The following is a 61,988-nucleotide window of genomic DNA, read 5'->3' as shown; positions in this document are numbered from 1 at the left end:
TGGGTTCTCAGGTTTGTCCTTACTTTCAGCAGCAGCAGTCAATGGAGATCTTCCCGTGGACTATTATTCTCATGGACATTCTCAGATCCCAAGAAATTATCTTGGATCATTTATATTTCCATATGCACTAGGGAAACTTAGATGATACATATGATCCTCTAAACCAAGTAACTTTTCCTATTTTCTTTCCTAGTGCACATGGCTCCTTCAGGCCACAGGTCTAAAAACAAAACTAAAACAAATGATCCTTGTGTCTATTAAAAGCTTATAGTAAGAATTAAAAAACAAAAAGATTCTAAAGCTAAATAGTTCAAGGGTGCTAAAGCGTATAGTCCATGCATGTTTCTATAGTTCTTCACTCTTTACAACTATTGCTTCATGTTGTCGATGTCCTAAAGCACGTTTTCCTTTTATCTCTTTGGGAGCAGAAGTGGGCAGAGTTGTTAAAGATATTGTCCTGGGAGAGGACAACAAAAGCACCTCGTTGGCCATTGGTTTAACTGAATAACATTCTTTAACAGATTGATAAATGTAAAACAGTATTTTGGAGCACTTGAGCTATGATTTGGAGAGTATTATGACCAAAAAACTATGGAGAAGTCAATGTAGTAGTTAATGGGAGAAGGTAAGAAGGAGGTCTCATGGGCAATATATATGTATGCACACACACATATCATATATACCTTATAGATATATATTTATTATATGTATAAATTTTTATATACATTTATTTCTTTTGTTCATATTTGGATTCTGAAGCAAAATTAACAAAGAATAGAGAGGGCTGGAGTTGGAGAGAAGAACATTAAGGTTCTGCAATTAATGTCTATTAAGGACTCTGGGACAATAAGAAAGCAACAATTCAATCTTTGAGGCAGATTTTTTACAGGTGGTCTAGGCAGAGGTAATGAAAAGTTGAACAAGATTGAAAACATCTAAGAGTTTCTGTTATACTAGGAAAATTGCTTTTGGCACTATTCCTTCAGTTGTACTGAGGAAATTCCATATCTATTTCCTACAAAAATGAGAGCATATGTGTATATTATAATCAGTTTATTCAGAAATACAGTATAATATGTGTAATGCTTATTATGGATGATATTAATAATTTTTCAACAATGAAAAATTATTCTATATCAAAATAATATGTTGAAGTAGTAGATTAAAAGTAAATATCATGTAATTATATTTTTCTCATTTTTTCTGTATCTTCCAGAATTATCTTTTTGATATATTTAATTGTTAGATTGTATTAATTTTTTTCTGTCTGTTGAATTTTCTTAATTCCCTTAAGGATTTTCTTGCGATCTCTCTACTTAGTGATTCCAATGCACTTTGGAAAAAAAATTAAAGCTTTTACTTTACATGCATGCATTCAAATGAATATATTTTATAACTCTTTACATAATGAGCCTGAACATTAAATTAAGTATCCTTTCTGAAGAACTCAGATTTTACAACACTAGGAAAATATTCAATATCCATGAATGAAGTAAAAAAATTACATTGTAGAACTCTAAAATGCATTAAGGAATTCACATAAAAACTATCTTTTCTAAGAAGAGTGTTGGTACTTCTTATTGGTATCATAATTATACTTGAAGCTACATTCCTCATCTATTAATTTTTATTTGCTTAACTGGTTGGGAGCCCAGAGATGGTAGCATTTGAAACACTATGCATTTTTTTATTATTTAAGTCAATGACAAAGATGTTATTCTAACCAATATTTGATATTTAAAGCTTAAAATATTGATATTTTATTTACTATAAATGAAATGAAAGCTTGCCATTTCCCATGATTACTGTTTTTTAATCTGTTTCAGTGAAGTTAATCTGCCTGGTACAAAATTAAAATATTGCTTTTCTGCTTTCCAGTGTTTGTTAATAAATAGAATTCTTAAAAAAAAAAAAGAATGGTGGCTCAATAGATTGAGAACCAGACCTAGAGAAAAGAGGTCCTGGTTTCAAATGTGACCCCCTAGAAGTATGATGCTGAGACAGTCACTTGCCTCACATTGCCCACCCCTTAAAATTCTTTTTCTTTGTAAATTTACATGTTATATATTCTAAGACGGAAGGTATAAGGTTTCAATAAATAAATAGAAATAAAAAGGAATGACCATATGGCAGGAATACTAAAAAAATGGGGGAGCAAATCACATTAAAAACATTTCTTGAAACTACATTCAAAAAGGTAGTTAACATGTTTTCCTTAAAACCATAAGGTTGTCAAATGGGCCATATATAGGAATCCCATTATTTGTACTGTTTTTCATCCAATGCCCACCATAAAATAAGTTAATATATAATTGTATGTAGCATATATAAAAAGCCAATTCTGAAGCTTACTTTTAATGCATCATTGTCTAATTCAAGAAGTTCTTGACTGCTTACTCTTTTATAATCAAATTTCAGGATATATTTTTTCATTCCAATACTCTTTAACCAATGGCCAACTTGAGTTTCTGTCCAGTCAGACACCAGCAGCTTTGGGGTATAAAAGAAGCAGAGGCGTCATCAAATAGCTAGAGATCAAGAGAGACAATATTTAAAAGCTTAGATTGGCCTATGTTAATATAACCCTTGACAGTGAAAACTGCGAAAGGGTCTTAGAGATTATGTTAAAAGCTCATTCCCTAGTAATTAAAATGGAGATAAGCACATAAATCTTTATGACAAATTTCACATAATGAAAATTTACCTTTAGGTCAGTTTCTTCCTGCTTGCGCACATTCTGTACTTGTTTATCATGTTTTTTAAAACAAAAGAAACTCCGCCAATTGTATCCTTGGACATTGCTAGAATCATCCAAGATTTGAGAGGGAAATAATTAAAGCATAAAATATATTCTATTATGATGCAAAAAGTTACCTAAAGAGAAACACACTATAAAAATTCATAAATTTCAATTCCATAAGAAAGATAAAGCCATATGTTAAAGGAACTTTGGTTTTTTATGGGGCACATGTCTATGTTGGCATATATCGAAGAGAATAGGTATAACCTAACCTGACTTTTATGTAAAAAAAAAGAAACAAACAAGAAATGTAAGTCAATTAACTTAAAAGTTTTGTGCATGTGGCATGGTATCATCTCTCTCTACCGCTTCCTCCTCTACATTAAACACAACTAATACATGATTTGTCTTGTAAGGAGTTGAAGTTTCCCTGATGTAGATTTGGAAGTAACACTGGATGTCAACTTGTGCCATCCCCTCATTTTATATAGATGAGAAATCTCAAACGTATTGATCAGAAATCACATAACCTCAATCACACAAGTTGAAGTGACAAAGCTCCAATTTGACCCTAGATACACTCTATGTCCTATATTTTTTCCTCTATGTTGGTGTTATCAAACTCAAAAAGAAATGGATCTCTTGGGGCCACTCCATAGGCTGTGAGTTAGATACCTCTATGCCAGAGTCCATTTGAGGAAGATGTGAACAACTGAGAAACCATATAGAAATAATGAGGTTCTTTTATATAAAGGAAAAACACTGCAAAATGGTAGCCAATTGGGGTAAAATCCAGCAGAAATAAATCATTTTGACTGTTAAGAATTTTGTTATCCATTTATAAAAAGCACATCTCTTACCAAAACCAGGAAAACTGCATTGGAGCTTTTCCCATTGCAGGTTTGCCACTGCTGATCTCCTGTTCTAGTAATTCTTCTACTTGTTCTTTTTTAATTGTGATATCTAAGAATATGAATAATTCAATGAGTAGAACAGTATAAGTTTCTTCCTAGGTTTAACCAGAGGCAACAGCAACCTTTAATTGCTTCCTATTGCTAATGACCCTCTATATTATCATGCAGAGGTAAGAACATAGAGCATTGGATTTAGAGGCAAGACACTTGAAGTCTTAGCAGGGGAGCTAGTCATCTATATGTATTCTCTGGGCTTCATTTTCCTCACCTACAAAATGAGTGGATTAAATAGATAATTTTTGAACTTCCTCCTGAAAAACTGATCATTTGGAATTTATAAGAAAATATTAGCCAGCTGCAAGGGCAGTTTAAAACAAAGCTAGATTTAAGAAGATAAAAGGATGATTCAGTCAATAAAAAATATGTTCCATCAATTGGTGGTGGTGGTGGTGATCCTTCATTTCAAAGAATACCAGTGACATCACAGGGTAATATCTTAACTTATGTGTGAATTGGATTTAAGTGAGTTGCCCAGAGTTGTCAGCCTCACTCTTTCTTCCAGAGTCATCTAAATCCTGTGGCAAGACAAAAGTCAGGATGTCTGAAAATGCACCTAAATGATGTCAGTGTCTCTAATAGCCATCCAAGTTTTAAGCACTCGAAAGTGTTTGCTTCAGCCACCTTCATGGCTACTGAAACAAATTGCCTCATCCATCTGTTCTCGCAGGAGAGGTCTTCACAAGGCTAGGGTTAGACATAAACCCAAGCTTAACGCATCTGCCTGGACAGTTTTAACAGCCTGCTGCTGAAAACTATAGCTTGGAGCCACAAGTAAGAGCTGGGAAAGAGGTAGACACCAAACGGGGATAAGCAGCCCTGAAAAGCAATCAGCAAGCTCTCACAGTAGAGGTTCTAACCCTCCCTGAACACCAACTGAACATATCACCATAATAATGGTACTCAGCAGCCAAAAAAATAACAGCCCCTGATGTGCATCATCCACTTTCCCACTGTGACTCATTCACCCCAGACTCAAAAGGCTGAACCAGATTGCCTACTGTTAGCAATGGCAATGATGCTCCAAAAGTTGTCATATTCACAATACCAGACAAATTCAGGTAAATGATGACACCCAAGAAAGTGATTTCTAATGAACCTTCTATATAGATAGGTTGTCTAACATCTATATAGGTTGTCTAACATCTATAGCTAAGAAAGGAAGCCATCTCTAACTTATTTGCCAACAGTTAAATTTAGATGGACAGTCATATAGATCGAAAGAGATAGATACAGATATATCTAAAATAATATTCATTTAAAACATTCAAAAATATATTTTTCATAGTACTAGGTTTGGGAAAATTATAGCTAAAACAAATTATTTGCAAATTTCATATGGAATCTATTTTTTATCTATGTCAGTGATTAAAATGTTTATTAATATCAAACACTGATGCTTATAACATCATCTCTGTTCTATAATATCCTCTCTGTTCCATTCCAACCACTTTTTCATGATCTTTTCCTCTTCTTGGCACCTGGGCAATCGTTGTTCCAAATTTACCTGTACTTTTAAGCCTTTGCCAGAGTCAAAATAGGATCCATTTCTCTTTTCTCTATTGTGTCATTTTTGTTCTGAAAGAACGGTATTCTTTAGGAAACTTCACTGGTTGGTATGTGGAACTCATTCTTTTCAGAATATGTATATATGTATATGTATATGTAAATGTATATATAATACTTCTTTATTTAATTTCTCCAATATCTTTTCCAAGCATTTCTCCTTTGAAACTATGTACACCAAAAGGTCAGATTGGTGTTTTCACAGTACCTACTTTTCATATGAGATTTAAAGAACATGAGTAGTTAAGTAAGTTGTTCAAAGTTCCAAACAGCTAGTAAATGGTATAGTCAAATCTGCAGAAGGCGAAATAGACTGAATCCTCCCCCCACCTCACTTTTCTCAAAAGAATCTTGACCTGCCTCACTTTCTGCATAACTCTGACAAAGGTGATGGTGAGTCTCATTAGAAAGGCAGCTAGAGACTCAAGCTAGAATTTACACATTCAGTTTATGTAGGGAATTAGAGTGAGCCCCACGCTTAATAAAATCTTAGGGTGACACAGATTAACTAGGGAGAGAATGTATTCCATTCCTTCTTACAATTTGGATTCTGTAATATATCTTTAAAGTGACAATGCATTCTTTCTACAGAATCTTGGCTTGTCCATTTACTAGCTGGGTGTACTTGAACAAGTACTGTCTTATTTCCAGAATCTTCCTGTTTTTGTTTTCCGTAAAATCTGGAAAATGATATTTATGTAACCTCCTCCACAGAGTTGTCATGAAGATAAAACAAGATGATATGCCTTACAGAGAGTATTTTACATTAAAAGAAATCAGATACATGTGACATTGTATAATGCACATCTCTTAAGAGTATGGCAGCGTTGATCTTGATAGGTAATTTATAAATTTATGAGTAATTTTCTGTTTTTGCAAGCTCACTAGCTTCAGTTTTTGCACCAGCCTAGATACCATTTGTATGTGTATTTGTGTTTTGTCTGTATGTGTGTGTGTATGTCTATATGTTTCTTTTTCCCAGAAAATTTACTAATAATCAGGCAGAGTATAAACTTGGTGGTAAGGCACATGGGTTTATTCTTGGCACAGAAACATATAAGCCAAAGGTAATCATCAGCTGTGATTCTTAGTTTCCTCTTGTAGTAATAGGGATAATAAAATGTTCTATCTCATCCATGAGTGTTATAGTTCAAAAACTTGAAAGTCTTTCAAAAATGCACATTCTTCTTTATATAGATAATATATCTTAAAAAAATAAATTCTAGGTTTTGAATAAGTCAACAATCATTAGTAAGTGCCTCAAGTGTTCCAGGTACAGCACCAAGGATACAGAAAAAGACAAAAAAGTCAATCTCTGCTCTCAAGGAGTTCTTGGTAAAAAAAACATTTTCAATGTCTATGAAAAAAAATCTTTAACATGCGGAAGGCATTCTATGCTCACACATGCATATATGTACAGACATATAGATATGTATATGTATATATGGATGTATATGTGTGTACATATGTGAATATGTACATTTATGGATATAGATAACTCAGCAGCTTCCTCTCTTTAGAACTGCCCTCTTCAATTTTATTCAGATTTTGCATGAAAACAAAAGTTGCATGCTGAAAGTTAAGATGTAGGAAGAAAAGGCACTCCATTTCCTCAATGCAAAAACAAAAGAAAACAAATTGCCTCAAAACAAAGAAAAGTTGGAGCAACATCTTACTGTAGGTAACAGAAGAGAGCAATCTGATAGTACTGGCAGATCTTGGAACCCAGCTGGAGTCACTCTATACAGGTAGAGAAGGTAAGGAACCTTCAAACTCTCATGTGACATCAGAGCCTTGGGACTCCAAAGGAGTAAAGATGGAACTAGAATTAACAATGAACTATCCACTTCCAAATGGCAAAAGAATCTTGAGGTTACAGGGATGCAAGAAGGGGGAACTAGAACTACAGTGAAGTAATTTGCTTACTTACATGTGGTGGGGGAATGCCTGGGGCAGTAGAAATCAAAACAGGGAGCCTTTTCCACCCAGGCTACTTGGTAGGGGCAGTGAAGCAACATAGTGGGGACCAGACTAACCCACAAAACAATGGGGGAACTGGTAAGTCATTATGCTAAATATAGTTGGATGAAACAGTTGCCAACCACCCCAGAACATGCCAGTACTGCTGTCTCCGTGACAGACAAACCATGAGGAACAAGGGCAGCTAGTCCTACACCAAATACCAGAGAAGAGTACTCTGTAATCTTAGAACAATATACCCTTTTACTCCAGGAACAGAGAAGGATCTCAAAAGATAAATATGGTTACAAAGGAAAGAAAAAAATGGAAAAACAAGTAAAAAAAGAAAAAACTGACCTGGGAAATGTACTTTAGTGACAAGGAAGATCAATATATGGACTCAGAAGAGGACAACAATGCTATAAAGGAAACATGTGAAGCCTCAAAAGAAAGTGGGCAAGGAGTTTAGATCTTAAAAAGAATCCCTGGAAGAAGTTAAAAAATATAAGGGAATTAATTGAAAAACTCAACAGCTGGGGGAAAAAAATCATTGAAGAAAAAAACTTCCTAATTAATTGAATCCACCAAATGGGAATAGAGACCAAAAAACAACAACAACAACAAACAAACAAACAAAACAAAAAAACAAACCCAAAACCAAAACAAACAAAACAGAACCTGAAGGAAACAACCCTTTAAAGAAAAGACAGTCAAGTGGAAAAGGAAACCCAAGAACTCAAGGAAGAAAACTCCTTAAAATTAGAATTGGACTGATAGAAGCTAATGAAATCATAAGCAAGAAACAATAAAACAAAATCCAAAATTAAAAAAAAAATAGAAGAAAGTCTGAAATACTTCAATTGTAAATATGACCAGCCTAGAAAATAGACCCAGGAGAAATCATCTGAAGATCATCAGAATACCTGAAAACCATGATCAATAGAAAATCCTGAATTTCATATTTTAAGAAGTCCTCAGGGAATATTACGATATCCTCAAACAAGAGGGGGAAATAGAAATAGAGAGAATCCACCAATCTCTTCCTGAAAGAGAACCCAAAATAAAATACCCCAGTACTACTATAACCAAATTCCAGAACTCCCAGGCCACAGAAAAAGTAGTAGAAGCTGCCAGAAGGAAACATTTTAAATATTGAGGAGCCATAGTCAGGATTCTCCAGGACATAGCAGTTTTTACATTAAAGGACTGGAAGGCACAGAATATGACATTCTGAAAAGCAAAGATTTAAAGGACTGCAACCTAGAATTATACACCGAGTAAAACCAAGATTAAACTTCCAAAAGGTAACAACTGCTCTTTAATGAAATAGAGAAATTTGGACTTTTCTCATGCAAAAAAGTTGAAAACAAAATTTGATGACTAAATTCAAAACTCAAGAGAGGAATAATACTTGATAGTTTTGTGAAAGTTGAATTGAGTTCATTCATACCTGGCAAGATGATCATTGAAATAATTAAGACATCTATAATATTTCAAAGGCAAGCTAAAGCTAAAGAATCTAAAATACTTAATATTGAAAATAATACTTAAGATTAAAGTATCTAAAATACTTAATATTGGAGCAATAAAAGGGGTATGCATCAAAGAAAGGAAGCTAAATAAGATGGGATGATATTAAATGGGAGGGAATGGGAAAGAAGAATAAATGGAGAAGAGAGAAAAGGAGATCTAGAAGGAGGCAAACTATTTCTCCTTAACAGGCACATAAACAGCAAATCCAGTGGAGGAGATGTGCTTTAACTCTGATTGGACCTTACTCTCATCAGAACTAGCTCAAAAAGGAAATAACAGCCATATTCATCTGTAGAAACTTATCTTACCCTATAGGGAAGTAGGAGGTTAGAGAGAATAAGGGGTTGAGGGTGAACAAAAAAGGAGGGTTGAATTGGGGGAGGTGATAGTCAATAACAAAACATCTATGAACATGGAAAGGCTGAAAAGAGAGAAAGAGAAGAATAAACAAGGAAAATAAGATGCATGAAAACACAATTAGTAATATGGAATGTGGATGTGAATGGACTGAACTTACACATAAAACAGAAAAGGATAGCAGAGTTGTTTAAACACCAGAACACCACATTATTCTGCCCACAAGAATTTTAAAATGGTAAAAAAAAAAACTTGTCCAAAATTGTTTCTCCATGTAACATTTAAATTTTTTTTAATTTTTAAAAATTTTTTAATTTAAAATTAAAATTGTACAATTAAAAAATTAAAAATATTTGTGTTAATAGACCAACAGAATGTTTATCAGCTAAAATTCCATATTTACATTATAACCTCTGCTGCCTCTTTTCTTGACACTAATTGATTCCTTTCAGCCTAATCAAGAATCAAACTCTTACCTAAACTGATATCCTCTGCGGCCAATAATTGCCCTGTTGTTATATCTTCTTTTACTGTCTCCTCAGGCTGATTTCCGATATTCACTTCAGATATGTTCACGTATTTTTTAAGTTTCTCTATCAAGTTGTTAGTCTGAAATTTGTGCAACCATAATAATTCTATTAATTTCAATTTATTCAATCCTTTTTTTCTCCAGCATTCATAACTATTCCATAAATAACTCATTTGTACCTGCTAGCCACTTATCTGGCCTCTCTGCTCTCCAATTAACCCCTTAATACTATACATGAAAAATACTTATACACAAATTCCATGAATAGGTTGTCAGGGAATAATAATCAAAATAGATTTAAGGATTAACATGAAGTTAGGGATAGGGATAGACATTCGTATAGAGGTCGAAATGGGGATGGGAAAGGGAAAGGGGATAGGAATAGACATATTAGATGAGGTTAGGGATAGAATTCAAAGGCAAAAAGATCTCCCAGTGAAGAATTAACTTTTTGAAGGAAAGTGTCACTTCCATTGCTCTCTAGTTGCAGAGAGTTTCCCAGAGCACTAAGATGTTACCGACTTGGTGAGGTTTAGACATCCAGGATGGACATTAGAAGGACGACTTCATAGTAAGTCTTCCTTCTTAATATTATCAAATGAAACCACTCTCTGTGTGTAGTATTGTATATGAAAGGGAAAAGACAGATTCTGTCTCCAGGGAGATTATAATTTTGTAGAATGGACTAGTAAAGATTTTCAAAGACAAAATTAGTGAAAGTGCCATAAGAACTGGGAAATTACAGTGACCAGACCATTTGCAGTTAGAATGATGTTAGGAGAGGTTTGATAAAAAAAGCATCCTGTTTTTTGATAGAGGTGTATATATAGATGTAAGTTACACACACAGAGACACATATATAAATGTGTGTATGTATATATTTATACATCTTGTCATGTGTATATAGAAAGAAAAAAATGACCTTCATTAAATGCTTTTTATGTGTCTGGTCCTTTGCTAAGCTGTGAGTATATGAGATTTATATGCATATATGTATATATAATAAGATTTATTTCAAGGTACGCTGGATATTAATTGTAGAACCCTCTGGTTTCAGTTTGGAAGTCACAGAATTTAGATTTTATTCACAAAGAAGAGGGAAAATATTTGAGCCAGACACTGGGTTTTTAATCATAGATACAGTTCATATCTATCTATCTATCTATCTATCTATCTATCTATCTATCTATCTATCTATATATATATATATATATATAGATAGATAGATATGAACTGTACTCTCACACTTTCATCAATTTCCTTGAGGTCTTTTTTATATTTCTGACCTTCTTCTTCTATTATTCTTTTCAATTCCATCTCTTCATTTTTTAATTCCAGTTCTCTGCAGAAGAAAAAGGGATCGTTGGGAAAAAAGACCTAAAAAATAGATCCAGAAGAGACAATTTAAGAAACATTGGACTACCAGAAAATCATGACCAAAGAAAAAAGTCTGGATATCATTCTACAGGAAATTATTCAAGAAAACTGCTCAGGCATTCTTGAACAAGAGGGTAGAGATTGAAAGAATCCACAGACCACCTGCTGCATTTAATAGCTAATTGACAACACCAAGGAATATTATAGCCAAGTTCAAGAATTTCCAGAATAAGGAAAAGATGCTACAAAGAAACCATTCAGATATCATGGATGCACAGTTAGGATAACACAGGAACTGGCTGCATCCACTCTGATGGACTGCAAGGCAAAAAATATGATATTACAGAATATGAAATATGAAACTGGGTCTACAACCAAGAATCAACTACCCAGCAATATTGATTATAGTAATGCACTGGAAATTTTGGTAATTTAATTTTAAAAAGACTTCCAAGCATTCCTAAAGAAAAGACCTGACATACAGAAAATTTCATACCCCAAAACAGAACTCAAGAGAATCACCAAAAGGTAAGAAAGAAAAAAGAAAGAAAACCAAACTTTTTAAGGGACCCAATGAGGTAAAAATGATTTGTATTTCTATAAGAAAAGATTTTGATAACACTTAAAAATGTATTTTCATCAGGTTAGCTAGAAAGAGGGTACAGTGACAAACTGTATAGGATGATATGTCAAAATGTATTTAAAAAACTAGATGTAAACATAGGTTAATACTAAGAGAAATTGGAAAAGAGATAAAATGGGGTAAATATATTTTTCATAAAGAAGCTCATGGGGGAGGGGGAGAAGATCAATTCAATGGAAGAATGGAAGAGTTTGGCAACATGTAATACTTAAATCTTATACACACTGAAATTGACTCAGAGAGAGAACAATCAGATCCATTGGGGCAGAGAATTGTATTGTTTCTTATGGAGAAGTAGAAGGATAATAAATGGGCATGTGGGGAGGGGAGCTACACAAGAGAGGGAGAGGTTGGGGGGTCATTTAAAAGGCACTATAGTAAGGGGGGAATAAATAAGAGAGGAGGACATTGGAAAGGGAGTAACATTAGGGAGGGGAAAAGAGAGAGACTGACTAAAATTGAAAAGTTAGGGGGAAGGGTAAGAAGGTTATTTGGAAAGGAAACAAGACTGATAGTTGGTGGGGGAAGGGGCAACTGGGAGTGGCAGTTGGGTCTTGTGACTAGCCCTTATTCCTGCCTGGTTGTTACTTCCTTCCTGGTGTTGGAGGTGGGAGGAGTGTTGGCTTCCCAGTCCTGATTCTGAGTGCCTCTTCTCAATTCAGCCCAAAGACACAGGCCCAACCAGTTTCTGAAAGTTAGAACTGTTCTTGTTTGCTTTCTATCTACTGCTAAGATTCTGAAATCAACAAAACTAGCACAGAAGATGGGAGTAGTAGAAACCCTCTGCCAGCCATATTTCCAACAACAATTCAGCAGCAAGACTTAGAAAAAGAAATTTCATTTTAATTGCCCTAGACAATATAAAATATTTAGCAATCTACTTGCCAAGACAAGCAGGAATTATATGAACCCAATTACAAAACACTTTCCACACAATTAAAACTAGATCTAAATAATTGGGAAAGTACAATGACTCATGGCTAGGATGAATTAACATAATAAAATGATACTTCCTACCTAAAAATTAATTAATTTTTCAGAACCATATTAATAAAACTACCAAAAAAACTATTTTATTGAACTCGAAAAAATAATTACAAAATTCATCTGGAAGTACAAAGGAATATCAAGGGGACTAATGGGGGAAAAATGTGAATGGTGGGAGCCTACCAGTACCAGATCTTAAACTGTACTATAAAGCAGTGATCATCTCAACATTATGGTACTGTCTAAGAGACATTGGAGACTCAGTGGTATAGATTTGGGGTAATTGATCAAATATTGGGTTCTTATAAAAAAAAAAAAAAACCTAGGATCTCCATAAAAGATAACAGAAGGAAGCCCAGAATTAACCTTTTTATAAACCATAGAAACAGGATAAATTTGAAAGAAACATTTTGAATGTATTATATACCAATAAAAATAATTCTAGCTCCATATGGTAGAGATTCTTAATTCTATATACAAACCACTTTTCTACTTTGAGACATGCTCACTTTATGTAATGCTTAAGTTCAGAATAAAGAAATATTTTCAATCATTCTATGACACACTAGATGAATAATTTTAAATAAAAAACTAAATAATTGAATTTTTCACTTAAAATGCCCAACATTAGATCTTGTGACAGAGGCAGGCACTAAACAAAAAGTGCCAGGCTGAAGAGTGTGTGGATCTGATCACTTCATTGGGGAAGGGGCGCCAGGAGCAGGAGGTTGGAATCTTGAGGAAGAGAAGGTTATCTTCAGAAGAGCAATTGGTCTTTCAGTGGGGAGAAGCTGAAGAGAGAAGGTGGAATAAGACTTTATCCTGAGGGTTACCCACTTTTTCCTGCTTGTGACAGGAAATTTCCCCCCAACACTTCTCAATTGAAGGGACTGAGAGAAGAGAAACCTGAAAAAAGGCATTTTGATTCTGTCAGGCTTTACCTCAGCTCCTGTTGCCCTGTTTCTGAACTGTGGCCAAGGGGCCAAACCCAGGGTAAGTCAACTTGACTAGCAGGGGGCTCAGGCTGCCAAAGCCTGAGTTCCCCCAAACTTGAGTAGGGAGAGAAAAGGGTTTTATTTTTATTTATTTTTTGATTTTTATTTGGTCATTTCCAAACATTATTCATTGGAAACAAAGATCATTTTCTTTTCTTCCCTCCCCCACTCCCACCACCTCTCCCACAGCCAACATGCAATTCCACTGGGTATCACATGTGTTCTTGATTCAAACCAATTTCCATGTTGTTGGTATTTGCATTAGAGCGTTCATTTAGAGTCTCTCCTCAGTCATATCCCCTCCACCCCTGTAGTCAAGCAGTTGCTTTTCATCGGTATTTTACACCCACAGTTTATCTTTTGCTTGTGGATAGTGTTTTTTAGATCCCTGCAGATTGTTCAGGGACATTGCATCTCCACTAATGGAGAAGTCCATTACCTTAGATTTTACCACAATGTATCAGTCTCTGTGTACAATGTTCTCCTGGTTCTGCTCCTTTCCTTCTGCATCACTTCCTGGAGGTTCTTCCAGTCTCTATGGAATTCCTCCACTTTATTATTCCTTTTAGCACAATAGTATTCCATCACCAACATATACCACAATTTGTTCAGCCATTCCCCAATTGAAGGGCATCCCTTCATTTTCCAATTTTTGGCCACCACAAAGAGTGCAGCTATGAATATTCTTGAACAAGTCTTTTTCCTTATTATCTCTTTGGGGTACAAGCCCAGTAGTGCTATGGCTGGATCACAGGGCAGACATTCTTTTATCGCCCTTTGGGCATAGTTCCAAATTGCCCTCCAGAATGGTTGGATTAATTCTCAACTCCACCAGCAATGAATTAGTGTACCTACTTTGCCACATCCACTCCAGCATTCACTATTTTTCATAGCTGTTATGTTAGCCAATCAGCTAGGTGTGACGTGATACCTCAGAGTTGTTTTGATTTGCATCTCTCTGATTATAAGAGATGTAGAACACTTTTTCATGTGCTTATTAATAGTTTTGATTTCTTTGGCTGAGAACTGCCTGTTCATGTCCCTTGCCCATTCATCAATTGGAGAATGGCTTGGGTTTTTGTACAATTGATTTAGCTCTTTGTAAATTTGAGTAATTATACCTTTGTCAGAGTTTTTATGAAGATTGTTTCCCAATTTGTTGATACCCTTCTGATTTTAGTTACATTGGTTTTGTTTGTACAAAAACTTTTTAATTTGATGTAGACAAAATTATTTATTTTATATTTTGTGACTCTTTCTATGTCCTGCTTGGTTTTAAAATCTTTCCCTTCCAAAAGGTCTACCAGGTATACTATTCTGTGTTCACCTAATTTACTTATTGTTTCCTTTTTTATATTAAAGTCCAGAAGTCTGTGAGGAAGGGATCTTGGAGTTTGGACTTCCCTGACCTCTGAAGACTTTTGATGGGATTAAATTCAGCTGGGTTCTACTGGATATGTCCTGAGGCCAAAACCTCCTGGAAAGCTAGAGCAATATGTGGAGTCTTTGTAGCTCTGTCCAGGTTGCCGGCTCGGTGCTGTGAACCTTAGAAATTCTCAGAACCTACTTCATAAGGTTAGGATTGTAAACCTTAAAAAATTCCCAGAAGCTACTTCATTTAAATGTTATATTGTCTGAGTTTATTTGAGCAAAATTTGAGCCAAGACACAGACAATATAATATTTAAGCGATTTGCCCAGGATATGAGTAATTGAAACTAGATCTGAACTTGTGTCTTCTGACACCATGCCCGGCATGCTAACCACTTCTTCCCCTAATTGCCTCCAACAACATAAAGGGTATAATGAATATTTAGATGTCAGGGTGACCTTTTTAGTTTTTTTGTTTCTTGGGAATGTATGCTTGAGAGAAAAATATTCAAAGGGCATAGACATTTTAAGTCACTTTTTCAAAATTATAATTCCAAATTGTTTTCCCAAATGGATATGCCATGTCAAAGGTAGAACAACTCATTGTGCTAATTTTTATATATCCTCTCCAAAATTGGCAGTTCTGACCTTTTGTAATGCTACCTCCTGAGGTAGAGCCCCCATTCTGTTAATGCATACAATTTTATTAATGATTTGCAATCATGGTTAATAAAGTTGATGATAACTTACAATTTTTCTTTTGAGAACTGTAGTTTCAATCCCTTGATGAAGGATTTTCCATCATGAAATAGTGGTTAATCTTGGGCATTTGGGGTACTTTTCTTATTTCAGAAACATTTATTGTGATCATAATGGAAAGCCAACCAAACAGACCCATCTATGAACTGGCATAGGTTGATCTCCCTGCAGGCTGTGGAGTATTTGCAAGGTATTTGTTTTGGGTCCTCTGACAATGTGGTGAAGAGGAGCCTTTTTGATGGGCTGTAGAACCGGGGTATACTAAAAAATATCCAATGGGAAACATGGTCAAGGCCCTTTCCTTCGTGTAGAGTGTGTGAGGATATCCAGTTGCCATAGGGTTCTCAGATCATGTCTTACCTGGATTTGAGCTAAAGTTGGGAGTACATGCCATGCTGTGACTTTTGTCATTTTGTGTCTTTTTTGTCTTCTTTTAGGTGAAAGAGAATACAGATGGCCAGGCCTTGTGCATTTTAAAAGTTCAGAAGCTCTAGCCACTTACAGAAAGTCTGGGGCCTGGGGTCCAGCCTGGGCTATGCTTAAAAGCAAAAAAAAAAAAAAAAAAAAAGAGAGAGAGAGAGAGAGAGAGAGAGAGAGAGAGAGAGAGAGAGAGAGAGAGAGAGAGAGAGAGAGAGAGAGAGAGAGTCTTCCATTGTTCAGTGAGAGATTTGTAAGTAAATTTGGTGGATCAAATCCAAGTTAAGTATGATCTCATCCTTGCCTGTGATTGTGTTGAAATAGGAGAAAAGGTGTTGGGGTAATATTTGGAATTCTTTTCTTACTATATTGTTGAAGCAAATATCTCTTACCAAAGTCTAATTGATGTTCATAGTGTTAAAGTAACCAGCTCCTAATCACCTAATAGGGTAAACATAACACACTGATATGATGGCTGAAGACTTCATTATTAAGGGATCATACCAGGACAGCTGGGTTTTTCAATGGTTAGAGAGCCAGACCTACAGACAGGTCCTGCATTCAAATTTGGCAACTTTGCCTAGACCTTACTGTTCTTCTGCCTTGGAACTTTTTACTTAGTATTGGTACTAAGATATAAGGTAAAAGTTTAAAAAGTATAAAAAAGGATACTACCCCCTTAGAACTCATAGTGAGAGATGTAGCTGGCCTTACTGTGGGAAAATGGGGTAATGAGAGGGAGGCCAGAGGAAGGGAGTGATAGTCATATACATCAGGATATTATATATCACATATATGTATTTGCATACATATTTTAAAATATATTATATACCTTTTTAATGTGGCTAGGGATAGAAATTTGAAGGCAAGCCCACAAATTGGGGAATGGCTGAAAGTTATGTGATGGAAATATGATAGAATGGTATTGTATTTCAATAAATAATGGAAGAAGGTTTGAGAAAATAATGGGAAGACTTGTAAAGTGTGAAGGAGAGACAAGTAAACAGAGCCAAGGAGAACAATATGGTAATGACAAAAACATTGAACAAATTAGGAATTCTAATCAGTGTAATGACCAACCATGATGCAAGACACTTAATGAAAAAGTATACTATTTGCCTCCTGATAAATCAAAGACTCAAGAGTACAGAATAAGACATTCGTATTTTTTCAACATGGCCGATATAGAAATTTGATTGACAATATAAATTCATAAAAGAGTTTATTATTCATTTCCCACATTTTATAGGAAAAAGAAAAGACAATTTAAAAAATTTGAAATAACATAAAACAATTTTAAGAGACATAACTTGGAAAACCAACATGACTTTTTAATTGATAAACTTTTAGGTAAAACAGGAAATGCAATTGGAAATTGTAAGGATGAAATAACATACTAAAATATCTGAAACGCAGCTAATAAATAGAAAATATAGAAAAATGAACTATGAAAAATTAGAGAAAACTAAGTAAAAAATCCACTTTGCAAATGATGAAAATAATGCATAAAACTACAAGTTGATTTTTTGAAAAAGATAAACAAATTTGACAAATCATCAACATGATTAGAAAGATGGAAGAAAATCCAATTAAGAATCTAGAAAATATAATAAAACACAAAACTGGAATCAAATAATTTCCAACTTTATATGATTTTATGATGATAAAACTGAAAATACAAAATAGAGAAAAATCTTCGAGCATGTTAAATATCCAAACTAACAGAATCCCATATAAAGTTCTTTAATAATCCAATTGAGAGAAAGAAATCAAAGTATAAATGAAATGCCATGCCAAAGTGGGAATTCAGGGGATATTGGTGAAAAATTCCTAGTCCTGAATTGAGTCAAACTTTCAAAGAATAATTATAGTATTACTATACACATAAAATATTTTCAAAACATTGAGAAAGCACTATTAAATTTCACTGAATAATTATAATCCTAACACCTAAACAAGGGAAGGAAAAATTACAGAAGTCCAGACTTTTAATGAAACTTAATTTAACAATTTTTAGTAAAATTCTGTCAACAAAATACAGTGATTGATCCAAAAACCAATCTGTGATTAAAAAAATTAGATTTATGCGAGGAATACAAAAGATAGTTTAACATAAGGAAAAGAGTAAAGACAATCATATAGAAAAGAAAAACGACCTAAACCACATAATTTTTTGATATAGAAAAAAGCCTTTGTCACAATACAACAAACATTTATGCTAAACCACCCTTCACTGACTATATATACAAAATTAATTTTCAATTTTTTAATCATTAGAGTATGGCTTTGGTGATTGCTTCCTTATAACAGTATGAAGTCTGGACTCAGTATTTAATTTACAGACTTTATATTTCCCAGTCTTCATTCATTATTTCCCTTTAAATATGTTTTTTTAATTGAGTTGTTATAATTCTATTGAATTTCAGAATGTAACCTTTAAAAATCTGATTGCCATAGCACTAGAAATTGGTTAAGTAGAGTAGCACTGACACTTGCCCTAAATTATGATCACCAGTCATGAATAATGAATATTCCCTCCAGCTATTTATAGTTTTCTTTTCTTCCTGAAGGATCACTTTATAATGTTGTTTATACAATTAGTTTGTATATTTCAGTAGTTTGAGCCTAACATGTTATTTGCAGCTACTTATAGTTATTTACAATGTGATTTTTATCTCTATTACTACCCATTGAATCTTTGTGGCTATTATATAGAAATAGTATTGATTTTTGAGGGTTTACTTTGTAGAATGTAAATTTGCTATAAATTCTCATCTCAGTTACAATATCTCCTGATTTTTTAGGATTTTCTAAGACATCTGTCAGTTATAAACAAATAAGAATAACAAATATCCTCTCTTTAGGTCCTGGATTTGTCTTTCTTATTACTATTGTATTTCCGGAAAATTTTCAAATAGTATTGGGGAGAGTTGGTATTTTTTCATTACTCTTATATTTATTGGGATAGCTGCTAGTGTTTCTCAGTTTCATATGATGCTTATTTTTTTGTATAGATTATTTTAGATATGTGTATACACATTTAAATGGAAATACATGTGTATGTGCAAGTATCTATATTAAAATATTCCCTATCAGGAGGAAGGGTCCTGTCCAGTCAGTTTTATGATTACATCTAGGCTGCTCACTTAACATCAATGGATGCCTTACATGTTACAATGTCCTTAATGAGGATAGTTTTGGGATATCTCTTAGCTCTAATTTCATTGCCCTCCAACGTGTTCTGTTCACCCATGTCCCAAAGCATAAGTGCTGCCTGTGCCTATGAATGAATCCTAAAGAGGTATCCTTATTCCACTGAGCTTTTATACCTTTATGAGAGAATGAACTGAAATTTTAAGGGGGAAGTTTTATGAAGTTATTTTCATTGTTATTTAAAATACTTTGATAGAAATTTAAACTAAATTCTATAAGAGAGTGATGAATATAAAACTATACTTTGTAGCTCTTAAAATATGATTTGGAGAGGATTATGACAAAAAAAAGTAAGGTAATAAGTAGATCACATGAACAATATGTACACTTACAGGAAATCTATAATATGTACAGATTTTTATATGCATTTCTTTTGTTTAAATAGATTCTGAAACAAAAGTAAGAGAGCATCATGAGGGCTTGACTAAAGCCTATTGAGTTCTCTGGGATTATGAACCAATAAAGAGTACTTGAGACAGATTCCTTAAAGCTGGTGGCAGTGGCAATGAAAAGTTGAAAAGGAAAAATAACTAAATATTTTGTTAGATTAGAATGATTGCTTTTTACATTATGGTCATATGGAGGAAATTCCATATTGGTTCTTATAAAAAAGTATACGTGCATATTATAACCATTTTTTCATATGTTATATGTATGATATTAACAATTATTAACCTGTGCAAAAATTATCCTCTATCAAAATAATACTTACTTAAAAATGAAATAATTAAAAGTTAATAATAAAACAAAAGAAACATAGAAGTGAAATGATTAAAAGTTAATAATAACAAAAGTAACAGTAATAAAATGATTAAAAGTTCATATAACAAAAGAAACATGAAAGTAAATTCCTTAAAAGTTCGTATAACAAAAGTAATATGGAAGTAAAATCCCTTAAACGTTCATATAACAAAAGTTACATGGAAGTAAATTCCTTAAAAGTTCATATAACAAAAGTAACATGGATGTAAAATCCCTTAAAAGTTCATATAACAAAAGTAACATGGAATTGAAACAATTAAAAGTTAATAATAACAAAAGTAACGTGCATATAACAAAAGTAACATGGAAGTAAAATCCCTAAAGGTTCATATAACAAAAGTAAAATGAAAGTGAAATGATTAAAAGTTAATAATAGCAAAAGTAATAGTAATAAAATGATTAAAAGTTCATATAACAAAAGTAACATAGAAGTAAATTCCTTAAAAGATCATATAAAAAAAGTAACATGTATATAAAATCCCTTAAAAGTTCATATAACAAAAGTAACATGGAAGTAAAATCCCTTAAAGGTTCATATAACTAATGTAACATGAAAGTGAAATGATTAAAAGTTAATAATAACAAAAGTAACAGTAATAAAATGATTAAAAGTTCATATAACAAAAGTAACATGGACGTAAAATCCCTTAAAAGTTCATATAACAAAAGAAACATGGAAGTAAATTCCTTAAAAGTTCATATAACAAAAGTAATATGGAAGTAAAATACCTTAAACGTTCATATAACAAAAGTTACATGGAAGTAAAATCCATTAAAAGTTCAGATAACAAAAGTAACATAGAAGTAAATTCCTTAAAAGTTCATATAACAAAAGTAACATGGATGTAAAATCCCTTAAAAGTTGATATAACAAAAGTAACATAGAAGTGAAATGATTAAAAGTTAATAATAACAAAAGTAACGTGCATATAACAAAAGTAACATGGAAGTAAAATCCCTAAAGGTTCATGAAACAAAAGTAACAAGGAAGTAAAATCCCTTACAAGTTCATATAACAAAAGTAACATGGACGTAAAATCCTTAAAACTTCATATAACAAAAGTAACATGGATGTAAAATCCCTTAAAAGTTCATATAACAAAAGTAACATAGAAGTGAAAAGATTAAAAGTTAATAATAACAAAAGTAACATTAATAAAATGCTTAAAAGTTCATATAAAAAAGTAGCATAGAAGTGAAATGATTAAAAGTTAACAATAACAAAAGTAACGTGCATATAACAAAAGTAAAATGGAAGTAAAATCCCTAAAGGTTCATATAACAAAAGTAACATGAAAGTGAAATGATTAAAAGTTAATAAAAGCAAAAGTAACAGTAATAAAATGATTAAAAGTTCATATAACAAAAGTAACATGGAAGTAAAATCCCTTAAAAGTTCATATAACAAAAGTAACATGGAAGTAAAATCCTTTAAAAGTTCATATAACAAAAGTAACATGGAAGTAAAATCCCTTAAAGGTTCATATAACAAATGTAACATGAAAGTGAAATGATTAAAAATTAATAAAAAAAAGTAACAGTAATAAAATGATTAAAAGTTCATATAACAAGTAACATGGAAGTGAAATGATTAAAAGTTAGTAATAACAAAAATAACATGGAAGTAAAATCCCTTGAAAGTTCATATAACAAATGTAACATGAAAGTGAAATAATTAAAAGTTAATAATAACAAAAGTAACAGTAATAAAATGATTAAAAGTTCATATAACAAAAGTAACATGGAACTAAAATCCCTTAAAAGTTCATATAACAAAAGTAACATGGAAGTAAAATCCCTTAAAAGTTCATATAACAAAAGTAACAGAAGTAAAATGATGAAAAGTCAATATAACAAAAGTAATTGCATTTTCCATTTTTGCCATCTTTCAGGTTCTGTGTCTTCTTTCCATCAATTTCTATAATAAGACGAAATGATGATTTTTTTCCCAAAAATCTCTAACTTTCTTAATAGCCTTAAGTATTTTCCGGCGGTCTTTCTTCTTGTTGACTTCGATTTCCTTTGGAAAGAAAAATTAAAAGTGTAATTTTGCATCTACTTATTCAGATGAATAGATTTTCTAATTCTTTACATAATGAACCTGAAAATGATGCTGCTATAGGATCATTTCTAAAGAACAAAGATTTTCCAAGAATAGAAAAATATTCCCTAGGTCTGGATGAAGTAAAAAATTACATCGTACAATCCTAAAATTCATTAAGGAACTACCGTAATAGTTCGCCGTTGTGAAATGTTTTGGGATTTCATGTATTAATTGTTATTCATCTGGATGGGAGTCCAATGATGCTTGTGCTATTGAAACAATCCCAAATTGAAAAAAAATTAAATGGAAAACTAAATTAAATTAATTAAAACATACCTGTTTACTTAAGTAAAAGAATGAATAATAAAATCAATCAATACTTAAATGTATTATTAATTTATTTTTAAAATTAAAAATTAAATAAAAATTGAAAGGTCAGAATATCAGACATTTACAGCTTAAAGGAACTTAAATCAAATACTATATTTTAGGAAAATCCTAGAAACATGTTATGAGAGAAAGTAGACTTTAAAAACCCTCAAAATTCTATTCTCTTTGGAAATAAATGAATCTAAGTAGAATTTTTTTTTTGTCTAATAAGTTATCATATTTCATGGATCAAGTATCTCTAGTCAAAGACAAAGGTATCATACTAAGGAGGATTTGCAATTTAGGCCTTATAAAATATGAGATTCTATTTACTATAAATGAAATGAAATTTTGCCATTTTCCATGATTAATGTTTTTTAATCTGTTTCAGTGAAATTAATCTGACTGTTCAAAAACTACAAAACTGCTTTCCTGGTTACCAGTGGTTTTTTTTTTTTTTTAATGCACAGAGTTCTAAAAAAGAATGAAGGGTGGCTTAGCAAATTGAGAGCTAGGCCTAGAAACAAGAGGTCCTTAACTCAGATATGGCTGGGGAGGTAGACTCTAAATGATCATCATAATGCAAACACCAACAACATAGAAATTGGTTCTGATCAAGGATACATGTAATACCCAATGAAATTGAGCAACAGATTCAGGAAGGGTAGGGAGAGGGCAGGGAGGGAAAGAATATAATTCTTGTAACCAAGGAATAATGTTCTAAAAATTGACTAAATAAATTAAATTTTTTAAAAAGTCCTTAATTCAAATGTGGCCTCACATACTCTTTTTTCTTTTTTTCATTTCATTTCATTTCATTTATTTTTTAATTTGGTCAATTTCAAACATTAATCCTTGGTTACAAAAATCATATACTATCCCTCCCTCCCCTCACCCTGCCCACCCTTCCCATTGCTGATGCGCAATTCCACTGGGTATTACATGTGTTCTTGATCATAACCTGTTTCCATGCTGCTGTTGTTTGCACTAGGATGTTCCTTTATGGTCTACATCCCCAAACATATCCCCCTAGACCCATGTAATCAAGCAGTTGTTTTTCTTCGGTGTTTCTACTCCCACAGTTTTTCTTCTGAATGCGAATAGTGTTCTTTCTCATAGATCCCTCTGGGTTCTTCAGGATCACTGCATTGCCACTAATGGAAAAATCCATTACATTCAATTGTACCACAGTGTATCAGTCTCTGTGTACAATGTTCTCCTGGTTCTGCTCCTTTCACTCTGCATTACTTCTTGGAGGCTCTTCCAGTTCCCATGGAATTCCTCTATTTTATTATTCCTTTGAGCAGAATAGTAATTCCATCACCAACATATACCATAATTTGTTCAGCCATTCCCCAACTGAAGGGCATCCCCTCATTTTCCAATTTTTTGCCACCAAAAAGAGTGCAGCTACGAATATTCGTGTACATGTCTTTTTCCTTATTATCTCTTTGAGGTACAAACCCAGCAGTGTTATGGCTGGATCAAAGGGCAGACAGTCTTTTAGCCCCTTTTGGGCATAGTTCCAAATGGCCCTCCAGAATGGTTGGATCAATTCACAAGTCTACCAGCAATGCAAATATCCCAACTTTTCCACACCCCCTCTCCCCATCATTCATTACTTTCTTTTGCTGTCATGTTAGCCAATCTTCTAGGTATGAGGTGAGTTGTTTTGATTTGCATTTCTCTGATTATTAGAGATTTAGAACACTGTTTCATGTGCTTATTAATAGTTTTGATTCCTTTGACTGAAAATTGCCTATTCATGTCCCTTGCTCATTTATTACTTATAGAATGGCTTGATTTTTTTGTACAATTGATTTAGTTCTTTGTCAATTTGGGTAATTAGACCTTTGTCAGAGATTTTGTTATGAAGATTGTTTCCCAATTTGTTACTTCCCTTCTAATTTTGTTTGCATTGGTTTTGTTTGTACAAAACTTTTTTAATTTGATGTAATCAAAATTATTTATTTTACATTTTGTCCCAAAAGCTATGATGTTTGGGCTTGTCATAGACTTTCTTGCAGTGGTCACTTATCCCCAGTCTATTCCACTGATCCTCCTTTCTGCCTCTTAGCCATTACCAAATTGTTTTGATGACCACTGCTTTATAGTATAGTTTGAGATCTGGTACTACAAAGGCCACCATAATTTGAGATCTGGTACTACAAAGGCCACCTTCCTTTGTGATTTTTTTTTTCATTATTTCCCTGGATATCCTTGATCTTTTGTTCTTCTCCAAATGAACTTTGAAATTTTCTTTGATGTTTGATAGAATTCCCTTGTTAATTCATCAGGCCCTGGGGATGTTTTTCTTAAGGAGATCTTTGATGGCTTGTTCAATTTCTTTTTCTGATATGGGATTATTTTAGAATTCTATTTCTTCTTATGTTAATCTAGGCAATTTATATTTTCGTAAACATTCATCTATATCACCTAGATTAGCATATTTTTTGCCATATAATTGGGCAATAGAGTTTTTAATGATTGCCTTCATTTCCTCTTCACTGGAGGTGTGGTCTCCCTTTTCATCTCCACTATTACCTTGTTTTTCTTCTTTCCTTTTTTTTTATTAGATTGACCAGTAGTTTGTCTATTTTGTTTGTTTTTTTTTTTCAAAATAGCAGTTTCTAGTTTTACATTAGTACAATAGTTCTTTCACTTTCACTTTTATTATTTCTCCCTTAATTTTTAGGATCTCGAATTTAGTTTTGTTCTAGGGATTTTTAATTTGTTCACTTTCAAGTTTTTTGATTTGCATGTCCAATTCATTGACCTCTACCCTCCTTAATTTGTTAACATATGAACGCAAAGATATAAATTTCCCCCTGAATCCTGATTTGGCTGCATCCCATAGATTTTTAAAGGATATCTCATCATTGTCATTTTCTTCAATGAAATTATTGTTTTGATGATTTATTCTCTAGCCAATTTTGGAGAATGATATTATGTAATTTCCAAATAATTTTTGATTTGGCTCTCCACATACCTTTACTGATCATTATTTTTTTAAAATATATTTTATTTGATCATTTCCAAGCATTATTCGTTAAAGACATAGATCATTTTCTTTTACTCCCCCCCAACCCCCCATCCCCCATAGCCGACGCGTAAGTCCACTGGGCATTAGATGTTTTCTTGATTTGAACCCATTCCTTTGTTGATAGTATTTGCATTAGAGTGTTCATTTAGAGTCTCTCCTCTGTCATGTCCCCTCAACCTCTGTATTCAGGCAGTTGCTTTTCCTCGTTGTTTCCACTCCCATAGTTTATCCTTTGCTTATGAATGGTGTTTTTTTCTCCTGGATCCCTGCAAATTGTTCAGGGACATTACACCACCATTTATGGAGAAGTCCATTACGTTCGATTATACCACAGTGTATTAGTCTCTGTGTACAATGTTCTCCTGGTTCTGCTCCTCTCGCTCTGCATCACTTCCTGGAGGTTGTTCCAGTCTCCATGGAACTCCTCCACTTTATTATTCCTTTTAGCACAATAGTATTCCATCACCATAATTGGGCAAAGTAATTTCTAATGATTGCCTTAATTTCCTCTTCATTGAAGGTGCTGTCCCCCTTTTCATCTTTAATGCTGTTAATTTGCTTTTCTTCCTTCCTTTTTTTAATTAGATTGACCAGTACTTTGTCTATTTTGTTTGTTTTTTCAAAGTACCAGCTTCTTGTCTTATTTATTAAATCAATAGTTCTATCACTTTTGATTTTATTAATTTCTCCCTTAATTTTTAGGATTTCTAGTTTGGTTTTCTGCTGGGGGGTTTTAATTTGATCGCTTTCGAGTTTTTTCATTTGCATTTCCAATTGATTGATCTCTGCTCTCCCTTGTTTGTTAATATAAGCATTCAGGGATATGAATTTACCTCTGATTACCGCTTTGGCTGCATCCCCAAAGGTTTGAAAGGATGTTTCGCCATTGTCATTTTCCTCGATGAAATTATTAATTGTTTCTATGATTTCTTCTTTAACTAAAGGGTTTTGGAGTATCATATTGTTTAATTTCCAATTGGTTTTAGATTTGGTTTTCCATGTACCATTACTAATCATTATTTTTATTGCCTTGTGATCTGAGAAGGCTGCATTCATTATTTCTGCTTTTCTGCATTTGTGTGCTATGTTTCTGTGACCTAATGTATGGTCAATTTTTGTGAATGTGCCATGTGGTGCTGAGAAGAAGGTGTATTCCTTTTTATCCCTATTTATTTTTCTCCATATGTCTATTAATTCTAATTTTTCTAAGATTTCATTCACTTCTTTTACCTCTTTCTTATTTATTTTTGGATTTGATTTATCTAAATTTGATAATGGTTGGTTTAAATCTCCCACTAGTATGGTTTTATTGTCTATTTCTTCCTTCAATTCTCCTAGTTTCTCCATTAGAAATTTGGGTGCTATATTATTTGGTGCATACATGTTGATTAATGATATTTCCTCATTGTCTAGAGTCCCTTTTAACAAAATATAATTACCTTCCCTATCCCTTTTGATCAGGTCTATTTTTGCTTTGGCTTTATCAGATATCATGATTACCAATCCTGCCTTCTTTCTATCAGTTGAGGCCCAGAAGGTCTTACTCCATCCTTTAATTCTGACCTTGTGGGTGTCAACCCGCCTCATGTGTGTTTCATGAAGACAACATATGGTAGGGTTTTGAATTCTAATCCATTCTGCTAATCATCTACATTTTATGGCTGAGTTCATCCCATTCACGTTCAAAGTTATGATTGTCATTTGTGGACTCCCTGGCATTTTGATTGCCTTCCCTAATTCTAACCTTTTCTTCTTCGGACCTTTTAGTCCAGTGATTTACTTTGAATCAGTCCCTCTTGTCCCCTCCCTTGATGTTTCCCTTTTTAGTCCCTCACTTTTTGTTCCCTCCCCTCCCCCCTCTCTTTCCTTCCCTTTTTGTTCTCCCTCTCTCCCTCCCACCCTTGGTTTTCCCTTCTCCCTACCCTTGTTGGGTAAGATAGAATTCAAGATCCTAATGGATCTGGATGTTTTTCCCTCTCAGAGTTGATTTCCCTGAGATTGAGGTTTAAGTAACCCCCCCCTCCCTCTCCTTCTTATAGGAGTTTTCTTCCCCTCCCCTTCCCATGTGAATCTTTGTGTGAGAATGATTATTCTATTTGGACTTTCTTTACCCCCTATTTATACATTACATTTTCCCCACATATTAGTATACCTAGATTGATATAAATGTAGTCCTTACAGAAGAGAGTTTGCGTAAAAGAAGAAGATAACATTTTCCCCTTTCCTTAATATTTACCTTTTCAGGTATTCCTTGCTCTTTGATTTTCGGTATCAAACTTTCCAGAGAGCTCTGGTCTTTTCTTTGCAAAAAGTTGGAAGTCTTCTATTTTGTTGAATGCCCATACTTTCCCTTGGAAGTATATAGTCAGTTTTGCTGGGTAGCTGATTCTTGGTTGGAGACCCAGCTCTCTTGCCTTTATGAAGATCATGTTCCATGCCTTACGATCATTCAGAGTAGAACTTGCAAGGTCTTGTGTGACTCTGATTGGTATTCCTTTATATCTAAATTGTCTTTTTCTGGCGATTTTTTCTTTTGTTTGATAGCTTTGGAATTTGGCAATTACATTCCTGGGAATTGTCTTTTGGGGGTTTAGTTTAGAAGGTGTTCTGTGAGCTCTGTCAGTGGCTGTATTGCCCCCTTGTTATAGAATCTCTGGGCAATTTTCTTTGATTATATCTTGTATCACCATGTCCAGTTTAGTGTTTATTTCTGGCTTTTCTGGGAGTCCAATTATTCTTAAATTATCTCTTCTCCTTCTATTTTCCAGATCTGTCATCTTGTTGGTGAGATATTTTATGTTCTCTTCTAATTTCTTGGTATTTTGGCTTTGCTTTATTAATTCTTGCTCTTTTACATGATCGTTGTCTTCCAGCTGCCTGATTCTGGCCTTTAAAGCCTGGTTTTCCTTTTCAGTTTCATCACACTGGTTTTGTAGATGCTTGAGTTTCTTTTGCATTATTTCCAACTTTTCCTCCCAGAAGGCTTCCATCTTTTTGGTCATTTCTGATTCAAATTCTTCATGGGTTTGTGGAGAGTTTCCATTTCCTTTGGAAGATTTTGGAGCATTTTCTTGTATATCATCTTCTATCTGCTCTGTATTTTGTATTTTGGCTCCATAGAATGTTTCCAAAGTTGCCCCTTTCTTCTTATTTTTCTTGGTATTTTGGGCCTTCTGTGCTTCTGTGGAGTTTGCCATCTCTGAATGTGGAGGATTAGTTTTTCTTATCTCTGTCTGGTGTTCAGAGGCTTTAGTCCTGGGCAGATGTTGGTTCTATGAGCTTTCCCTGGGTTAAAATGAATATGCCTCACTGGAACTGGAATGGAAAGGTCGGACCAGGAGGCCACACTCTCCCCCGGCTCTCAGGGTTGGGTTGCTTTCCGGAAGTTGCCTTCAGAATAGCTGGCCGTGAGGCTGTTTCGTCGGCCTGTGGAGGGATGGTCTGCAGCTTCCCCGGAGCTCCGAGGGCAGTAACTTTCACTGAGACTTGGATAGGAGGATCCAGCCCGTGAGGCTGTCTTGCCCACCCTGAGGGTTGCTGTTGTTTCAGACAAGCCTGCTCTCTGCGGGGGGAGCTCCGAGGGCAGTGACTTTCACTGGGACTTGGATAGAAGGCCCTGAGGGTTGTTGTTCAGACGACCCTGCTCTCTGAGAGGGGCGGGGCTGCGGCTTCCCGGAGTCTTGGACTCTGCGCTCCTACCACTTAGGTCCAAGTGATCTCAGGTTCTGGCTTTTGAGGGGGGCTGTACCTTTTGATCCAGGTCCAGGTCCAGGAGGAGGAGTCCCAGGGTCTATGCTGTTGATCGTTTTGAATTTCGGCGCCTTAGGAGCTTATAGTTTGAGATCGGTCGGGAAGGGTTTTCTGGAGATCTGAACTTTAGCTTTCTCTAAGCAGCCATCTTGACTGGAAGTCCCTGATCATTATTTTCATTTCATTATGGTCTGAAAAGGTTGCATTTATTATTTCTGCTTTTCTGCTTTTGTTTGCCATGTTTTTATAATCTAGTATATGGTCAATCTTTGTGAATGTACCATGTGCTTCTGAAAAGAAGATGTATTCCTTTCTGTACCTATTTATTTTTCTCCATAGACATATTAACCCTAATTTTTCTAAGATTTCATCCACATCTTTTATCTCTTTCTTATTTATTTTTTATTTGGTTTATCTAAATTTGATAGTGGTAGATTCAAGTCTCCCACTAGTACAGTTTTACTATCTATTACCTCCTTCAATTCCACTAGTTTCTCCTTTGGAAATTTGGATGCTATACCATTTGGTGCATACTTGTTGATTAGTGATATTTCCTCATTGTCTATACTCCCTATTATCAGGATGTATTTACCTTCCTTATCCCTTTTAATCGGATCTATTTTTACTTTGGCTTTGTCAGATATCATGATTGCAACTCCTGCCTTCTTTCTATCACTTGAGGCCCAACAGGTTTTGCTCCAATCTTTGATTCTAACCTTGTGAGTATCTACTCGCCTCAGGTGTGTTTCTTGTAGACAACATATGGTAGGATTTTGGATCCTAATCCACTCTCCTATTTGCTTTCATTTTATGGGTGATTTCATCCCATTCACATTCAATGTTAGGATTGTCACTTTTGTATTCTCCAGCATTTTGATATCCTCTCCTAGTTCTGTCCTTTCTTCTTTTGCTACATCCTTTTAAACTGGTGGTTTACTTTTAATCAATTCCCCTAATCCCCTCCCTTAATATGCCTCCCTTTCTGGCCCCTCCCTTTTTGTTCCCTTCTTTTTTTTAGGATCTGTTATGTTCCCTCCCCCCTCTCTTTACCTCCCTTTTTGTACTTTTCCCCAACCTACCCACCTTAGTTTTCCCTTCTCACTTTCCCTGTCAGATAAGATAGAATTCAAGACCCCGGTGGCCTAGATTCTCTTCCCTCTCAGAATTGATTTCACTGAGAGTAAGGTTTATGTATTACCTATTAGCATTCTCTTTCTCTCCTTCTAATAAGAGTATTCTTCCTCTCCCCTGCCCATTTGTATCTTTGTGTGATAAAGATTATACTATTTATTTTATTTCTTGAAGTATCTCTTGGTGCCATTTTTGATTCCCCCCCCTTTTTGCATATCATCTCATAGCCCCTTAATGCCCCAGTCTCTTCCTGTGAATGATTCTTCTAATTACCATGATATTGAATATAATTTTTGAGAGTTACAAATAACATTTCCCCCATATATTAATACATAGAATTTGATCTAATTTTAGCCCTTAAAAAAGAAAGTTTGAATAAAATTTTTTTTTCACTTTTCCCTCTCTTATTTACCATTTCATGTTTCTCTTGATCTTGTGTTTGGATATCAAACTTTCCACTTATAGTTCTGTTTTTTTCTTTACAAATACTGGGAAATCTTCTATTTTGTTGAATGCCCATACTTTCCCCTGCAAGTATATAGTCAATTTTGATGGATAGGTGATCCTTGGTTGAAGACCCAATTCTCTTGCCTATCATGTTCTAGGTTTTGTGGTCCTTTAGTGTGGAAGCTGCCACTTGTATTTCCTTTGTAGCTTGAGTTTTTCCTCTGTAAAAATTTTCCAGGGTCAATAACTTCTTTTTGTTTTCCTTGGAGGGAGGTTGTTGCTCTTGGTCACAATTTACCATCACTGTAGAGATTTTTCCTTCCCATTTTAGTCAGAAATCTGAGTGAGATGGGAAGGAACTCTGTGTATGGAGCTAAGGAGCAAGGATTTTGCCCGAGGCAAGCTCCCGAATCTCCGCAGCTTCTGCTGTTTGCTGCCCTTCTCTGTGATATCTTCCCAGGAGCACCCATGGTCTGTGCTTTTCAGGCTGCTGGGGTTTCACATGTAGCTGCTCTCAGGGGTAGGCCTTTTGTGGTCTTAGTCCGTTTCCAAGGACCTAGAGGTGCTTCTTACTCATTCGCTGATTCAAGAGCAAGCTGGCTCTGACTGGTTGCATAGGTGGAGTGGGGCAGCTTAGATCAGCTCACATTTTGTAGGGAGCTTTTTCACCCCCTTATAGTGTGGAAATACCCAAATTCCACATACATTTAATGCTGGGCCCTACTGTAGAGTCTCTTCATTCTTATGAATTTGGTTTTTTTGGTCTTTTGAAGTAGTCTATTATGAGTGGGTACTGAGAAGAGGAAGTCGTGCGTCTAGACTACCACCATGTTTACCCTGAATCCCAACCACTCTTTTTTTAAAAAACCCTCATCTTCCACTTTAGAATCAATACTATGTATTGGTTATAAGGCAGAAGAGCAGTAAAGGCTAGGCAATGGGCATTAAGTGACTTACACATGGTCACACATGTAAACCTTAACATTTCTTAGACCTATAAATGTTGGAAATTTCACCATTGGGAAATTTCATACTTGGAAAATTTCTTACTGATAGTCTATTGGAATGTGAATCCCATTGGCATGGGAGGTTCCTCCTCCTCCCTTCTTAAGATTACTTTAGGACAGAAACCTTTTGCTGAACAATGGAAAGGGCTTTGACCAATGCTTAAGTATAGAACAGGAAGTTCTTTGAGCCATGATTGATTTTAGAATTGATACAATAGAGATACTTGGAATTACAGAACCAGGTCTTGGAAATTACAATCTCCACCCTACTCAGTCCTAACAGGATCTAGGAAGGGCTGCAGCATAGATCAAAATTTAATTATTCCAATCTCCACCCTACTCAGGGTAACAGGATTTAGGAAGAGCTGCAGCAAAGGATCAAAATTTAATTATTTGAGAATATGACCTTCAACAGACATGTGTAAAGCCACAGACCTCTGGGCGGTCCTGGGTTAAGCTAGAGCCACCATTGGCACACGGAAGACATGGACAGTGATTGGTAGATGTTAGAACTGAGGGGAGGGAACTTGGATGGTTTCCTTAAAGATAGCGGGGTCTGAGGACTAGGGGGGGTTGGTTGGAGAGGTTTTGCTCTGAGAGGTGGTGCTCTGAGAAACTTGCTCGGAAGGAAGCTGGAGGTGGAGGCCCCTGAGACTCTTTCTCCATTTTGGTCACGTGAGTGATAGGGACTGATCTCTTTTCTTTGCCTCTAGCTATCTAAGGGCTTGGGCCTTTTGGCCCAGCCTAAACAGAAGAGGTATTTAAGCCCTATTCCCTTCTCTCCCCGTTCTCTTTCCTTCTCTATCTCTCTATCTCTATTATCTTTCTTCCTCCTGTTTGTAATTAAACTCCATAAAAGTTTGACTGCTGACTTGAGTTTTCATTTAGGAATTACATAGCTGAATTCCTTGGCTACCTTAAATTAATATATATAAGTCTTTTAAGGTGATTTACTTGTCACACACAGCTGGGAAATGTCTGATGTCAAATTTGAACCCAGGATCTCCCATCTACAGGCCTGGCTTTCAATCCACTGAGCTACCCAGTGCCCCCCTCACATACTCTTGATACTCTTGTTAGCAGTGTGAACCTTGGCAAGTCACTCACTACCCACTCCTTGCCTAGATCCTACTCCTCTTCTTCCTTGGAATTAATACATGGGGAATTTAACAAATCACTATCAAAAAGAAATCCCCTTGATACTACATTCAAAAGGAGGTTAACATGATTTCCTTAAAACCATAAGATTGGCAAATAGATCATACATAGGATTTCCCATTTTTGTATTATGTTTTAAATACTCTCTCCATAAAATTAGTGATTATATATATATATATATATACATATATATATATATATATGTTGACTAATGGATTGTAAAAAAAAAAAGTCAATTCTTGAACTTACTTTTAGCGAGCGATTGTCCAGTGTAAGGAGTTTTTCACCACTTATTCCTTTACAATAAAATTTTACAACATACTCCTCCATTCCAATGCTCCATAACCAATTACCAACTTCAATATTTGTCCACTCTGTTGGCAATGTTTTAGGGGCTTCAGTAGAATAAGGACAGTAATCTTTCAATACCTAGAGGTCAAGAGACACAATATTTAAAAAGCTTCCATGGCTATATGTTAATATAACCATAGACAGCAAAACCTCAAAGGAGCTTTAGAGACCATTTGTTCCAAAATCATCCCTCATTTCACAGTTCATTTTTTAAATAAATTTTGCTTTTCAAGGCTGCTGTATTTCTTATCCCCACCACCCTTTTCTTTCATCTGTATGTCAAAAATTCACAGAACAACAAGAGATCTGAAGTGAGTTTTGTAAACCAGGAAAAAAACTTTATTTTTTGCAATGAAAATACTTTAGAGCCTTTTTAAAAATAGCAGTATTCTAAAACAGGCAAAATACTTGATATATTTTCACTTAAGGAGTGATGACTTTGTAAGGGAATGTATTAATACTAAAATGTTTCCACCTATTCCAAGTTAAGACAAGATGAGAGGAAAATTATCTATATCCAAAGTGTATTCAGTTATGCTCCATGGCCAAAATAAATTGAACTAAAATCTACCTTTACCCAGGTAGTTTTGTCTCTTCTTTGGCCAGGAACACAGGCCACTTTACCCAATATCCACCCAGGAAGGAAGTTGAGGCAATTTGGCCTGGTGGGAGCTGCTGGGGTTTCTGGGTCATGGGAGACAGAGGAGGAGTTATCATCAGGTTCTAAGACTAGAAGTTAGATTAGCTAGGTGTTAGCTAACTTTAGAATCTAGTGATGGTTCTTATAAAGGCAAAGAACCCTCAAGTCCCCAATTCCATCTTCCAGTGTCTGATATCCATAACTTTCCAATTGAGGTTACCATATCAGTTGAGAAACTGGTCAGGAACTATTCAAGTGCATCCTAGTTTTTTGTCTATTTCTACTGATGGGTAATATTTCTAGAAAGTAAATGGAAACAAATCTTACTTTTTTTTTTAACAAGATTTTGGCAAGTTGACCATCATGATTACAAATGCTAAATATATTCGATGTTGTCACCTTTAGGTTTGGAGGAAAGCTTGTATTTTATTGCCATTTATTATTTTATAAGTAAAAGAAAATTGAAAAAAATATGCCCATCTCCATTAGACAGTGTTGTGCGGGTCCTTTTTCAGTATCTATTAAGAGATGGGGCCATCCTTGGAGGATTCAAAAGAATTCCTAATGTGAGGCAATTCAGAATTTTATTCTTGCTAGCTAGAGCACAAACAAAATTGGGCAGGTCAGAAATACCTCCTAATGCCTGGTGGGTGATGAAATCTTTAGTTGGACTTACTCATATGTACATGTGTATCTATTTATTTATGTATGTGTAAAAATATGTGTGTGAAGATCAATAGATATTTTCCCAATTGACCTCATACCTCATATTCTTTTTTATTTTTAATATTTTTTCAAGTTTATATGATTAATTTTCTTTCCCTTTTCCCCTCCCAGAAGCAATAAGCAATTCTACTGGATTGTACAAATTTTATCCCTTGATACCTAATTTTATATTATTCATTTTTGCCATAGAGCTCAAACCCCAAATCATATATTCATATAAACAAGTTCTAAGTGTTAAGTCTTAAGTTTTTCTTTTTCATTTCTATTCCCATAGTTCTCTCTCTCAATATAGATAGCATTCTTTCTCATAAGTCCTTCAGGAATGTCCTGGACTATTGTATGCTGCTAGTAGTAAAGTTCATTATGTTGGATAGTTCTACAATGTTTCACTTTCAGTGTATATCATTCGATTGGTTCTGCTCATTTCACTCTGCTTCAGTTCATGGAGGTCTTTCCAGTTCCTATAGAAATCAAGTAGGTCATCATTCCTTATAACACAATAGTATTCCATCACCAACATATACCACAATATGTTTAGTCATTCCCTAATTGAGGAACATGCCCTCATTTTCCAATTTTTGCCACCACAAAGAGCTCAGCTATGAATATTTTGTATACGCATTTTTCCTTATTATCTCTTTGGAGTACAAACCCAGCAGTGGTGTTGCTGGATCAAAGGATCAAATGTGTTCTTCTAGAGCCCTTTTCTCATAATTCCAAATTTCCCTCCAGAATGCTTGTATTAATTCACAACTTCACTAGCAATGCATTAGTGTCCCAATTCTGCAATATCCCCTTCAACATTTATTATTTTCCTTCATTGTCATATTGGCCCATCTGTGGCTCTCATGTTCTTTTTTTTGCTCAGTAATACAGGCACAGTAAATCAGGACATACACATGCAATCTCTCCTCTTATTTTGCCAACAACCGACAGAGGTATTTCTTGGTAAACTTTTACCATTTTACCTACCTGTTATTTTTTAAATATTGTACAGCCCCTTCAGAGACCCCTTCTGTCTCATGGAGGGAAAATTATCCTAATATGTTATCACTTCCTACCTGCAACAGCCCATAACAATTCAACTTGCACTTTTCTCTAGGTTAAGTGTATTTCAATACTCTGTGCCATAATTTTAGAAAATTTTCAGCCAACAATATTCTGAGGCCAAAAGTTGAATCAATTATCCCTTGTCCTTAAAACATCCAAATACAGACAATTGAAATGTTTTAAGACTTCTTAATCATTCCCTTTTCTTGAGAGAGGTTCTTGAATGATCTCTGGGAACAAAAAAGAGACTTCAAGGCCAAACAGTTGCCGCTATGGTACTTTTGCTCCTTACTCAGGTAATTTTATTCCTATGCATACTGATTAATAATTATGACAGAATGTTAACTCCTCAATCCAAGGTAAATTATAGTTTTCTAATTCAAGAGAAAGCTCACTCTCTAGTAATTTAAATGGGGAAACAAACTTAAATCTTTGATAAATTTAACATAATGAAAATTTACCTCTTGATCAATTTCTTCCCACTTGTGCACATTCTTTACTTGTTTGTCATGTTTTTTAAAATGAAAGAAGTTCCACAGCTTGCGTTCTTTGATATTGCTAGAATCATACAACATTTGAAAGGGAAATAATTATTAAAACACAAAATACATTCTACTATGACACAAAAAAGATCTTAAATAGATGCACACTATAAAAATTTCATGAATTTCAATTCTGAAAAAAAGACAAAGCTACATGTTAAAAGAGTTTGGAGTTACACTTTTTGTAGGATACGTGCTATGTCAGCACATGTATTAGAGAAGGGGCAAGATCAAATTTGGCGCTATCGGTAAAAATATAAAACTAGATATGGAAGCCAGTTAAGTTAAATATGTGTGCATATGGCACAATATCATTTCTCTACTTCTTCTTCCTCCACATTAAACACAACTAATACATGATTTGTCTTGTAAGGAGTGATGGGGTCACTGATTTAGATCTGAAGTAACGCTAGAAGTCAACTTGTAATATTTTATAGATGGGAATTCTGTAACCTATTGATCAGAAAATACTTGAATTTGAACACATGACTAGGTGATAAAACTCCAGTCTGAATGCAGATAACTCAGATTCCATGTCCTATACTTTTCCCACTAAGTTGTTATTATCAGACTCAAAAAGAAATGGATCTCTCTGGGTCACATCCATAAACTGTGAATTTGACACCTTTACTCTATGCCAGCACCCTTTTGAGGAAGATGTGAACAACTGAGAAAAGTCATATAAATAATGAAGTTCTTTTGTAGAAAGGGGCAAAAAACATAGCAAACAGTAGCCAAAGAGGTAAATTCCAGGAGAAATAAAATGTTTTGTTTATTAAGAATATTGTTATCCATATATAAAAGGTACATCTCTTACCGGAACCAGGAAAATCTCTTTTTAGCCTTCCCCTCTGTAGGTTTTCCAGTGCTAATAATCTCTTCCTCCACTACTATTTCATCTTCTTCTTTTTCTTTTTTTATTGGGGTCTCTAAGAAAAATAAATAATTCAATGAGTACAACAGTACACAAATATTTTACTAGGATTAGCAAGGGAAAATAGCAATCTTTAATTGGTACCTATTGCTGACCAAGGCTTAGACAACTTATAAAGTGAAGAACTTACCTATGTTCTTCATTTTAGAGCCAGAAGCCATGAAGTTACAGCTGGGAAGGTAACTATCTGAATATCTTCTCTGAGCCTCATTTTTCTCACCTACAAAATGAAGGGATTAAAGTGGGTGGTCTTTGAGGTTCCTTCTAAGACTGATGATCTAGGATATCTAACAAGTAAATACTAGTCCCGCTGCAAGGGCAGTTAAAAACAAAAAAAGCTGGATTTAAGAAGACTTAAAAGGATGAGACAGTCAAAAATGTTGATTAATCAGTTGGCAGTGGTGGTGGTGATCCTTATGTTTGAAAAGTACCAGTGACATCACAGAGTAATATTTTAACTTGTGTATGAATTGGATTTAAGTGAGTTGCACAAAATTGTCAGCCTCACTCTTTCTTCCAGAGTCATCTAAATCCTGTGGCAAGACTAAAGTCTGCATGACTGACACTGAACCTAGATGATTGACACTGAACCTAAATGACTTTAGTGTCTTAGATGTCCAACCAAACTCTACACACTCCACAGTGCTTACTTCAGCTACATTCACGGCTACTGAAGCAAATTTTCTCATCCACCTATTCCAGGAGGAGGTCTTCACAAGCCTGGAGTAGATATCAACCTAACTTAACCAATCTGTTCAGTTTTAACAGGCTGCTCCACATGCTACACCTTCTTGGAACCACAGGTGAGAGCTGGGTGACAAGTAGACACCAAAGGCAGATGAGCAGCCCTGAAAAGTGTTCAGCAAGCCCTCACACCAGAGGTTCTAATATTCTCTGAACAACAATCATATTAATGGTACTTGGCAGCCAAAAAAAAGTCAGCCCCTGAAGTACAGCATTCATTTTCCAACTGTTGCTCAATTCACCAGTATTCATTCTTCCAGATCTCAGATTCATAAGGCTGAACCAGATTTCCTTCTGTTAGCAATGACAGTGATACTCCAAATGTTCACAGTTTCACAATGCAAAAGGAATGCAAGTAATTGATGGTACCCAGGAAAAAGGTGTTTTCTAATGAACCATTTATACAAGTGATATTTATAGCTAAAATAGGAAGCCTTCTCTATTTGCCAATAAATAAATTTATATGTATATGGCATATACATAGATGATAGATATAAACAAATTTTTGCCTAAAGAATAAATGGGTCAAAGAATGAATCATAGAAACAATCAATAATTTCATTAAAGACAATGATTATAAGGAGACAACATATCAAAATTTATAGGATGTAGCCAGAGCAGTACTTAGAGGAAAATTCACATCTCTTATTGCTTATATCAGGTAAAGAAGAGAAAAAGCAGGTCATAAGCGAATTGGTGATACAACTAAAAATCCTAGAAAAGGACAAATTTAAAAATCCTCAATTAAACAGCAAATTGGAAATCATGAAAATCAAGCAAGGGATGAATGGATTGAAAGTAAGAAAACCATAGAACTAATAAAATAAGACAAATAGTTTGTTTTATGAAAAAATAAAATAAATAAACCATCGGCATACTTGATTAAAAGGGAATTTTGATTTCATTAAATTAAAAAGGTTTTGCACAAATAAAACAAATGTACTTAAGATTAGAAATGAAAAAAATTCTGAGGAAAAATTTATAGTAAGTATTTGACAAAAGTCTCATTTCTTAAATATAAAGAGAACTGAGTCAAATTTATAATGCACAACATTCCTCAATTGAGAAATGGTCAAAGGATTTGAATAGGCATTTCTCAGAAGAGATTAAAACTATACATAGTCATATTTTAAAAAATATCAAATCACTATTGATGAAAGAAATGAAAATTAAGCCAACTCTGAAAAATGATCTCACCCACTTCAGATTAGCTAACACGACCAAAATGGAAAATGATAAATGTTGAAGGGGAAGTGGGAAAATTGGAACACTAATAAACTTCATTGGTGTTAGTGTGAATCGATACAACCATTCTAGAGACTTATATGAAACAATACCCAAAGGTCTATACAACAATCTCACTAAAGGTTCAGGATCCCAAATGGATCAAAGATAGAATAAAAGGAATTAACTGTGCCAAAATATTATCAGCTCTTTTTATAGTGGTAAAGAATTGGAAACTGCGGGGTTGTCCATTATTTAGTGGTTGAATGATCAAGCTGTGGAATATGGTTGTAATGGATTACTATTATGCCATAAGGAACAATGAACAGGATGAATTCAGAAAAAGTGAGCAGAACTACCATAACTAGAGACTATAACAGAAATATTATACAATGATCAACTGTGAAGGACTAAACCATTATCATAAAGCTTCCAAGGTAACACATGAAGAACATACTATCAATGGTTAAGGAAGCTACAAAAAAAAATCTGAGTGTAGATCAAAACTTGACATCTTCTACTATAATAGTTATATTATAAATTATAAGTTATATTATAAATCTTTATGAGATTTCTAGTGAATATGTGTGTTATGTGTCTTTATCATGATGGGAACAATATGGAAATATGTATTACATCATAGTATGAGTATAACCTATATCAGATTCTTCACCCCCTCAGGTAGGGAAAGGGAGATGGGGGTATCTGAATTTTAAAATGTCAAAAGAAATGGCCAAAAATATTCCTATAAGTAATTGAATTAAAAAAAGATTTTGTTGCAATGAGACCAACAGAATGTTGATAAACTAAAATGGATGTCATTAAAGTAGGATGGATAATAGACTCTAAACAAAACCATGTCCCAAGGATGTAATAAGAAATCATATAAAGATTGTTTTCAGGCTAAACATGATCATGACTTAGGTGGAAAATAAGTTGATTTTATAGGTCAAATGGATAGTTATAGGGAAAGAGGAACAAGATCTTTTTCTGTATTATTTCAAAAGAAGGGAAAAGGACTAAATTATAAAAAAAAGCCTTAGGAAAAACATTGTACTGAAATATTTTCTAAAAGCTTAAGTAATTTAGCAATAGTGTGGCCTGGATGTTGAGAAAATGAGTTTCTTATCACTGCATATTTTGAGGCAGAATCTAAATGACATTCTGACTTACATATAGGATAGATTTCTATAGCAATTAAAATGTTATAGTAGAATATTTCCAATGTCCCTTATAGTTCAATCACCAAGAGAGGGATCACCAATAGTTGAGAAAGCCTTATAAAGCAGCTAACATTCTCATTATTAGAGATATGAAGGGAAAAGAAATAGAGACCAGATATTCAGTGAGTGATGGAAACATTTGTTCCAAATTTCTCTTTTCTATCAGAAAACTTTAGGGTCAAATGTTTTGAGCAAGGATATATGTCTTACCTGAATTGAAATCCCCTTGGGCTAATAATTGCTCTGGTGATAAATCTTCATTTTTTATCTCTTTAGGCTTTATTTTAAATTGTCCTAGTAAAAATTCTTCTTCTGGGGCCAATGGTAAAAATGTGCCTTCTTTATCTGATTCATCAGGTTTCTGTTCCATATTCACTTTGTATGTGTTCATGTCTTTATAATTGTCTTGAAAAATGTTAGCCTGAAATTTACCAAATTAACCAAAATAAATCTATTAATTACACCTTATTCAATCCTTTTCCTCTCCAACAGTCACAACCATCTCATTTATTCCTGCTAGCCACTTATCTGACCTCTTTATTCTCAAATGACCCCTTAAGATCTATTACATTCAAAAACATATGCACAAATTCCATGATTAGTAGCTATTGAGTAAAACTAATCAGGATAGGACGAGAGATTTACATGAGATTAGAGACAGGGATAGGTTTGGGAACTGAGATGGGGACATGGATGGGAATGGGAAGAGGGAAAGAGATAGGCATGTAGATAGGAATGAGATTAGGGATAGAATCCAAAGCTTAAAAGCTCTCCCAGCTAAGAATTGTGTTTTTCAAGGCAAGGTGACACCTTCACTGCCATTTAGGTGCAGGAAGCTGCCAAAAGCAGTAAGATGTTACTGACCTGGTGAGCTTCAGACATCCAGGATGGACATCAGGGGGACCACTTCAATACATATCACTTCCTAACACTACAAAATGAAGCTTCTCTTCCTGCATAGTTCTGTATATACAGGGGGAAAGACAGTTTCTGCTTCTAGGAGGATTGTAATTTAGTAAAATGGACTTCAAGAGATGTTCAAAAACAAAGTCAGTGGAAATACCATAATAGCTGAGAAATTACAGTGACAAGCCCTTTTGCAAACTAGAAGAATGTTAGGGCAGGTCTGATGAGTAAGTAACCTGGCCTTAGATAGAGGTATAGATATTGACACATACACACATACACATATATAAATAAATGTGTGCATGCATTTATGTGCATATATATGTATATACAGACACACAGATTTACATGTGTATAGAAAAAAGGAAAAATGATATTCACTACTAAGAGCTTCTTCCATGTCTGGTCTTCTGGTCCTCAGCTAAGCTCTGGGTATATAAGATTTATATGACTACAAAGATATAGATATAGATATATGCATATATATATAATAAAAAATTTATGTCATGGTACTCTGGGAATTAAGTATGGAACCCTCTGGTGTCAGAGTATGGAAGGTACTGGGTTTAGACTTTATCCAATAAAAACAGGAAAGCCTTGATAATATGTGACCGAGACACTGGGTTTAATCCTTAAATACAAAAAGAATTTACTGATGTGATAGATGGCAGAACCAGTCTAACTAATCTTTGTGAAATCATTGCCAAATGGCGCTTGCTATCCATTCCATCCATTCTACCACTGAGACCCCAGGACTTCTGAACCATTCCATCTTGTGCTTCAGCTGAACCTTATTTTAAATGTACTTTCCACTTAGAGTATCGAGTAAGAGTGTCTCAAGATCAGGAAATGTTTCATTTTTTTCTCTTTATGTCTCCAGCGCTTAGCAGCATTTTGCACACATCCAGAGGTACTTCAATTAGTAGTTACAATGATAGCATAAAAGTAGGGGAAATAGATTGTAAGGAAAAAGATTTCTAGCAGACTTCAGAGGCATATTCACAGAGAAAATAATAATAAAAAAGCCTGGTGGGCCTTCTTCACTTCAGAAGGAAGAAAGTTACTGATTCACATCTTAAGACCTAAGAGTAGTTATTAGCTGCAAGGGAGTAAGGGAAGCAAGGAAGAAGGATACCCCAGCCAATGATCCTTTCTCTTGATCAAGTAGACACAATTCATGGATTAGTAGTAGTAGTAGGCTGGGGTTCCCAAATGATTTCCATACTGGATTTTCTAAAGAGTCATAAGTAGAACTAGGCAGAGAGTAGTGATATGGGAGTTTTGGTCAATTCACCTTTCATGAAGCAGTCCTCTTAGGCCAAGAAGAGTTTTAGTAAGATTGAAAAGTTTTGTTTGGACTGATCAAAAGAATGGATGAATGAAATAGGAAGCATTTATTTCATGCATTATTATGGGCACCATTCTCACTGACTGCTTTGCTTTCCACCACTTTTATCACTGTGAACACAACTAACATTCAATAAAACTTGATTAATGGGGAGGAACTGTGCTGTCTTACCTGCTCAAAGATAGCTTGGATGTCTTTTCTACATCCCTGATCTTCTTCTATTAATATTTTCAGTACCCCAATAACAAATTTCAGGTCACTGTGGACAAAAAGGTAGCAGTTTCATACAACTGGAAATCAAACTATCTTGGAATTAAAGAGATTTAGACTCAAGTTCTAGTTCTGGAACCTAGTTGTAAGTTTCCACTAATTAGTTGTATTAACTTGGGCAAATCACTTAGCCTTTCTGACTTTCCATTTACTACACTGATCAAATGTAAAACTTAAACCATGAGGCATCTTCCAATTAAATGACAATCAAAAAAAGTCAAAGGCTATGGAAACAAATGCACTTTTTTCAAGGGGGTAATCAATCCTAAATGGTCCAAAATCACTAGTAACTCGAGAAATGTAAATTTAAGCAGTTCTAAGCTTTTACTTCATATCAGATTGACAAAGATGATTACAACTAAAATGACAATTATTGGGGTATGAGAAACAAGAGTATTCATGGTCGTGGAACTTTAGGTTGTTCTAGATATTCAAGAAAGTAATTTGGTCCTAGGCCTCATTAAAATGTCATTAAACTTTGACCAATATCCCAAAGACATTAAAAAATGCAAATGAAAAGATAGGACCCAAAGGTACCAAAACAATTATTGGAGACTTCTTTTCTTATTCTGCAGAGGCAAGGAACTGGGGACTAATAGGATGTTTTGTTTTGTTTTGTTTTTACTGGGAAATGGCTGAACAAATTATGCACAAAAAGAAATAATTTCCAGAATGGAACTAGAGTAACCTGGCCAGATTTCTATGAACTGATACAAAGAGAACAGAGCCAAACTATTATGAACCAGAAAAAAAATTATCATATTTGCATGAAGAAATTTGACACTATCATGAGGGTTTTTTCATATTCACACCATGAAGAAATACAAATCTGAAAGATTTAAGAACTCTGATAATCAGACACAATTCCAGAGTAAACTCTAATTATTTAATGATCAATCACAATTTTAGAGGATATAAAATGAGCAATGCTACAAATTACAATACAAATACAAATGAACATCACCAAGAAATCTCTATATTTCTGGTAGAATTAGATTAAACTGCAGATTATAATTTATTATGCATGTACAGAAGTTCTTTTTGGCTTCCTGCTTTATACTTTAGGTAGGAACATCTATTTGGTTCTCTACCTTTTAGTTCAACATTTAAAAAAAATATATAATGTATACATATATATTTTAAATACCATTCCAGAAGTCTCCTAGATATCTAAAGTAATTTCTGAAAACCTCTTAAAATTGCAATTGAAATTCTTAGCTCATTAAATTCTCTAAATGTAGTATACAAGTTGTAACCAGTTTTGATGAAGTCCATCCATCAATATCTATGTGACAAATGCAGCAAACACCTCCTAATGAGTTATGATTTTGCCACAGAAAAAGGTGTATATGGGCTTTCATAATGATATTCTTCAGTACAGTCAGAGGGGAAAGGTACAAATACAAAAATCAATGTAATAGAATATATCTAATAGGCAAAAACATTAGCTTGAAATGATTCAGTATATCAGAAAGATATTGATTAGATTAACATATGAACCTTAAAAAAATTAACTCTTATCACAAGCAATCAGCAAATAAAATAAGCATAACAAAGACATAGGAAGGGACGTCAAAAATCCTTTTCTCCAATTCCAATAGACTTCTTTTACTCTTATGGAGGGTAATAAATTAAAAGTAGTTAGGAAACAATAAACTTCCAGATCTCTTTTAATGTTCATTCCCCTCCCCACTATTTATTAACTATTTGCACTTCATTTGTCAGAACTCTGAAATTTCTGATAGAAGCAATGGGCAGGAATCTCTACTCTGTGTTTTGAGAATATTTAAGAATATCAAAACTTTTGACATGGGCACTATACCCCCAGAAACTCAGGCAAACTATTATGGACAGAGAGACGCACCTCCAGGCTACACCTAGATCCTATCAGGATACATCTCAAGATATCTGTTTGTTAAGGAATCTTTATGCCTCCAGGCAGACCCAAGTCAGATGACCACCTCATTGACCCCACCAAATGCCTGAGTGATTATTAACACTCTAAGTCATGTCCACACCATGACATAGCATCGGTTGTAAAGAGTATAAAATCCCCAGAACTGATGTCGTCTGGGGAGACAGCTTTTCCATCCATGCTGTCCTCATGGGGAGCAGCCTTTCTATTCATGCTGTCCTCCCAAGGAACTGCTCCCCATCTTGCTGCTCCACCTTGCTATCCTCCTGGCCATTCTCAACATTACCTCCTAAACTAATAAATTTCTCTTTTTGTTTTTAAGCTAAGTTTTGGAGTCTTGCGTTCTTGCCAAAGGTATCCTTCCTGAACCCCAGGGGTACACAGCTGAACCCCATAACACTTTGTCAGAATATTTCAGTTTGGTCTCTAATTTAAGCAGTCTAGCCTGCTGCATATTCTTGAGAAGCAAACAAAATGGGAAATATGCAGTGTAAATACAAACTGCTAGTAAAAAAAAAAAAAAAGAACTAGTATGCACTAGTTAGAGGTCAAGCAATTCAAACTGTTCTGTGAGAGTTCCTAGCATGCTTTGTAAAAGCATTTTTCCTCCAAAAAAAAAATGAAGGGAAGACTGAATGGATTTTATTTAAAGAGAAAACTCAAAGAAGGGCAAAATTTCAAGGGAGAGCAATAGCATATTTTCATATGAAAGAAAGATTAGTCCTCAATGTTTTGGGTAGGAGGGAGAAAAATAAAATCTAAAGTCCATTGATTTGGGTTAATGTGCACTCAAAAAAAATAAAAAACAAACCAGCAGAGTGGTCCCCCTTCCTGTGAAAAAAATCCTGAGTTGCAAGCCGGGTGCCAATGGTCAGTTTAAGAAATTCAGCTTATAAACTAGAAGGGGGTGGGGCTGAATAGCATGGTGTCACTTTTCCTCACTGAAAAATGGCTAGCACAGGCTCAAAAACCCACCTGGAGTGGGGAAAAGACTGGCCAAAAATTGGGGAATCTCACCCTCTGTGCAGACACTTGAATCAGAAATAGCAGTGGGAGACTGCAGCTGAGCACTCTTCCCAAGAGCATGCAGGGGGAGGAGAAACCACTCCCAAGCTCTGGTGTTTGCTGGCAGCAGCAGTAGTGGGAGGAGAGCTGGTTCAAGCAGATGGTGGGGAAAGCAGGTGGGCAGGCAGAAAAGCATGCTTGAAAAAATTTATGTATTCTATCTTAAAAAATATTTGAGAATTCTCTTTGTGGTAAACCAAAATGTAAAGATTAAAATTAATATTCTATAACTTTTATTTTAAAAGTTTTATTAATTAATAACTAAAAGAACTACTGATACCCAGGACCAGTCATGAAAGAAGAGAGCGATTGGGAGGAGCTACAGAACTTATAAACAGTTATGTGAATTGACTCAAATGTGCACAAAGGGAAAAGTATTCTGGGTAATGTAGTAGGGTTTCAAGATTTTCTAACTATACACATGAGTATTCCCTATTTCAATGAAATTATACATCTATCCTATATCTCTACTTACTCAAATATTATTTAATGAGCTCTAAAGATAAAATAAAAACACACAACTCCAAAATTATGCCACATGATTCTCCCAATCATTGTAACAGAAGTAATCACAGCTCTCTTGAATTGTGATTTTTCTCATATTAGAGGTTCAAGAAAGGCCTAAACTTGCATTTAGAACAAATGTGAATAATGAATTATGCACTATGTCTGCCTGTCTATCTGCCTGTCTTCTCATATAAATGTCATGATAATGGAGATGGAACATGCTCAGAGCTGTCCCAGCCCTGTGACAGGAGGAGGTATGTGTATGTGGGGTGTTATCGCATCTCCTCCTTTGATTTTCCAGGGCAGTGATGGCAAAACTTTTAGAGAGCAAGTGACCAAACTGAAACCCTCATGATGCATGTAAGAACACCTGACTTTACTCCAGACAGGGGAGGGAGGAAATGTTCCCATTTGACTGCTAGGCTGAGGGGCAGGTGATATAAGAATTGTCCTTGTGCACATGGAGAGGGGAAGGGAGCAGCCCCTCCAGCACACCTGCTATAGGTTCACCAAAAAGGCTCTAGGATAGTGATGGCAAACCTTTTAGATCCTTTTAGAGACCATGCCACCCAGCAACCAAGTGTCCTCTGCCCTTACTCAGACAGGGGAGGGAGAAAGAGAGGAGAGTAGCCTGAGCACTCCACTCAGGAAAGGGAGTGAGTACTGAGGGTTAAGAATGCACAGTGGAGAGGGGGGAAGGGAGCAGTCCCCCTACCCCAAGTTCTTCTACCTTTCTAGTAATTAACTCTGCCATGGAAGGTATATGTGAGTCCACAGAGAGGTCTCTCTGTGCCATTTTTGGCACATGTGCCAGAGGTTTACCATCATGACTCTAGGGCATGTGGCAAATAATTCTCTCCTGAAAGAAGGAGGATGGGCTGTCCTCCCCACTCTAAGAGTCTGGCAGCTTTTTCCATGTGGACACAAGATCTTTAGTGCTCAATTCAGCAACCTTGAACCTCTAACTGCCTGTCCTACATAAATGATCCAACATCAGTCTTGAGGTTATTGTGTTCTACATAAAATCGACATTATGAATTTCAGAGGTTCAGAGAGCCTGAGTTGAATTCAGACCCTGTGTTTATTAAGCCTATGTTTTATGAAGAGGAAATACATAGCTGTCTCACAGAGTAGATCAAGTACTTTTGCACTTCCTTATTTGACCAAATTTTTCTGTTCAAAATTTTCCTTGCAGCTACTGGGTAGAGGCAAAAAGAAGCAAAGACTGAGATAAATGCCGGATCTTTCCTTCAAGAGGTCTGGTCTTCCCAAGACTAAAGTAGTCATTACATGCTTAGGTCGAAAACAGGAAAGTCCTTAATGGAATGGGAGAGGACACAGCATCATCCCAATCCTCTGAACCCCAGTATCCTGTGAAAAGGGAATTCTTTACTGTCTATCCTGAGTTAACACTATTAAGTACCCCTATTTAGTACCCTCACTAGACGGAAAAAGAGGATTAACTCTCCTTTGTCTCCTTTTAAATTGAACCAACAAAAGATTAAACACCATACTTAGTAGTAGATGAGAATCTAGCAAGGTGCTTAGAGAATTCACACCTCAGTCAGCCAGGAATCTGTGAATCTTTTTGATGAGAATTTAACCTTCAGAAGGTGAAAAGTTGATCCTACCCAAACTGCCTCATGGGCAGTGGTAGACAATTAGGAAACTGTGACTGACCCCTGAGAAGAGGGGAGGGGACAAGAAGTCACCATTAAAAGCAAACCCTGAACTTCTTTAGGGCAGATTGATTGTCTTTGAGAAGATAGTCTGAAGAGATTGTCTTCTGGAGATAGTCTTAGATAGTCTTCAAGGGAGCTTTGCTGGAGACTTGCTTGGATCATGGGTTTGGAACTACACTTCTAATTGGACTCTGACTTTGGATTATTCCCTTGGGTGAGTAAAAGGCTGATCCCTCTCCTAGATTTTGGAGAGACTAACTTCCATCTTGGAGGAGGCTGCAAGGTTCCTGGTTAAGAGCTAATTAATCTCTTTCTGGATTAAGCAGAACCAGAGAAAAGCATTTAGATTGATAGTATAGATAACTTCTCCATCCCCCTTACATTTCTCTTCTTTATTGTTTCCTCTCTATTTGTAAATAAATTCTGACTCAACTTGGAATACGTCCTGGCAATCACATAATTTCATATAATCATCGTCCAACCACTAATTTTAAACTTTACAATCCTTTGTCACTGTTATACTTCTTTGGGAAATTCCTATCCCTATTTAATATCACAGGCACACAGCTGAGTTATATTTTACTGTTTTCTCTAGGTAATCTAACTCAAAATGTGAATATTAGTGGCAGCAAGGATAGGTAGGTGGCACACTGGATGTGTCAAGCCTAGAGTAAGGAAAGTCTCATCTTTTAAAAAATTAAAATTCAGTCATCAAATCAAATACTTATTAACTGTGTAACACTAGGCAAGTCACTTAATCATGTTTGCCTCAGTTTCCTCACCTGTTAAATGAGCTAAAGAAGGAAATAGCAAACCACTCTAGTATTTTTGCCAAGAAAACTCCGAAGAATGTCCTAGGAAGAATTATACAACTGAACAACAATATGACAATAAGTTGTGACTCCAGGAAACTTCACTGTCTTAACTTTGCATCTATCTTGGAGTGACCATAGTTATTTGAAAAAATTCATCCTTCTATATGTTCAATAATTCTAGAAAGCAATGAGTGCAAAAAACTCTGAATTTTTCACTAAAACGGTGTCAATATTTAAGAAGTTCTGGAGAGATACAATCAGAATTGGACATTATCACTAGATGTATGAAGAGTCTAAAATATATTGTGCATTTGAAGAAACCTAGGGAGTTTCATGCTTGATTCCACACTTTTAGTAACCTAAGGAACAATCATCATGCTTAGGAGACTCTAGCCTTTTTATGCTATTTATTTTGCACATGAATTTACATAATAGGGAGTCAGTGAAACACTCTAAAATAACATTTTTAAATCTATTCTTCTGCCTAACATTTTTTGCTTATCCATTGCTCTCTCTAGACCTTTTTTGTCTTAATTCACAAAAAATATATTCTCATGAACAGCTAATTGGATGAGTAGATAGAGAGATCCTGGAGATGGGAGGTCCTGTACTCAAATCTGTCCTCAGGTACTTCTTTGCTATGTGACCCTGGCCTGGTCATTTGACCCCAATGCCTAGCTCTTACTGCTCTTATGCTTTGGAACTGACACTTAGCTTCAATTATAGGACAGAAGGTAAAGTTTAAAAAAACATTCTTTTTGTTTTTGTTTTTATCTGTTCTATTTGCTTTACATCAAAGTTTATCAAGATGTCTCCAGATTTCTTCTATTCCTGATATTTACTTATTTTAATGCATTATATTATTTCATTCTATATATTTATAAGCCAGAAATGATGAGGCCATTCCTCATCAGGAAAATATTATCCAAAAAACGCACTGAATATAAACATTTTTTAAATTGAGTATCCAATTTGGAAATCTTCCCAGTAAATGGAATTTAGAGGCAAAACCATATAGTTATTTTATTATTAATCTTTCACTAAGTTTTGTCTAAAAAAACTACTGGTTTACATACACAATAAAAGCTTATATATATATATACCTATATATATATATATACACATATATATATATACCTGGCCATCCAGAACCATGGTACTCTTGGACTTCTACAAATACTTGCTTGTCCTCTCACAATAGTGATATCTCCAATTTTTTCCTTTAAATGGAGAAAATGTTTAGAAAGTGTAATTACAATATAGGCCTAAAGCTAAGAAATCTCAAGAACATGCTTAAAATAAACAAACAAAATCCACTCTCCTAATGTGCTAATGTTTAAAGATTTCATAATTGGATAGGAAAGAGGTTTTAAGGAGGCAGTAGTAAATACTTTTATACTTTTTGCAAAATGAAATATATACCAATATACCCATATACACACTTTGAAAGATTAAATATATTCTTTGATCTTTCTTCCAAAGACATTATCATTATTAGAGGAAGGATGGGCATTTCAAAATTATAGTAAAACATTTTAAAGAGTTTGCCAAAACATCTAGCTAAATAGCACAGAATAAAAAGCAAGAGCCTGCTTATGCATCAGCATAACAACATGAGCAACTTATTCAATCATAATTTCGTAAGCATCTAAAAAGTGCAAGCCCGTGTGTTGTCCTGGGGATATAAAGATAAAACATTCCTTCACCTCCAGGGGCTTACAGATTTGTAGACCAGCATTTTGGGGAAAGCCTTAGAGATAGGATCCAGAAAGACATAAAAAAAAAAAAAAACATTGTTGGTCAGAGATTGTTGTGAAAAGGAATCTTAGTGGAAATGTTAAAAACAAGAATAATAAAAGAGGTCTAAAATTAACAGGTCCTCAAACTGAACCTTCAAAATTAATAAAATTATTCAAGATTACTTGACAATAATTAAGAGTTCATAAAATATTCTACATAAGGAAGTCCCAGAAGATAATTAACTCAGCAATCCAGGGGTTCAAAAACCCAAAAACAAAAATGAGAGAAGAAGGATTCTGTATTCTGGAAGGCCTGAGAAAAACTGGAAATCATGTGATACAAATGAAAGTTTGAATACAAAAGGGTATATAATTTACCATAATGAATTCAAGTTGCATATACAACCTTAATATCAACCAATATCCATATAGCATTCAAAATTAGAAAAACAACAGGAATAAGACCTCTTAGACCTATATTTGTGAGGCATATTGATGGTAAAAAACGAGGGGGTTAGTGATCATTATAAAAGAAAAAATAGAAAATTTGCACTACTGAGAAAGATTTAACATGAAAAAAATCAATGCAACTAGAATAGAAGAGAAAACCCAAAGTCATCAAAGGCAGGAAATCAAGGGAATATGGATACACTCACATATTCTTTGTCTGAATACAAAGTGTCTGTTAATTTGGGAAGACCTGAACAAATGCTGTGATATATTATATAATGAGATATTATTAAGTTTTTGAAATTAACAATAAGAATTCTATGAGACATTAAAAAACCCCACATTAAATAATGTAAAGTAAGCAGAAACAGAAGGCTCTTTAATACTAAGGTAAATTAAAGCAGCATTAAAAGATTGCCATCCTCTGACTAATTGTAATGGAAAATCTTAGTCTGGGACAAAAGCTAGAGATATAAAAATATACATACACATACACACAAATATATCTCCTTTGTTCAGAAAGGAGCAAAAACTATCAGATTCAGTTGCTGTATTTATTGTTCAGTTTTGCTTAATTCTTTCTCTATACTACAAATGATAATTCAGTGGTGAAGGTTGGAGTGCATCAGAGAAGATTAGAATGTAAATCTCAGAGACATTGATAAAATTGCATAAAAGAGCAACAATAAAAAAGTATGTAATAAATTAAGATGAAGTTACTCAAGAGTAGGAAAGGAAATTTTTTAAAGAACAAAATTTTTATTTTAATATTGTTATGATAAAAAAGAAAGAATTTTGCGTTTCTGCATTTTTTTATTTGGTTCACATAATACCTGTACTATGAGCGAATCCATAAAATATTTCTTCCTTTCCTCTGACAACTCAAGGAGTTCGATAAGTTCTGACTTGACTTCAGGTGGTTCGCGGCCAATTTCAATCCTAGGTACAAAATATCCACATTTAATTTATGTACTTTGGATAAAGACATAGCCATGCAAAGAGCAGAATGGGGAAATTCAGCTAAGCTTTCATTCTTACAAAAACAAAACAAAACAAAACAAAACAACCTCCTCAGGTTCAAGGATCATTATTTGCCAAGAAAATAAAAATTCATTAACCAAAAATAAATGCAAATGAAAATCAAGGGTTTGCTTGAGATGTGATAGAGTATTCAGAAAGGAAGGTGCAAATGGGTCCTAAAATATCTTGTGAACTGCTGAACAGAAAAAAAGAGGGTCATTTCCTAGCAAAAGAAGACAAAAAGAGAAATTATTTAAACATGTTAATTAGGCTTTCTTTCTCCCCAATTTTTCTGTTTGAACACATTGCTAAAGAAATTTCCAAATCAAAAACAATGATCTAGCAATCTCTGCATCTTAAAAGAAATATGGGAAAATTTACTTACTGGAAAGGAGAATCGTCCATTTTTTTAAAAGTAGAGACGATTTCTGCTTCATCCAATCCAATTAGATTGATGTCACCTATTTTAATAATCTGGTCAAATACACGGATACTGAAAAATAGAATTGCATAGTAATTAAAATTACATTGAAGATATTTATGACCTAAAAGCCCAATGCATGTGTATGATTAGAAGATGTGGTACTAATTTAAGAGATAGACTTCAATGACTCATCATACCATTACTATAATGGTTGCCACTTACAAATTTTTCAGTCACCACTTCTCTACAAATTAATCAGAAGACTTAGAGGGCTGGTGTGTCTCAATAATTTCATTACCCTGCAGCCTGTCTGGGGATTCTTCCCTGGATTTTTTTTAAGTGGGCTTCAAAGATGATTAGTGTTCATAACTGGGTCTGTACTCCAAGCCTTTCCAGCTGGCTAAGTCTCAATAATGAAATGAGATTGAAAAAGGAAGGGACTTTGGCAGATCTTGGAAAACACAGTGAGGAGGATCCAAGAGAAATCATCCACAAACACAGATGCCCTCCTCCAAACAATTATCAGAGTATTGTTTCAATTTTAATATTCTTCAGAAAGTCAATAGGATCTGCAGAAACTAAAACAAATGATTCTTCTGAGGTATCAGACAATGCCCCCACTGACTGAAGACTGAGTAAGGAGACGATAATTCAGAAGGAAACTTCTAGTTGATACTTTTATTGTAGAGACCTTGGGTGATAATAAACAGATACATGCCATCATTGAAACTGAGGAAAAGAAAACAACTTTGGGAGGTTAAGAGGAGAAAATTTCCACCATTTATCTGGGATATTCAGGATGGGCAGCTAATGAAATCAATTCTGTTACAATCTAGGAAGCAAGAAAAAATTCTAAAACCATCTGGGCTAAGTGAGTTGGAGATGAAGAAGTAATGAGCCTCAGGCTTAGAAACAGAATGCCTGATGGCGTTTTTTTGCTTTCAGTTCTATGTAACAGAGTGTCATCTCAGGAAGAATTCCATTTTAAAGTCCAAAATTACATCATGAGCAAGGACATAGAGGGTACCATTTGACCTCAGTTACATAGTAAATTCTTACAAGGTTAAATTTATGATTTGGCAACCTATTAGCATTTCTTATTTTTTTCCTTTCTCAAGGATTCACTTTGGGCAGTTTATAGTAATATTTTAAATGTATATTCCTACATTCCTATATCTAGGAAGCCCTCTCTCAATTCAGGAATTATTTTATTGTATAGTCAAATTTCAATAATCTCTGAAGATAGTTGCCAGTGTCTCATGGATACCATTTTTTCTAATACAACCAAACTATCCCCCACACCCAGATTTTCTCACATTTATTTATTATAGATCTTTTCTGCACACAATAGTAACTTGTTTGTTGCCTAGTCAATTCAATTTTTCTGTTCTCCAAATCAAGAACTATTTTCCCACTTTTTTATATCCCTTCATGGAGAGCACAGGTTCTGGAATGGTATAGATTTATAAATACTTGTTAATTTGACCTGATTTGGAAATAGCTGGGCACATGTTTACAATGGGCTCATTATGGCAATTATTAAAGACCTTCTCAATGATCAAGAATAAAGTCACGGTTTACAGACCAAGTTGGAGTGGAATTATAGAATCTTTGTTTCCAAGCCAATTCCATTTCCTTACTAGCTTGGTCATGACAATATTTTTAAAGTTGATATTTCTGTATTTTTCAGAGATTTTATTTGTGTAGTCACTTTCCATGTTTACAATATTAACCCTTTTTAGAATGAAGTTAAATCCTCCCTACAAAGTCAATTCTTATAAAATTACAAAACCAAACTCACCATCCAAGTTTGTGAACTGCACCTCCTTCAATAATTTCAGTTATAAAAACCCCTGGTTCCTTTCCATCCTCATCTGCTGGATCAAAGAAGATACAAGTACAAAGCCCCAGTTCGTTGTCACCTATAAATACAAAAATAATAATAGTAATAATAATGAAAGCCTAAAACATCTGAAGCAACAGTAAGAATAAAATTTCCTCCCAGTACAGTTGGCCTGGTCAGTCTAGCTTTGCACTGGAATTATAAGCCATCCACCTATACTTTACCGGTATCTTTTCCTTAATAATTAGCAATATATATCTGACTGTGTTACAGTCTCCCCTAGACCAATGATTTTGCTGAACTTTCTACCTTTCAGTATATAAGCACATTAAGACATTTTTAATAATTAAAATTTTTTCTAAGGACATATAAAATCTATTTTAAGTTCCAAATTCTTTCCTACTCACCCTGGTCTCCAACCTCATTAAAAAGGTAAGCAATTTGATAAAGATTATACATATGCAGTCATGTAAAACATATTTCCTTCCTTATTCATCATGTTGAGAAATAAAACATACCAGGTAAAAAGGAAAATAAAGTAAAATAAATATGTTTTGCTCTGCATTTAGATTCCATCACCTTTTCCACTGTAAGTGGATAACATTTTTCAGTTCTTCAGAACTGTCTTTCAATCTTTGTATTTCTGGGCATAGCAAAGTCATTTACAATTGATTATTGCATAGTATTGCTGTTCATGCACCCAGTGTTCTGCTTCTGCTCCCTTCATTATGCATCAGTTCATATAAGTCTTCCAGGTTTTTTGAAAGCATCTTAATCATCATTTCATGTCACAATAATATTATTACAATCATATACCACAAAATTTTCAGCCATTTCACAATTGAATGTTATCCCTGAAATTTTAAGTTCTTCAACACGAAAAAGAACTGCCATGAATTATTTTGTACATATAGGGACATTTTCTTTTCATTTTTTAAAAATTTATAATCTCTTTGGGATACTGTCTTAGTCGTGATATTGCCAAGTCAAAGAATATGCACAATTGCATAGCTCCTTGAGCATATATCCACAATGTTCTCTAGAATAGATGAATCAGTTCACAATTCCACGATCTGTACATTAGTGTCTCAAATATTCCCCCATCACCTCCAACATTTTTCATTTTCCTTTCCTGTCTCGTTAAGAAAATTTGATAGGCATGAAAAGGTAAGTAAGAGTTGTTTAAATTTGTATTCTTCATAGTGATTCAGTGCTTTTTTATGTGGCTAGAGACAGTTTTTATTTCTTCATCTGAAAACTGATTATTCATATAATTTTAGGATCTATGAATTGGGGAACAACCTGTATTCTTTATAAAGTTGATCCAGTGCTCTATATCTTTGAGAAATGAGGCCTTAATCAGATCTTTAAATTTTTTCCCATTTTTCTTCTTTCTCTCTGGTTTTGTGTGGAAAACTTTTAAAGGTAATGAATATGATCCATTGCACCTCCTATCATGTTCTCTGTCCTTTATTTGATAATTCTTTTCCCCCTAATTTAAATCTGGCATTACCCTGAATGCATAAATCAAATGCCACTTTGACCTTATCTTGATACATGATGTGCGGCATTGGTCTACATCTAGTTTCTGGCAAAATGCTTTCTGGTTTTCCCAGCAGTTTTTGACCCAGTGAGTTCTTGACCCTAAAATATGGATTTTTGCATGTAAGAAACACAACATTACTAAAGTCATTTCTACTGTGCATATTGTGTGTACCTACTCTATTCCACGGATTCACTACTCTTTCTTCATCAATAATAGATTAGTTTGAAGATAAGTACTTTATAATAATACACTTTGATATCTGGTATGGTTAGATCATCTTCCATCATATTATTTTTCACTAAACAAGGTCAAGATTATCAATGGAAATAGTGAAAAATAATATGATGGAAGATGATCTAACCATACCAGATATCAAAGTGTATTATAAAAATTGTTATTGGAATTTGTTAAATTTGAATGAAATGTTATTGAAAAAAACATGCATTTTTTTCTCCCTTCCAAGATCACAGAACCCCTAAGTTTATTTATGGATCATTTGTGGGTTCACATATTCACAATAAAAGACAACTTATATAAAAAGTCGTCTCAAAGCATTTCCAATTTTCCCAGCAGTTTTAAAAATAATTCCTAATTCTAGCACAGTCTAAGGACTTTGAGTTTATCAAAGGTACATTTTACAAGGCCCTTTTTTATTCAGCATTTTCTACACCTAATCTGTTCCTCTAATTGACCATTGATCCTTCTTTTTTTGTCAGTCAGTTGTATCTGACTCTTTATGACTTGATTTGGAATTTTCCTCGTGAAGCTAATGTTCCAGTTTCTTCTCCAGCTATCTCTTCATTACAGAAGAGGAAACTGGGGCAAACAGGATTAAGTGACTTGTCCATCATTTCACAACTAGCAAGTGTCAGAGACATGTTTCTTAAACTACACTAAATAATTTAGACAATTTCTGCTTTGTAGACTATTTTGAGTTGTGAAATAGCTAATATCTTTTCTTCCTTCTAAGCTTTGGATGCAGCACTATTTTCTTCTGATTTTAAGTCTTCCCGGGCAACAAAATTTCTTTCTATGGTTGAGGGTTTTTTGTTATTGTTGTTTGCTCATTTTCTGTAACTATGTAGAAAGAAGTATGTTCCAAGATTCAGGTTCTTTGTGCAGCTTCATTGAGAGTTCTTAGTGACCAATTTTTTTTTTAATTCTTTCAACATTGTATAATGTAATGACAAGTGTGTTTAATACTCTCCTGGCCTGTGGTCAGGTCAATGAGTAACCATGTGAATTCTTTTCCATCTGGTAACTGTGACCAGGGTCCTCTTGTCCTCTGAGGTTGCAAGAATTGGGATGTGCTAAGTGCTCCCAATAAGGTCTGCCACAACTGCTGCCTGGATCTGTGTATGGGCACTCCGTCAAGGCAGCAAAGGGCTGTGCCTGGGAGCTCTGGCAGCCCCTGTTGATGATTCAGGAGTGTCCAAGGACTCTTTAATTATCGGAACCTGCCTCGTTCTGTTGTTTTTGCACTCCTCTTCAATCAAAGAACTTTTCTAATGGCTTTCTAAGTAGTTTTAAATAGAAAAATTATTTCACTCCATTTTTCTGTAGATTATGGTGCTCCAATATTTCTTTTTAGGCATTTTATCCTATTTTAATTTGGTACGTAGAGGAGAGATGAGTCTGTGTAGCTTCTCCACCATCTTAGTTCTGCCCTCCCTACATCCACCTTTTGTATTGATGAATAGAATTCTAAATAAACTATCATATTATCCATAAAAGGCAACGATTTTATTCTTACTATGCTTTTACAGATTATTCCTTAAAATTTTTTGCCTTATTGCTATAACTCACCTTTTTGACACTATTTTAAAAGTCATGATATCAAAAATATTTATCAGTTAAAAATACACTCTTTAATCTTCACTTGGGAGTTATTCCTAATATTTTTAATATTCTCTAGATTTGATGTTTATTGATATGAAAAACAATCTTAATTAAAATAAAACTGATGAAGAATGGCATACATGTATGAAATAAGCAATTTTATAGTTAAAGCTTACCTTTGTCTGTTTGACAAGAAAATAAATCGAGGTTCTGGACTCTTCTTTGCATCATTTTTTCACAGAGATGATTAAAAGCTATCAACAAGCTTCTTGAACAAGAAAAATTTCTATCTTTATTTGAAAAAAATAAAAAAAAATTTAAAGTGCATGGTCAACAAAATATAAATAATTTCAAAGTGCAGTGGTGTATTAATTTTATTAAGAAAAATTAGTTTTCTTGATCAGTCTTTTGACATTAATTGATATCCTCCTTAAAAATTCCTTTTATCTTAGTGTTCAACCCCAATATACACAAGAATAATATTTCCTCACACAATGTATCTCATATCTTCAAATTTACTCCTATATATTCATTAAATTTGAGGGGGAAAAATCAGCATTATACCTAATGGAAGGGGAGGAATTCTAAAGGTATATACAATTTTGCTATAGCCTAAGTAATGTTTATGGTAAGTGGTACAAGGCACATTGACTAACATTCTTTTCTTTATATTCTTTATATTTAAAACAATCCTTTAACATTAATTAAATATTAATATTAGTTAATGAATTAAATTATTAATGATCATTAATTAATTATTATTTTCAATTAATCAGAATTTATAATAAAATAATTATGTTATACGTATACTAATACAATATAACATACTGTATTATAATAATTTAATTATTATATAATCAAATACTAATTAATCATCATTAATAATTGGTATTAATTGACTATTAATTCACAATATTAATTAATGATTGATATTGATTACTTATCATCATTAATTATTATAAAGCAATTATTGATTAATTATCATTACTTAATAACCAGTTAATTAATAATTAATACTAAAGATTAAAGTGATGGTCACTAATTAATAATTAATATCAATCAATATTTAATGATTAATACTTTAATATTTTAATAATTTAATAAATAATTTATATAAATTGATTTAAAAGTTACATTAAATAAATTTATAAATAAATAAATTTAAATTAAAAAATAAAAAATTTAGTAAAGAAAATATATTTATGTATACATATATAAAAATAAAATTTATTTAAAAATAAATTAATTAATTAAATAAACACTAAACTACAAAAATTAAATAATCAATAATCAATAATTAATGTTAATCAATTATTAATTAAGGATAATTACCATTTGATGATCATTAATTAATCAATTTATTAGTGACAATTATTAATTGATGATCATTATTAATTATTATTTAACCATCATTATTAATTAATATTAAACAATTATTTATTAAAGATTAATTGATGATTATCAATAATCTGTTAATAGTAATTATTAATCATTATCACATAATAATTGGTTAATATTTGTTCACCAAATAAATCAATAATTGTTTGATGTTATTAATAATAATGAGTATAAAATAATTAATATCAATTATCATTAATAAAAATAACCTAATATTACTTAATAATTATTATAAATAATAACCATTATCAATTATTAATTAATGATCATCCATTAAAAATCAATTAATTTAATTATTAATCAATGACCAGGAATAGATCCATTAATGTTCATTAATTACTAATTGATTAAGATTAATTATTAATCAATCCTGATTAATCAATAATTGTCTAATATTAATTAATGGTGGTTAAAATAATAATTATTATCAATTATTAATTAATGATCATCAATTAGTAATTGTCATTAGTTAATAATCGATTAATTAATGATCATCAATTGGTGGTTGTCACTAATTAATAATTAATATTAAGTAGTATTTTAATATTTTAATAATTTAATTAATTTTAATTAATTTTAAAAATTAAATTAAATGAATTCATAAATAATTAAATTAAATTAAAAATAAAAAATTTAATAAATAAAATATATGTATATAAATAAATAAAAATAAAATGTATTAAAATAAATATATTAAACATATATAAATAAAAATAAAATAATTCACTTATTTAGTGATTTATAATAAATAATTGATTTTAACCAATTATTAATTAAAGATAATTACCAATTGTTGATCAATAATAAATCAATTAATTAGTGACAACTACTAATTGATGATCATTAATTAATAATTCATTTTAATTGTATATACTATTTATATTCAGACATATATATTTATTTAAATGTAGTACATATAGATAGATAGATAGATAGATAGATAGATAGATAGATAGATAGATAGATAGATAGATAGATAGATAGATAGATAGATTGGTTTATGTGTCTAAATATTTATATAAAGAAGAATTTCCTCCATTTATCCCACTCCTTCTTTCCCCAATATTCTTAGATTTGTTCACTAGAGGACTGACCAAAATTGTGAAAATCATATGAAACAGAAAACTTGAAATGATGTTTAAAAGTTAAAAAGAAAAATAATTAAAATAAAAAAGAAAACACGTTAGAAGATATTGGTTAGGATATATTTTCCCCCTGGAACCTGCTATAGTATTTTATAATATTTATAGATTCCTCAATATTCTTAAATTCCTTTGAAAATGGACAAAATCTCTGAGGTCCCCTTTAGAATTCTGTTTATCAATATTTTTTAAAAATGTATACATCAAAAATCACCAATTCCATATCAAACCATTCCACAACAAAAAGAAATTCCCAGCAACTACTCTAAAACAAATAATTCCACAATTTATCAAACTGCCACCCTTCCAACCCTTAACACATCCTACCTCCTTGGTTTCCTTTGCAGGAATGACCTCCCCAGTCTCCTCCCTTTATTTATAATCCTCCTGATTCCTTGGTAACCTGACAGTTGTTCTATGTTCTATGATCTCTTATTGGCTGTTGAGTGTTTGGCCCTCTTAAGGGAACCACCAGTCATTTCTTTTGAATCAACTCTTCAGTTGCCTTGAAACTCAGAATGGTCAGCCAGCAGTCAAAAAGCAGCAGTAAAAGTTAACAGATACCTCAGCTTAGGCCTACCAATCTTTCCATTTCACCACCTTTATACATTTAATATTTAGACTTCTTTTTCTTTCTTGAGACTTACATAATTTTACTTCCTAAGTTTCAAAACAAGCTCCCCTAGCAACGAGTGTGTAAACAATTCCATTTATCAATCCAGTTAGCCAACAAGTATTTATGGTGGGCACCGAGCTTGAGAGAAACAACCAGCCCTCAAGGAGGATAATATGGCTTAGCCCAGAGGTAGCAAGTACAGAACTGTCTCTGCTTCCTCAGACATATCATATATATAGAAATATGTGTTCTTACAAATTCATGGACTCCTTTTTCTGGCATTCTTTAGAATCTGCTGTTATTGTTTCCCCACAGGTGACTGGGTAAGTTTCTAGGGAACATTTTTCTCATGTTAGCTTCAGTTCCTCAGAAACCATCTAAAAGAATTTATGAGTTTCAGGGATACTTGGATGACTGGAATCATTCATGTAACTCATCAAAAGAAAAGTAACTTTTTTCAATTTTCTTTCAAGAATGAACCAGTTTGGAGGCAGTTGGGTGACTCGGTGAATTGAGAGCCAAGTCCTGGGTTCAAATATGGCCACAGACACTTCCTAGCTTGGTGACCCTGGGCAAGAAGATTAAACCCCATTGACTAGCCCTTACCATTCTACTGCTGTGGAAACTATACACAGCATTGATTCTAAGTGAGAAGGCAAGGGTTTTTTGTTTGTTTTATTTTTTAAGTGAACCAGGGCTTTTAAACTAAGGCTCTTGTAACTATGTAAAATTAAAAAGAATAAAAACCTTTTATGTAAATGTGAAAAGTGTTGAGAAAAAGATTTTTTAAAGGAATTTTTTAATGTAATCAACTCAGGGACCCAAACCACTCTCAAGTTTCCACATAGCGCCACTCCCAACAGCTAATGTGAATTATTGCTGACATCAAAAAGCATGTTTTC

General features: G+C 33.9%; 1 protein-coding gene across 1 annotated transcript; it reads right to left on the bottom strand.

Annotated features, from left to right (window-relative positions):
• Positions 1–21,695: 21,695 nt before the first annotated feature.
• On the bottom strand, positions 21,696–58,758 carry LOC103101842 (uncharacterized). The gene is made up of 11 exons (XM_056793272.1): positions 54,504–58,758; positions 52,664–52,771; positions 52,092–52,197; positions 50,207–50,289; positions 42,987–43,074; positions 40,772–40,982; positions 37,501–37,590; positions 37,254–37,365; positions 36,356–36,452; positions 33,377–33,556; positions 21,696–22,198 (listed from the first exon to the last, which is right to left on the bottom strand). The coding sequence occupies exons 2-11, from the start codon at positions 52,681–52,683 to the stop codon at positions 22,097–22,099; spliced, it is 1,089 nt and encodes a 362-aa protein (XP_056649250.1). The 5' UTR covers positions 52,684–52,771; positions 54,504–58,758; the 3' UTR covers positions 21,696–22,096.
• Between the last annotated feature and the right edge of the window lie 3,230 nt (positions 58,759–61,988).

This window comes from Monodelphis domestica, chromosome 4 (genome assembly GCF_027887165.1).
Source record: "Monodelphis domestica isolate mMonDom1 chromosome 4, mMonDom1.pri, whole genome shotgun sequence".
Lineage (NCBI taxonomy): Eukaryota > Metazoa > Chordata > Mammalia > Didelphimorphia > Didelphidae > Monodelphis > Monodelphis domestica.
The sequence above is the reverse complement of the archived record's forward strand: the minus strand, read 5'-3'. Positions and strand labels throughout refer to the sequence as shown.

Coding starts and splice junctions, on each gene's coding strand:
- LOC103101842 (XM_056793272.1), bottom strand. CDS start 52,683: ATGGACGATTCTCCTTTCCA. Junction 37,591..40,771: donor CCAAGGGGATTTCAATTCAG/GTAAGACATATA, acceptor TTCATTTTGTAG/GTGAGAAAAATGAGGCTCAG. Junction 22,199..33,376: donor TGGACAATCGCTCGCTAAAA/GTAAGTTCAAGA, acceptor TTCTTTCCAAAG/GAAATCGAAGTCAACAAGAA.